At 35.1% G+C, this 62,126-nt stretch overlaps 4 protein-coding genes and 1 long non-coding RNA gene across 10 annotated transcripts; 3 read left to right on the plus strand and 2 right to left on the minus strand.

Annotated features, from left to right (window-relative positions):
* The first annotated feature begins 6,624 nt into the window (after nt 1–6,624).
* On the plus strand, nt 6,625–12,456 carry LOC132176711 (uncharacterized). Of its 4 annotated transcripts, XR_009439583.1 has the most exons (9): nt 6,625–7,029; nt 7,508–7,592; nt 8,193–8,234; nt 8,913–9,081; nt 10,616–10,668; nt 10,771–10,992; nt 11,088–11,317; nt 11,489–11,535; nt 11,991–12,027. XR_009439583.1 is itself a non-coding variant. In XM_059588995.1 (8 exons), the coding sequence occupies exons 1-8, from the start codon at nt 6,782–6,784 to the stop codon at nt 11,997–11,999; spliced, it is 870 nt and encodes a 289-aa protein (XP_059444978.1). In that variant the 5' UTR covers nt 6,628–6,781; the 3' UTR covers nt 12,000–12,456. The 4 variants fall into 4 exon arrangements, 3 of the variants coding, with proteins under 3 accessions (XP_059444978.1, XP_059444977.1, XP_059444979.1); XM_059588995.1 differs by lacking the exon at nt 11,088–11,317 and having other exon boundaries at nt 6,628–7,029; nt 11,996–12,456; XM_059588994.1 differs by lacking the exon at nt 11,088–11,317 and having other exon boundaries at nt 6,630–7,029; nt 11,991–12,456.
* Nucleotides 12,457–13,236: 780 nt separating this feature from the next.
* LOC132173664 (uncharacterized) lies at nt 13,237–31,246 on the minus strand. Of its 3 annotated transcripts, none has more exons than XM_059585225.1 (10): nt 31,088–31,246; nt 22,034–22,092; nt 21,682–21,927; nt 18,841–21,482; nt 18,559–18,683; nt 16,300–18,243; nt 16,053–16,116; nt 15,713–15,960; nt 15,483–15,587; nt 13,237–14,310 (listed from the first exon to the last, which is right to left on the minus strand). In XM_059585225.1, exons 3-10 carry the CDS (start codon nt 21,872–21,874, stop codon nt 14,076–14,078), a joined length of 5,556 nt encoding a protein of 1,851 aa, XP_059441208.1. In that variant the 5' UTR covers nt 21,875–21,927; nt 22,034–22,092; nt 31,088–31,246; the 3' UTR covers nt 13,237–14,075. The 3 variants fall into 3 exon arrangements, with proteins under 3 accessions (XP_059441208.1, XP_059441209.1, XP_059441207.1); XM_059585226.1 differs by having other exon boundaries at nt 16,053–16,101; nt 18,841–21,485; XM_059585224.1 differs by having other exon boundaries at nt 18,841–21,485.
* A 13,257-nt stretch (nt 31,247–44,503) lies between these two features.
* Nucleotides 44,504–52,352, plus strand: LOC132174795 (protein LEO1 homolog). Its single transcript, XM_059586475.1, has 11 exons — nt 44,504–44,702; nt 45,574–45,905; nt 46,731–46,857; nt 46,971–47,156; nt 47,762–47,938; nt 48,728–48,859; nt 49,646–49,825; nt 49,907–50,038; nt 50,327–50,431; nt 50,527–50,787; nt 51,950–52,352. The coding sequence occupies exons 1-11, from the start codon at nt 44,589–44,591 to the stop codon at nt 52,082–52,084; spliced, it is 1,881 nt and encodes a 626-aa protein (XP_059442458.1). The 5' UTR covers nt 44,504–44,588; the 3' UTR covers nt 52,085–52,352.
* A 4,615-nt stretch (nt 52,353–56,967) lies between these two features.
* On the minus strand, nt 56,968–57,594 carry LOC132174001 (uncharacterized). Its single transcript, XM_059585719.1, has one exon. It carries the CDS (start codon nt 57,592–57,594, stop codon nt 56,968–56,970), a length of 627 nt encoding a protein of 208 aa, XP_059441702.1.
* A 1,480-nt stretch (nt 57,595–59,074) lies between these two features.
* LOC132173687 (uncharacterized) lies at nt 59,075–60,637 on the plus strand. Its single transcript, XR_009439341.1, has 4 exons — nt 59,075–59,275; nt 59,411–59,480; nt 60,256–60,327; nt 60,409–60,637. It is a non-coding gene; the product is annotated as an uncharacterized LOC132173687 (long non-coding RNA).
* Nucleotides 60,638–62,126: the final 1,489 nt, after the last annotated feature.

A 62,126-nucleotide genomic window follows, 5' to 3' on the forward strand; every position in this document is an offset into this window, starting at 1 on the left:
GTGATTTGCTGTGGTTTAACAGGAACAAGGCAGTTCATGATGGAAAAATTCCTGATGCTCTTTCTTTATCTCGGATCATTAAAAAAGTTTCTTTGGATCACCTCTTGGCATGGAAAGGGCTCTCATCTTCACATATGGAAAAATGGCTCCCTCCTACAGCAAATTCTTTCAAGATAAATTTTGATACTGCTGTGAGAGACTCCTTTTCTGCTCAAAGTGCAGTCTGCCGAGATTCAAGTGGCAAGATTATTAAGGCTCTTTCAAAGATCAGCCCTCCATGTGACCCCACTTATGGGGAGGCTTTGGCTTTGTCTCTTGCTGTCTCTTTGGCAATCTCTCTCAACATCTCAGATTTTATTTTGGAAGGGGACTCTTCTATTGTCATCATGGCGCTCCAACACCGGCCCCTGATTCAAGATTGGAAAATTGAGAACATTATTGTCGATTCCATTGCTATGATTCCCCCGTGTTCCTCTTGGAAGGCAAGAAAAGTTCACAGAAGTGCAAACTTCTGCGCCCACCATGTGGCTTATTGGGCCGCGGCTAGAGTTCATTCCGACTGCATTCCCATTCACTTGCCCCATTCCCCCTCTTTTCCCATTTGTAGTGGAAAAGATCCACCCCCCTGTTAGTTTTGGTTCTGTTTGTTCTTGCTGTTTGTGTTGGTTCCTCTTACAAAAAAAAAAAAAAAAGGGAAATTCTTTCAAATCCATTTTAAAAAATGACATGTGCATTTTAAGTTATTTAAAAAACAAGTCAAAAGCATATATATATACTAAAGACGCAAGACTAGTTTTAAAAATAATTTTCTACAAGCGAGTTTATAAAAAATTTGTGTCCCACGGGGCCACGATTCACAACTTGGAACATCCGAAGTTGCGGCCAGTACTACGCCGGCCGGCCAGCATTCACTATTGCACGGAGAAACTTTTCCTCGTGGTTGGAACATGAACTCGAACTCTTTCGGTATATCGTCGTTCGACTTGGATGCAGTACTGGGATGCTGCCAATTTTTCGGTCTCTCTCTATGTATAGCTCTCACTCTGTCAATATGTTGTTGTAGTTGTAGTAAATAAACGATAAATAAATAGTATTAAGCTATGAGAGACTGAGGAATCCGTATTTATTTGTAGAGCTGACAAAACGGGTTGGCGTGTCGAGTTCGTGTCAATATGGTTGACTTGCGAACCCGTTTATGCCGACCCGAACCCAACACGTTTATATAAACATGTCAAACATCTAAACTTGAATACGACAGGTTTTCTTAACGAGTAACATGACACGACATGTGTAACCTATTTAGATAAACGTGTCGTTTTGTTTCGGGTTGACACGACCCGACCTGTGAACACATTTAGTTTAGCTGTCAATAGGTCTCGACCCAACACAACCCGACCCGACCCAATACGACAACAGTACAGTCATTTTAATTTTTATAACCTAACCAAAAAATGCAAAATCCCATAAACCAAGCAGCAATGTGGCGGTTTTTAATTGAAAAAAAAAATGGTGGGTGGGAGAATTGATAGAAAGCCTCCAAAACAACAAAGCTAATTCAAGGATCTATTATTTGTGTTGATTGAGCTTGAACATGTACATCTCAACATATCTTAAAATAATTTGCATAAATTCAACAAACATATGGACAATCTATTTAGCTCAATTTTAAAATACGTGTCTAATTCCAATGGACATCTATGGGGATTTTGGTTTAAAGGGGTCAATATTTTTTTTAATGAATAAAAAAATTAAAGCTGAACAAAAATTGATTTAAAATATTAAAAAATATAACTAACGAAATAGATAAATAATTTAACAAAAAGACCCCAGGTTTTTCGGACTTTGTTTTTAGAAAATCACGGTTAACTAGTTGATAAAGTCTTTTTGAGATATACTTTTTGAATTTGGTCTATATAATTAGGATGGTAATTGTATTTTTTTTTTTCTTAAGCAAGGATCTATGGCCAAATTTGCTAAACCTAACTCGATATGAGTTCGTTTAAAATTTGATTGGAGCTCAAGAAAATCATTGTTGTTATCCATAATCTTAACTATATATATGTGACAAAAACTATATGTATTAAAAGAACAATTATTTTAAAAAATAATCTAAATATAAAAACTAAATCAATTGCATGCCTCAGATATTAGAATTCACTGCACTGCAAGTAAAAGTAGCCAATTCCTTTGAATCAGCAATATAAAGAGACTCAAAGCCTCCCTAAGAAGTCATAATACACGTAGATAGGTGCAGGTCACTTGTGAACAAAGAAGCTTCATTAGTTTTTTATTTGAAATAAGGCTAATCGAGTCTTCCCTCTAGACAAATCACATGATATTGCAGAAGAAGAAGAAGAAGAAGAAGCAAGTTCAAGAGACAGGAAATGAAGAGAAGCCCCCCAACCTAACACTACTACACTAGGTTGTTATGTCTAGTCCTGAATATTTACATTCATGCATTTTGTTCTCTTAAATAAAATGGCGTCGTGTTAATAAGATGTGCAGAGGTTATAAAGCTCAGCATCCAAAGTCTTGGTACTTGGGTTTGGGTAAAACAAAATTAGTCAGATGGGTGAAAATTCACCCACGTCACTCAGTGGCTTAAACAAAACAAGTGTTTCGTAAGAAAAGCAAGTCACCGCACCAGCTTGTTGGGTGAAAATTCACCCATGTCAACTCAGTGGTTTTGCTTATCTATACGGTGCATTTTGAAAAAAAAAAAAAAAAAGAAGCCACTCTTCCTTCTTCAGCCTACGTCTGACCTAATTTTACAGATTTCCTAAACGCCTGAAAGTAAAAACAAACCAGCAGTGACAAAAAAAAAAAAAAATGGAGTTGTGAATCTCAGTCCTCATGAGAAATATTTGCTGGTGTTTTTAATGCCCCATGATGAGTGGATGAGGGTGGGCAACCATAAGATCTAAGAAAATTTTACAAGAAGTTAGAAGAATTTTTGGGAGGTGAGGGGGGCATTTGTCCCCCTCCCTCCACCGACTATAGTATACAATACAAAACAAATGAATGAATTTTATATATTTTTTTTGTTAAAAATTTAAGTTAAAAAAAAATAAAAAAATAAACGGGTCGCAAGTTAACACGACACGACATGTTTATTAAACGGATCAACATAAACCCTGATCCTAAAATTATGTGGCGTGTTCGCAAGTCGTGGGTTAAATTGTTAATCCTACTTATTTGGGAGAAAATTAACAAGGACGAAATTATAAACAATGAAAAGCCGCTTTGGGAGTGGTTAAGCCGCTCTTTACCATTTATCCCAAGGCTCGGCCAGTGATCACCCTGACTTTTTTTTTTTTTAATTTATAAAAATATTTTTGTTTTATTTTAAAAAAATAATTAAAGTCATTTTTATCCTTTTATAGGCCTTTGGTCGGACACTGAAAACTCTTTTTTTGGTAATTTTGAGACATTGACTTAATTAATAATTATGAGAAATATTGACTATAGGTTGGTAGTTTAAGGAGTACATAGACTTTCTCCTTAAAGTAATTAAGACGACACAATGCGTCGTTAAAAATATATGTTGCAACACTTTTTTGATAAAATTTTAGGATAAATGTAAAATTAATCCTGAATTTTTATCGATTTATAAATAGCTTTTAGGGTATAAAAATGGCTTAAAACTCATATAGTAAGTAAAAAGAAAACTCTTTTTTTGGTAATTTTGAGAGACATTGACTTAATTAATAATTATGAGAAATATTAACTATAGGTTGGTAGTTTAAGGAGTACATAGACTTTCTCCTTAAAGTAATTAAGATGACGCAATGTGTCGTTAAAAATATATGTTGCAACACTTTTTTGATAAAATTTTGGGATAAATGTAAAATTAATCCTGAATTTTTATCGATTTATAAATAGCTTTTAGGGTATAAAAATGGCTTAAAACTCATATAGTAAGTAAAAAATGACAAATAACTCCTCACTATTTAACTTCTATTTTAAATTTTGACTAAAACCGCCAATTGCCATGTCAGTACCAATAATAAAATAACAAGTGTCTTCTAAAATAAATAAAAAAGAAAAAGAAAAATATATAAATATAAAAAAATTAAAAAAGAAAAGAAAAGAAAGAAAAAATGTGATGATCGAACCACTGATATTGGCCATAGAAGTGGTTGAACCACCCTGAAAGCCGCTTTTTTTTTTTTTATCATGTCCACACAAGAGAAGGGAGGGGGAATTCGAACTAGTAACATCCGTTTCATAAGACGTGGTCCCCAATCAATTGAACTACCCCTTGGAGACCTAAAAGCCGCTCCCTATAATTTGTTATATATATATTCTAAGGGACACATGTTGGATTGTTATTGGTGCTTATGTGACACTATGACGGTTTTTTAAAAAAAAATTTCAAGCAAAAGATATTGCTAATAACTGCATCTACATCCTCATTTTCATCCCTAGATGGTACTATATATAGATTTTTAGCAATTTTGATGCTCGATGCCCGAATTGCTAGCAAACCATCAAATATAAGAGATTTAATGTAGAGCTGCATGTCTAAACAAGTTTTGGGTTGTCCATTCACTTACTTGGACAAATGAATCCTATAAGAACTCTTTTATATTTATTGCCTGGATTGTTTCTGACAACAAATTGTGAAACATGATGCTTTCCAATTCATTTCAACGAGAGTATCCACTTAATTATATTTGAGTTGTGTTTTTGTCTTTTCACTTTTTGGATGAAAACTCTATCCTTATTTCTCTCACTCGATTTTTAAAAATAATATCAACTAAGGACTACGAGAACGCCAAGAGAATACCCAGTATTTTTCATAAAAGCAAAAAAACCAAAAAAAACAGTGATCATTTAAAAAAAAAAAAAAAAGAAGCATATTTTCTTTCTTTTGTCTTCGATTGGGGCTTCCAAACTTGGTATATGATTATTGGGACACACACTTTGCATAAAATCAAATATTCAATAATCATTATTGTATTAAAATCATATATCAAAATATTATAATATTATATGCTGTAATTCTATGCTGCTTAGGTTCCAAGGAAGCTTTATAAAGGCAATTTTACTAACTCAAAGCCCCGTGTATGATTTATCTGTTTATGGGCATCTATCATATTGGTTCGATCTTCAATTTAAATTGATCGACTCTTTTATGAAGGAGGAGGAGGTTGTATTAGATGTACCATTTGTGTTACTCTCTGTTTTTGTTGTTACTCATCCAAGGATCGGTGATCTACGGGCTTCTGAATTCTTATTAATTGTTAAATATGTTACTAATTGGTACAAAAATATAGAATTGGGCAAATTTTGTGTGGCACAACTGTTTTTTTTTTTTTTTTTTTAAGGAAAATTATTCTTATCTCATTAATAGAGGAATTAAGAGCATTAAAACTCTTACAATTACAGAACATAAAGTTCTGAAAGATCCTAGCCGAAGCTAAAAGATCAAAGTCGTAACTTAAAGATTACACATCAAAGACGCCAAACATCTGCTAACCTATAACTAATCTTCAGTTGGAATAACAGATCTGCGCTAGGCAGACACAAACTCATGCATAGGTAGCTTTTATTCCTCGACCTTGGGATCGAAAGGACCTCATGCCGACATACATCCTCCTGAACCCGAAAGCCAGGATATCGTTCACATCCACAACCCCAAGGGTCTGGACCAAAATAACAAGCGAGTAGATCAAGAGAGAGGACGTGACCTTATTACAAACAACAAGAAAACAAGAAAAATACAGGGAAAAGCAAAGCAATACAACTAAAAATTTAAAAATAGGAGCACACTAGACGGATGACAGTAGCCGGAAGAAAAGCCGATCGCGTGCTTGTTGAAAACCGATGCGTAGATGGCGCTGGAAGTACATCGCGGTGGGGAAGCGTGAAAAGACCCAGCAGAAGACAGTAAACGGCAAAGCTGGCGCGGAGGAGATCGGCGGCGCACTCAAAGAATTGGGGGAAAGTTTGAGTGAATCCCCCATGAGCGGCACCCACAAAATATGCCCAAACAAACACCTAACAAGAAAAAATAAACAAGCAAATAAAGAACAACAAGAGGGAAACGAAAGCGAAATCCAAAAACAAACACAAAAAAAGAAAATAAACACAAATGGGGGAAGGAAAATGGGGAAGAGAGAGGGGAACAGATCAAGGAAAGAGAGGGGGAAAGAGAGGAGGGGGGTAAAGTTTATGTACCTCTTCAAACTATCATCAAATTCATAATGTCTCTTCAAACTTTCAATTATGACAATGTCCCCTCCTAAACTACCAAAACAATGTTAATGTCTCTCCTAAAGGCTAACGAAAGAAAAAAATGCCTCTATATATTTTTCAATACGACAAAAATACCCTTATAAATTTGAAAAAAGTTTTAAAAAATTAAGTTTTTAAAAAAAAAAAATTTCTAAAAATGATTTTTTTTTAAACGGAATTTTATCAAAAATTTTAAATTTTTTTCTTATAAAAATGAATTTTTTTATATATTTTAATTTGGGCATCCTTAAATTTTTTTTTTTTTTTCAACTTTAGATTTTTTTTTAGAAGTTTTAATATTTTTTATTTCTATTTTACTAAGGTAGTTTTTCTTCATTAAATGAGACATTGATCATATTTTTATAGTTTGGGGGAAATTGTGTAAATTAAAAGTGTAGAGGAACATTCTGCGGTAGTTTGAAGGGTACTTGTAATTTTCCCAATATTTGTTGTTCTAATTTGATGTAAAAGGACTTGTTAAACTAATCCATTTGACGTATTGGATTATCGTTTTCAGTGGGACTTGGTTGAAACCGCGGCTATGGAAACCGTAGACTCACCAACTCCTGCTTGTTCTCCTTCTGATTCAAAACCACCGCCAAGCCCTAACCCTAGCTCTATCCCTTCGCCATTACTTCCATCAGCGACCAGGCTATGGAGGCCAGCCGCTCAGCGAAACCTACGAAATCAGTGGTCCAAACTGGCTTCCCAAAGGCAACAATGGGCTTCGGCTTCTTCTAGTGGAAAGTCCCACGCCAATTCTCTCGTCAACGCCTATCTCTCTCAGCGGTACTCCAAAATTTTTCTTCTTTTGTGGTTTTTGTTTTCGTAATTTCAATGGGTATTCATTATTTATTTTTATTTATTTTTTTGTTTTTTATGGTGGTCTTGGGGTTTAGAGGCTATAGCTGTCCAGGTTTCTGAGAAAAAACTTGAGATTTTGATTTTCCGCACGTGTTTTGGTGCTCTGGCTTGGTAATTTGTTTTGCATGTTTTGCTCCGTTTGGTTGCTGAGAAAAATTTAGGAAAACAACATTTTATATTCCTCTGGGATCATGGGTATTTCTTTTTTTGGGTTTCTAGAAAATGAGACGCTTCATTTAACCGTGCCTGGTGTCGTCTGGCTTAGTTAAGGTGGGCTTTGGATTTTATGACTCATTTTGTTGTGGACTTGTGGGTTGACTTTATTATAGATTCATGGCTATAGTGAAGATGATTTACGTGAGTTCTGAAATTCAGGGTTTATATGGGTTGATAATTGATTCAGATACATGCCTTCATTGGAGCTGGGTGTTCTAAGTGATATGGCCGGTATAAGAAAGAAAGCCTGTCGAAAATTGTTTAAGCAACAGGTGATTATTACTTTGACCGATTGCTAATTTTTTTGCATTACTAGTGCTTGAGATTGTTAGACTTCTTGGCTAATTGTTAATTGCTTTGCATTGTACCAGTGCTTGAGATTGTTAGACTTCTTGGCTAAAGGCTGTTTTTAGTAATGTGCCACACAATGGGAGCTAGCACTCCCACTTCATCATCAAATTTAATATGTTCATAATGATCAATTCAGTCATCTTCATGTGCTGGTATGTTATGCTATTAGTCATCATCAGTTTGGTTTTCATAGGAGTAGACTTAAAAGTATATCTAGGTTATCATGCATCATAGATAATAGATATGTTCTGCTTTGAAGATCAACCTGGCCATAGTGAACTTTCTGCATGGTTGCGGCAGATTTGCTGTAAATAGCTTCATATTTTAGTTTGTAAAATAGGTCAATAAGATCAATTCTGAAATGGATATTAGTGGTAAAATCACAAGAGGACCTTTAGTCTACCATGCAGAAAATGTTTCCTGTAATTACTTACTGTTGTGATTATGATGTATTTAAATCTTTAAGAGTATTTACAACCTTGCTTTGTGTCTCTCAAAGTACTTACTGAATTTTGTTTCAGGAAATTTATCGGAGCAAAGTTCTATCATCATACAAAGACATGGTATGATGCTTACAATTTTAATTTGCACAATTGGTGATTTTGTGTCTTTTTTCATTTAATGTTGGTATTTGCAATTCGTTACTTCATGTTGTTTTCTTATATTTATTATTATGCAGTCATACCTACTACGATTGTGCAAATATACCGTATTTTCACGTCATCTTTGACAGGACATCATCCAAAGTGTAACATGTTTATTCTAGAATATCATATTTGATGATGTAAGAAAATTTGTATTATCTTTTTCATTCAATGCCTTTACAGAGAATGTACTATCTAGCAATATATTGTAATGGGATTCTCATTGTGTGGTCAAAATTTCAAAAAATAGAAGAACTATTAAAATTTTGGTGTTGGCTTTGTTTGTCACCTAATGCAAAACTAACGTTTCCGGTCTAGCTGGAAACCTGACAATATGGTCGATCTTTTTAGTTTTGTACAGTTAATAGGAAATGTTTTTTCTATGAAGATCTACCAACAACTAGTGAAGACGAAACAATACGTTTGCTATTTTTCTGATCCATGTCAGCATGTATCAAATGAGCATTTTCTTTTTGTCCACAGAAAGGGTATCATGAGTTTTTTGGTAATTATCATTACTCTCATCTGCATTTTATATAAAGTGAAAACAATTCAGTACATATACCTATTGTGTTTGTTTTAATAAATTATCTACAGGTGGCTACTGTAACACAAATGCTCAATGCTACTCAATCCATGAGATGTTTTCTCAAAGGGACAAGCAATAGTACACTTGTACAATTTTCTGGTTCTTCTGAAGACCAGAACGACACTGGAGATGGTGGTGGAATCCCAGTCTTTGTATTTTGGTCAATCTCTTCTCATGGTATGTTGGTATTTGCAATTTTTTTCACTGCATCTTGTTTCTTTATTTTAGTTAGTATGCAGCAATACTTATTACGGTTGTGCAAATATATAGTATTTCCGAGTCATATTTGACAATTTCAACGTACATCATCCCCAACTCTTATTCTTAACTGTTGCTAATCAATTGTCCTTGTATATCATTTTTGGATGGAATTTTGAAACAAACTAGTTTTAAAAAATTTAGCCAACCTTTATGTCCCTATTTCTTGATGAAAGTTTGTCTCATTTATGAAACAGCGTTTTTTTACTAAATTGGGAAGATAGTGACCTCAAAACTTTTTAATCAATGAATAGAGAAAGAAAACAATGATGTCAAGTGAATGAATGGAGTATTTGGTCAGAACATGTTGGACGGTTGGTGGTGAGGAGTAGAGTTTATTAGAACACAAGGGATTTTTTCTTTTGATCTATTTACTTGGTTAAATGGTGGAGACACGCTAGTTGTTCTAGTTATTATTTTAACGTGAGTGTTGCTAGAGCGGCTCATGATTGCGAGGTAGATGTCTTTGCCTCGTTCTTTAAGGTGTTGTATTTAGGGAGAGTGAGACGAGAGGATGAGGACAAGCTGCGGTAAGTCCCCTAAAAGAGGATTGTTTGGTGTTAAATATTTTTACAGTGCCTTGAGTTGTAATGATGGTTTTCGTTTCCCTTGGAAGAGTGTGTGGCGGACTAAGGCTATGTTGAGGGTGGCCTTTTTTGCTTGGTAGGCGGCCTTAGGAAAGATTCTTACCATGGACAATCTCGGAAAGCGGCGTATCATTGTGGTCGATAGATGTTATATATTTAGAAGGAATGGAGAGTCTGTGGACTATTTTCTTTTTCATTGTAAGGTTGCTTGTGCTATGTGGAATGTTTTCTTCGGTTGGTTTGGGTTGTCTTAGGTTATGCCTGGACGAGTAGTTGACGTATACGCTTATTGGTGGACTGCCAACAGCACTTGGAGCTTTGATGTGTGAAAGATGGGGCCTTCATGCCTTTTGTGGTGTTTTCGGAGGGAAATGAATGATAAAAGTTTTGAGGACAATGAGAGGATTTTGGAGAAGATTAAGCCTGCATTTTTCAACATTTTGTATCTTTGGACAACTGCTTTTGTTTCTCCTTTGGTGATTAGTTATCATGATTTTCTTGCTCTTTTTGTTTATTCTAGTTAGGTGGCTTCTCTTGTATACTCTCTATGTACTTGGAGGCGCCTCATATTTTTAATGATATATTGATTACTTATCAAAAAAAATTCTTTATTCTTTTGATTTTTTTTCTCTTGCCTTTTGTTTGCCCTCTGTCACTAGTGTGTTCTCTTGTATACTCTGGTTTACCTAGGTTGCTACCCTAAATGTTTTTAACGAATTTATTTACTCATTTGAATTAAAGCATAACAATTTCAAATCCATGATGTAAGCTCAGGCATTATTTCCAAAATATGTTTTTTAACTCTAAATCTCGGCATGTGTATTAGTTTTTATAATGTGATGATTCTTATCCCTGAACAATCTCAGAGGAATTGGCAGAAGAGCTTGTTCAGATGTTCAAAAAGGAACTCATGTTGAAGGTAAATTGCAGTTTCCCTGGGCTACTAGGAACGTTGGTTTAATTTGAAATTGTGCAAGATCCTTTCTTGCTTGGTCGTGACTAGAATTGTTTGGTCCTGCAGAGGTTGCTAGTACTGGAGTTTCTGTTCCTTACTTGTGAAGTTCCACAAGTGAATGGGTTCCATTGGTCGGATCAGCTTTATCCAGGAGAATTTGATCATTTGAGAGTGTGCAACTTGTTTTCTGAAGAAACTTGTGAGCCTGTCCCACCAAAATTGATGGATTGGAAATCTGATACTCCTGTTGTGGGATGTAACAACCAGCCAAACCACGAGGTTTTACAGGTACTTAGTTTATCATTTTGCATAACTAATTAAAAACATGCAATTAACCATGTAAATACATTGATGATACAACACCTGGGCTTTTGGCTTTACAGAAGTGGACAGCGGTTAGTTTCAGGCATCAGAAGGATAATGTATTGTATGTTATAAGTGTCTGATTTGCTGTCAAATAAATCGGAGATCTTTTAGTCAAAACTTCTCAGGGTGAAGCATCAATTCTTTGATATTACCTAATAATTCATCTAGCGTTCATATTGCTTTTATTGAGTAATCCAGTATTTACATGGAGATCATCAAGTTCTCAAGCAACTCATGGGGCACATAGGTAGACTTATCCCCTATGAATATTTAGATCATGGCAATTCATGACCGTATTTTTCTCAAAATATTTTATGCTTTAGTGTTGGTATTCTCTTTTTGGAATATTGCTGAACTAGTATTTTCTTCGTTCTTTTTAGTTGCTTAACTGAATCTACTGGATTGTCTTGAATTGCAGGTTTATCTAACAACATGGCTTGCAGAGGTGAACATAAATAATTATAGGTAGAACTTGGAACTCAAGAACTCGATTGCATTTTAATATATATATATATATATATATATATATATAATTCTTTGTCCTAAGAGAAAATCATGGCTCTGGTTCAACAGTTCAGCGGAGATCAAATAATCACAACTTCCTTGTCTATCCAAGGTGTAGGAAGAAGAAAAAAAGAAAAAAAGAGTGAACTTTCAATTTTACTCGTGAATTCAAATATATTTTATGTGAACAAAGTTAAATACTATCACTTATAGAGAATTATGCTGCCACCTCATATAGCATGGGGAAAGGCAAAGGCTCTTGCCTGAATGCATAACTGCAAGGCAGCTATTGCCACAAGGGATTAAGAAGGGAGAAAGAGCATAAGTTCACTGCAACAACAATAAACCTTGTCTGTTTCCAAATTGTTGAAGATATGTCTCATTGTCTCTAAGCTTCATCTTTGTTTTGTTGACAGGGTAGATGAGATATTTGATGTAATACAGGAGGAAATGCATGTCAGGCTCAAATAAGCTACTCTACACGCAAGAGAAATTATTGGATTAATTTTGTTCAGAAACTAAGCATGTGATCAGACGTGAAGCTGGACGTTAGCAGAAGTAGCGAGAGAAAGAGAAGCCTGCTTTGCATTAGAACCAAGACAAATGAAGATGAAATAGTTGCCTTTTGGTTATACGATGAACATAGATTAGTTGTCTTATTATTTTTTTAATTTTTTTAAAAATGATCTCACACCACCGATCTACTCCTCCTTGACCTGAAGGCCAGGAAACAAATCCCTCATCAACCCAAACGCCAGGAGACACAACGCCACATGTATGAAATTGATTTCTCATTTGTTGAGGTTTGTATGAAATTGACATCCAAAAAAATTAAACCAGCAGAGATCTGTAGCATGAAGTAACAAGTGTAGAATTCAAATGGATGGAAACTCCTAAGTGGGATTTTATTAGTTGTATTAATCACAATAATTAGAAGATCCAGCAGCCGCCAATCATGTAAATAGTAACGGTACGTATTTAATTTCAAATTTTTTTTATGAGAAAGATTTTAAATTTCAACCGTTGACAAAACAGCTGTAATTGTTTTACAGCACCTAAAAGCCAATGGGCAACTACATTAATCATAAAAGTTAGTGCTTTAATAACATTTTGGAACCTCTTTAACTGGATTTTCAATTTTAAACACTCGTTGCCATATCACACGCGCTATACATTCCCAAGTGTTTATTTCTGAGTGCTCACTCCATAACGCAGCGGTGATAATCATCATTAGATGAATTAATAAATGAAGAAATAATAAAATTGATTCTTTCAACTATCTGCATATAATAAATAGATGAATCTATCATTGAATTTGTATGAGATTCACATGAATCAACGAATCCAACGGTTGATCCATTAAATTTGCAAAAATAGATGGTTAAAAAATAGTTGTGTAACATGTCTCTAATAAATAGAAGTACATGTAGCATCCAAAAGTAATTTTCACTGTTACGTCAAAAAAAGAGCACTTGATAATGACCACTTGAAAGTATGTACAACATTTCTCTATGCACGTCACCTGGCTTTCCTCTTTTTCAAGTTTTGGTAAACAACAAAAGGAACACTTGTAAAGTACCTTTACCACCATCCTCCCAGAACACAGAGAGAGCGAGAGAGAGAGAGAGAGAGAGAGAGAGGGCAGACGCTCATACAACAGGATTCCCATGGGTAAATAAATATTCGATCATTTCTCCACATATACAAGTTTCTCGTGTGCTTAAATAAGGATTTGGTACTCCAGACAAGGATTATCCTTATCGCTAAACTTCAGCATATTATGGGTCAGTAACACATCTAACAAGATAGGGTACCGTAAAAATAAAAATAAAAATGAAAATTTGTAGATCCAGACAATTAAAAATTGGCTTTGCCATGAACCATTCAGATAATTTGGCCACCCATTTTATCATTTCAGCTCAATTTCTGATAGAAAGTTCACTATTTTTAGGTACAAGTATGAACAAGTCGGATTAAATCATTATATATCATATCTATAACAGTCTAACAGCCTAATTTTTGCAGTAAAATTGGAAATCCCCTGCCCACTCACCTCCCTTTTTCTCCTGTTCTTTTTAAAAGAATAGATAAACCCAATTTCTGAACAGAAACTCATGCTCCAAAACTTGGGAACGATTCACATTTATTACCTGGAATTATAGCGGCTGAAAAACCAGAATGTGCTTCTGTCCTCCCCAGTTACTGAAAAATGACGGGGCATTGCAGTAATGCAGTTTCTTTCTAGTCTATCAAAGTATACAGGTACCAACTTATATTTCTCAAGAACGACATCAATGGCCTAGATTGCAAAGATCTAACAGCCTCCATCGATTTTAAGGAGACATTCCTACCATCCATTCTTCTCCTACATTCCCACCCCTGTGGTTCTAAATTTTCAAAGCAAGTGACCATTATATAAGTTGAAAGAAAATGGGCCATAGAAGCAAGAGGGATGTGGAGACAACTGACTGGGAAAGAGGAAAAAATCAATTAATTAATGATCAAAGTGAAAGACATTGTACCCTGTCTGGAAGATTCCTAGGCATTGGAAGTGCAGTAACATATCTCTGGGGGAAGGATTTTTGAGCATTTGCAGTTGTCTCGGAGGATGAAGAGGTCTCGGTCCCATCAGCCTGCCCCCGCCCATGGAATTTGGCAAAACGGTTGATGACAGAAAACTTCTCTAGATCCTGGCATTCCACTCTTAAGTCTAATATTGAGACTCTATTTTCCAGTCTGCATAATCCAAAGGAAGCATTAGAAATATGTGTGTGTGTGTGTGTGAGAGAGAGAGAGAGAGAGAGGGAACTACATGCAATGAAGCAAAGAATTTTTTTTTTTTTAAGGTAATTAAGCTATGAAGCAAAGAAATACACCATATAATACCCTGATAACAGCAACACCAGGCAACCAAAAAGAAAAGGGAAAGGGAAAAAAAACATTAGAAGCACTCACAATCCCAGTATAATGGAACCCACAAAGCAAAATCTGCTCTAAAATTTCAATCTGTCAAAACCATCTTGTGCATCTTAACCGAATGTTGTAGTTTATGATTCTGAGAGCTTACATTGTGCTATCATTTGGTCAATCTTAACTGATATGTCTTATAGATAAGAGAACTTGTAGCCAGTCAAATTGTTTGTAGTACTACTTCTTGGGAATGATGAATTGCAATAAGCTTTGATCCTTGGATGCTGCAATTGTACAGCTTCCTTTGTTTCAACAAAATTCATTCATTCATCCGGGCTAAAAAGTAGTTTGCATCCTCTCAATGATATCAATGGACAATATAACAAATTTTGGGAATTTTAGTTGTTCTCTTTCGAATAGTTATTGCGTAATTACATGATTTTCTGGATGTGTTAATCTTCTGTGTAATTTTCAAGTCTCTCTAATCAAACATCTGAAAATCCTTATCTCAGTTGCACCAATTTCCTGAATGTACCTAGGTTAAGCAACGTAAGAGCACAAGGCACAGGCATTCTCTTCTAGTTGAAGTGGTACACTACTGTAGCTGAAAGGTACGCAGCAAAGTGAAAGTGCAACGGAGGATAATCAACAGAGGTTTATTCAAACTACTTGGATTCTGCCAGATGAATTCATTTATACCATGTCGCTCATTAACGACAGTTATTACTTCTTGTAGAAATAGGTCATTATGAATCCTTAACTCCTATATGCCTTATCACTTTCAGATATAGCTAAGAATGCCTTATCGCACAAAAGATAAACCTTGTAAAGGACACTGTTAAAATAAAAAAATAAAAGATTCATAAACAAATCAAAACAGAGAAATTCCAAGCTAAAGGACTGACTACGTAGTCTACATTGTCAAAGACAAGTGGGCAAAAATAGTGATATGTTAGCGGTAAGAAAGTATATATCAAACCAAACGTCATGAACGCTACCTCAACAGATCATTTTCCAACTTCCTCGCTTTGCCAATGAAGTCGTCAATAACTTTTAAGCACTGATCATCACTTCTACCAGATCTTCTAAGCTTCTCAGACAGGCTAAAAGCATATTTTGGAAAAACTTATTGTTAGTGTATGGAATCATATTAAAATCATAAATCATAAATGTCATCCAGCAAAGGCACAGATAAACATTTTCAAGTGACTTCTGGAGCAATTCTTACAGGTTTCTGCTGTCAGGAGGCATAAGGCTATCACTTCCACAGCAAGAGATTGCACTGCATGCATCCCCTAGCGTTGATCTAGCAATAAAGTAAGCCATACTCTCATAATGTGAGCTAGAATCTGCAGAGAGAACTGCAGCTGGAGGAGGGTGAAGCAGTTGCTGCATAAGCTGTGTAGTCAAAGTAAGCCGTCTTTTTGGTCTAAGCATAAGTAGTCCATCTTCAAACGCTTCAACTTCATCATCCACCTGTCATCAAATATGAAGCAATTAGAAATCTCAAAGAACTATGAATATCAAAGGAACAAACATGATATCAAACTACAGTTTGCTTAACAAACCTTCTCAACCAGTCGATTTGCTGCTTGGGCCCAGACTAATTCTGCTGCACTGTAAAAGATTGAACTATGCTTATGTTAGAAAAACCAGCATAGGACAAATCAATAAGGCGAGGGAAAACATAGACCAATGCGCATGTTAAATTTAAAAAATAGGGTAAAACATCCAATATTTCTTTTGACAAAAAAAAAATTGAGAAAGCCAACCAAATTTAAATTTAAAGTGAGGTGAGCCACATATGCCAACCACCTGATATTCTGAAGCCTTTGGGAAACGTCCATCAGTTCTTTATGCCATGGTATAAGTCCTAATGTAGCACTTTTACGCTTCTTTGTTCTCACAACAACTAGACTTTGATCGGTGACATCAGTAGGCAATAAATGAGGGGTTGATAACTGATCATTTGCTACAGATGTAGAGGTATAACCTTGCCTGACATTACCAAGATGGCTAGCACTGGCAGCAGCATTAACTTGCTCGACTGAATTATGAGCAAGCAACCCATCAGATAGCTTCCCAACAATGAATGGGTGTTCCAAAGCCTTGGCAGTGGCAGTTTTCCGCCCATCATACGATGGTAACATCTGCCCATTTTTAAGGCTTCCATACCGCTCAAACCAGGATGGTGCCATCTGGGGACTAATCTGAGAATGCTCAGCCTCAACACCAGCTGCATTACTACTACTAGATAAATTATGAGAATTGTCCTGACCAAATGCAAGCATATCCTGAGAAGAAGCATTTGTATCCCGACTTTCTCCTAGCTTAGCTGAAAAGCTTAGCATCTTAGAATCTCCAGATGGACCTGAACTATGATCATCTGATGCTTCTCTCACCATAGTATTGTATCCATATGATAGTTGCTGTCCTTTTGGAGCTACCTGCTGTACTTCCACACCAGAATCTGGGCCTCTAAATCTCTTCACACTACGATTGCTTGGATCAATCTCGGATTGCATGGCTTGTACTTGATTCAGTAAGGAGTAATTTTGATGCATCACATTATTTGGTCTTAAAGTACGGCCAAAAGCTTCAATGTCTCTTTGAGTAGCAGCAGCATTTGAATGAGTAGAATCAGAAAGACGCTTTACAGCAGATTCCTTCCCCTGTGATACACTCGATGTCTTTTCGACACGGTCAATATTCTCAGCCGATACTTGCTGCCCAGGGCTTTCTTTCATCGAATACTCTTTCCCAACTAAGCCTTGTGAATTTCTAGAACTTGCACCAAATCCAGGCTGACCACTCCCTCCTCTTTGGGGATCTTGATTATCAAGCGTCAGAGGTCCAGAATTGTTTTCTGATAGAAGATGGGACTTTAACAAATTAGACGGAACCTTGGATAGCTGGGGACCTAACAAGCGTTGCTGGCTTGAAACATTGTTCCATAAATTTGGTATCATTTTTGAAAAAGCACCTGGTTGAGACATGCCAGATGTCACACAAGGCAGAGAGACTGGCATGGCCTCGGAAGATGGGATTTGTAGGGCTGGATCTCTTGAATGGGACATCTCCGCAGAACAAGCAAGGTTATTCTGGCGAGTGCTTGTAGACATATCTGGCACAGCTGCCAGTGCAGATTGACCCGTTGGAGCTCTCTCACCAGATTGATCTATCTGTTTCGATTGGGAAGGAAGCCTATCGGAAGATACGTCTACAGGTTGATTCGACATTACTTGTCCACTTGCAACAGTCATGTGCTGAGCCTGAAGATGACTTCTTGAAAAAGGAGAACCAGAAGCAAAAGCTGCAGAAAAATTTCCCTGGACACTGTATTGTGAAGGTATATTGCTGGTTGGTCCTGAACTACCAGCAATGTTATTCCTAAATTCACCTTGAGATGATTCACGTGAAGATGACAAAGACTGAACAGAGGCTGTGGAAGCCAACCATGTATTACCCTTATCCCCAGTCCCAGAAGCTACATGAGATGAACCAAGAACTGTTTGTGAGGAGCTCTGGGAAGATAAGGTGCGGTCAGGAATTGGCAACCGTTGAGATGGAGGTGCCAACTGTAAACCAAAACCTTGAGTAGCAGAAGACTGTTTTCGCTGAAGGTGACCACCAGATCCATCAGAAGTTTCCGTTTCACACATCTCAGAAGACAGATAGCGATCGGAAGAGCCAATGTGTGTTCTGGCGCCAAGTTCATTTGATTGATCCACCTTATGAAGAAGCTCAAGCATATTTTTACTGCATAAGTTAAAAGCAACAAAACATATTATTCAACTCGAACTCAACTCATCAGTGAGTTATAATATAATAGGGAAAAATCAGAAAGAGAAGTATAAAATATGTAAACATTAAACATATTAGTTGTCATTTGTTAAAACAAATAGGTAGAGCCTGTGGGCAAACCTTTATTATCACAGCATCTAAGAGACATAAAGCTACACCACAATTTAATGAACAATAATTAAAGAAGAAAATCAACAGATAATATAAAAAAATAGGTGTATACAATTTCAAAGCTAAAAGAGCAATAGTTAATCATAAATATTCAACTACCTCGATGTTGCTGTCTTGTTTGTGTCATAAGTACCCACGGATTTGTCAAAGGGAGCAGAGGAATTAGGTACATGACCTGGAAGCATGCCTTTTGAAGGTATCTCATCAAAGCCTTTTGTGTCACCCTGAAAACCAGGTAAACAGCCCTGTGAAACTTTATATGAAAAAATGTTAAGCAGTTTTTATTCTTAGGAATTTTAAAACATCGAACTTATCAAAAGAAAAAAAAAAAAAAAATAGTATGGCTATTATTCTCAAAGGTAGTAAAATCCAAATGATCACCTTCTCCAACTCCATAGAATTTCTATTGGTGTGACCAGCAAATCTTGACTGGCCAATGTACACCTGGTCATGACCTCTTAATCCTTGAGAAACCTGCTGAGCCATGGGCTGTGAATTTGCATTATGTTTTGCACCATAAGAAGGCTCCACATCAACATCTACATCCCCCATGGGATGATACTGAAATCTGCGAGTTCCAGGTTTTCTATTACCTTGACTAGATAACTTTTGTTTGCCCCCAGTCGAAGTTCTCGAGTCACTAGCATCCAACCAGACATTCTCTCTCAAACCACCAGTGGAAGTTTGTTGATACATGTTAGAGCGAAAACCGTCACTTGAGTTCTCTTTTTTATTCGAGTTCTCTGTTTCATGCATTTCACCTGCTGCCTTGTCCAACCCATTATTCCCTGATGACTCCAAAACTTGAGAGCTCTCATTGAGATGATGTTGGTATTTCCCCAAAACCTCCTTTCCTTTGGAGCTCCCTGAAGAATCAACATCTTTCCACAAATCAATATTACTATTGTTTAGCTGCAGGCTTCTTTCCTGATTGGCCCTGGAAGTGCTTGAATTAGGTACTGCAGCAACACTATTAGAACTTGAATCTTCCCTATACACTTGCAGACTACCTATGCCAGACTTTGTATGTCCCAATTCAACAGATGAATTGGGAACAGAAGCATTCTTCCATCTACTAGCAACATGACCAATTTCCTCATGTGTGTTTCCCTTATGATCACTACTCTGAGTCAGTTGAGATGATTTTTCATTTTCATGATGTTTCAGAGTGGCAGCACTATCAGGTGACACAGATTCGGTAAAGTTCCAACCATTTGTCCTATTGTATGGCTGGCCACCACTATTATATGGAGATATGCTCTGTTGATGGGCCCAAGAACCTGAAACGTTCTTGGTATTTGTTTCTACACACGAAGACTGAGCAGCATTTCCATATATGTGACTGCCTTCAGCAAGTGGCTTTTGAAGAGGGCTACGATCTAACCATTTGTTTCCTTCTTCCTGAAACTGTGGAATAGTTCTATGAGAAGAACTATCCTGCAATCTGTCACCCTGTTGATGCAAAGTTTTGTGTCCTGATTGCTGAAATCCTTGAACATTAAAATAATTGGTACTCGTGGTGGACCTATTTGCATCATCAGAAAGAGGAAAAGGTCTAGAATTCGAATTCGAAGAAGTCTGTAAGTTATTGTCAGCCCAGACTTGCTGTTTGCTACTATCATTAATGGTTAAGGGCTGTTGATTCCCAGTCGGAGGTCTTGTGTTCCCAAAAGTCGGACCACTCCACTCTTCCTGAATCCCTATTTCAGCGCTAGAAGTTTCAGCTACAGCAGATTGCATAAGAGCACTCCAACTCCCACTTTGCACAGAAGGAAATCCATTAAAAACATCTGTACCATCCAACATATTATAACTCCCGGTACTCCTGCCCAAGGCATCCCACAGATTTTCATCTGAACCAAACAAAATCTTTTCTTCTGTTGGATCCAGGGAAGACACACTCTGTGAAGGGGCAACCTGCATTAGTGTTTTCTCCTGTGATGTTTCTGAAGATCCAGCTAGTTCTTGCCTCCCATTGAATTCCTGCATGGATGCATTTCTTCGCTGGGGATTCACTTGCTGAAAGTTTTCCAAATTAAATCCACTGTTTAAGCCTTGGCCAGCAGCAGGACCAAAAATATTCTTAGCTTGAAAATCCTGTCTGGAAGCCAAAGATTCATCTTGCATGCTAACCTGACCAGGAAATGCAGCATATTGATGACCCGAAAAGGAATTACCGCCAGCTGATACCTGCTGCAATGCAGGCTTATCCATTTGAACATGAGAACTTTGATTTGGAGTACTTCTTGCACTAGAAATAGGAACCCCACAAAGTGACTGATCAACCTGTTGAGGAACCAATCCCATCAAACATAGTGCCTGGCCTTGCTCAGGGGATAACACAAGTCCGCTAGAAGACCCTTGCATAACTGGAGATGCACCACGCTGCAGCCAGTTCGTGTTACCAGCCACAAGCTCAGGCGGCCATGGATAATTAGATGCCTCGTTAATAGGAATGCCATTGATTAGGGCAGCTGAATGGTTGGGAGCTGTCTGTTTTGGGACAGGGGAAACCTGATTCATAGAACTCTGTTGCCTTGCCTCTAGTTGCTGAAGTTGTTGCTGCCTCTGAAATTCTTGCATTTGTGTGAGCATGACTTGATGCTGTAGTAGCTGCATGTCATTGATCCCCGACTGCTGCCTTGGCAAAGATTGCAGCATGCCACGCTGCTGGCCACTCATTTGCTGCTGACCTCCAAAAATATCAAAATTAACTGGAGATTCTGTAGCTTCCAACCTCGATAATTTTTTCCTACTAAGCTCAGGACCATTCCCTCGCTGTGAAGCAAGAATAGAGATGCCTCTTGATGTCAAATTATTGCGATCAGATTCTGTATCCACTCCCAGAAAGTTTGCCTCATTCTGCCTCGTCTGGAAAAACTGCTGCCCATGCACATGGCCATTCAGAGTTGTCTGCTGATTCTGAGACAAACTTCTGCCAAACTCGGGCCTCAAATTTGACTGTGCCAAGCTGAAACTATGTGGTACTCTTGAAGACTGACTTCCATCTCCCCTCTCAGAGTCTGCTAGAACCAAAAAACATAGCAGTATGATTAAATAGCAGGTAATGGCACTTAACCATATGAGCATGAGATCCTTGATTTTATACAAGAAGAAAAAAGGAATTGAGAACAGAAGTTTATTCAGCAGTCATTAGATACAAACAGGAAGACCGTACAAGCCAACAGAAACAACCAAAAGAAGAGGATAACTTATTGATACCTGACTGTTGTACATTGTAATTCTTTAAATCAGAAATAAAAGGTGCACCGATCTGTCTCTGGCTTCCAACCAATAGATTGTTATTTAATCCAGGCCAGTTCCCATGAACAACCTGTGAATGATGCTGGTCCTCAGACAAGTTCTCTTGGCCAAAGAAATTGTGGACCCTGTCTCCAACTTCGTTGCCAGGCATAGATGATCCAGCCCACAAATACTCAGCAGCTAAAATTTTGTGAGAAAAATTACCTAAAAGAAATATGAAAAAAATTCAAGATTACCACCCACAATTCCATTAGAGATCATAAAAAAGTATGAGATCTCTACAAATACAGTTGAGTTCGGAAAGACACACCTCTTCCTATACATTTGGTTACTCCAATATTGCCACGTTTCCTGCCCACAAAACTTATCCTGCACACAAACAGTCCAGCATCTCAATACCTCTTAAGTGGTGTGATTTGGCAGGACAAGAGTTAGCAATATTTGCTGCAAGAAGTCATATCAAGTGACAAGTAATCAAAGGCACTTCATTGTATACACGATTCCTCCATATTGGATGATACAAAAGGGAGGGGAAGGAGGACAGGGCAATGATGAGGAAGACAAAGAAGAAAATGTAAATCTAGCATTCTCTTGTTCAGGTACTATAATTTGTGATGTAGTGAAATGACGTACTTAAAGGGGAATGGGTGCAAACAATTCCTTGAGGTCACACCCCCTGATGAAAAAACCAGCGATTTAACTAGTTCTGTATAGGGAAACTTCTGAGGGTGCGGTGCATGGGACCGGGGTTTACTTTGTAGGGGTGGGTACGAAGGGCCCTGCCTTGGAGAGGTTCCCCGACATTAAAATAAAAAATAAAAATAAAAATAAAGGGGGAATGACCAGTCATCTAGAAATATTCTGCAGCTTTATTTTTCCATCTCTAATTTAACAAGGGTTGCCAGAACCTAGGTGCCTATAATTACAAACCCCTTTTGAGGATTCTTTTTTTTTTTCTTTGTTATCTTCAAAACCTAGACCAAATTACATAATTTTACCATCAAAGTGCAAAACCTAAATTCCCCTCTTCATTATCTTGAATCCTTCTATAATATTTTTCTTCTTCAAATTAATGAGTTTAGCAAAAAAAATAAAACACCTTTAATCCACAAGGATTTTTAGTCTCATTTGAAAGAGACATGAAAATAGTATTAAATGTTATCAACAATTGTCATTAGGTCACATGGCTCTCAGCGTTCATAACAATAACCTTAAGCTAAGATTGTATAAGCACTTCCAACAATAGTAATGGCACCAACACTAACAATTTTTTTAAAAAAAAATAATAATAATAATAACAATAACCACAACAATGACTACAACAACAAACATAGAATTAAGTAAAAACTCTGGCATTATCATCGAACAAAACCCCACAAGGTCCTATCTTCACTTAATTATCATCCCTTACATTGAAGGAATAAGATCCTCTCCATTTCAAATGAAATGAATAGTATCCATTTCATGATCAAGATTTAAAATTGGTACATCTAATGGTGTATATAAAATCTGTTGACTCGTCTTTTAAAAAAATTAAATAATGTGGAATCATATACACTATTAGATGCACAAACTTTAAATCCAAACCATGAAATGAATACTATCCCTTTGATTTGAAATAGAAAGAATCCTCATCTTACATTGAAGGTATCAACCATCGTCATGAATTCCTTCTAACATTCTTCAACAGGTTTTCAAGAAAGCCAAGATAATTTCATAAAAGAAACATGGAAATTATATTGTTAGACAGAATTACCCATCATCTATAGCAATCTTTTGGAACTGTCTTCCCCTTATCTTATTTTACAAACTTCAGGAGTATATGTCTTCGAGAGATTATTTTTCTTGCTTACTTTCAAGAATAATCCTTGCTCACACTTTGCTATCAAAGCAAAAGACTAAATTTCCTAGGTGGAGATCTAAAGATTTGCAAAGCCTGTATGGAATTCATCCTAAGGTTCCACCTTGGGTCGTACATCTTAATACTTCTGGTGGGATGTGATTGAACGAACTTGATCAAGTCGCCTTGGAATTATTGAGATCTAAATTTTTATATCTTGTGTATTTTACTAGTTGTACATACTAGAAATTTCTGCTAACTAAACTTTATTGTTTGCTGGTCGCTATTTTAATAATTTTATTGTTGATTTGACTCTTTTTTTTTTTTTGATAGGTAATATCAATGTATTAAAAAGAGCAAGGGGCGCAACCCATGTACACATAAAATATACAAAAGAGCCCACAAAAACAAGTTTTAAACTGAAAATGACGCACAAAAATCTAGAAATTCCGCAAGCGTTGAAACTTGCGAAGAATACCACAATTCTCTCCATGAGAAAAGTGTTTGAAGCACCCTTTTCTTCAACTCTATAATTCCAATTTCACGATCCTCAAAACTCCGTGCATTCCTTTCTCTCCATATACACCACATTACACACAATTGTTGATTTGACTCATAAAAGGTCTTAATTAGTAATTAGAAAGTTCTTCCATGTTGAAATAGGAGTTTTGAATTTAAAAAAATTTCATTTTAAGTCAATCTTTTTTCTGTCAAAGTAAGTCTTATTGAAAAGTTAAAGTAATGATATACACCAATGCAGATTTCTCCTCTAGTTTCGCCATTGAGACTCCAATGATTCTTTCTCAGTGACCTACTGGTGTTAGTGAAACTTAAGTTTTTTTATCTCTATCTTCTCATTCTCTCTCTCTCTCCCTGTCTTTGTTTTTTTTTGCTCATTGCTGACAGTACTGTGCAGACTCTTCATCCACATTCAATCTGTCTGCAAGTCCAATTTTATCCCTACCCTATATTCATCTATTCAAGAACATAACTAAAATCAAACCTAATCTAATCTTCATTTTATTCTTAAACACTCCCCCAATAAACCTTACAAATGGAAGTGCTAGACCACCAATATTGATCACAGCCATTCCCTAATCTCCAATTTTAAGGGCTGTGCGATATTTTCCCCTCTTCCTAGCAACGAAAGCATTCTCAAGTCTTGCTTCTTCAATTCAATGTGCTAATTCCAAACAAGAATTTTATGCCAACAATGAAATTTCTGCCTCATTGACAGAAAATATCACCATTATCGAAAGATGTCAATGATAAAGTAGGAACAAAATTACATCATCAGAACAAACCCACTTGGCATTCTAGCTTCACTTGATATCAGCAGTAAATAAACTTATCAACCACCGCCATAAAACCCCTCCCAACAACCCCTATCTATGTTGGAACAGCCAGGATAATTATATCACCCTTTGAATGATGGCAAGAATCTCATTTTGGAAAACCTGTGTTCCAACCAATCCAAAAGCCAAATGAATCACAAACGCAACATCTGAAACGTTGACTCAGCCATGAAAGAAACGTACAATTACTGCCTTTGAAGTATTTTTTCAATTTTTGCAACTTAAGAGCATTTCATGTGTTGGAGCATCAAATGACATCCGATTGAAGTAAGACCTTTATGCTTCCAAAGTTTATGATACAAGTGTCTTAGTTTACAATAGTTTTCAAGTTCTTATTACTTTATGAGTTACTGGCATTTTTATGTGTAGGGACAGACCTGGAATTTCATAAAAATCATGGGCATGCTTTTGATTTAGAGTTAATTTCTTAACCATGTTTTGTCTAGTTTATGCCAGAATTTCTAATAGTATTAGGAGCCTTTTATTGGGTTTTCTAAGGCCCTTAGTTTACTAGTCAAATTTGGAGTCTCAATGCAACTAGTACAAGATAAGTCCTTTTTTTTTTTTTATAAGTAATGTTTATATCAAAAGCACAAAGAGGCGCAACCCAAATACACAGGGAGTATACAAGAGAAAACGTCTAACAAGGAGAAGAGAAAAGAACAAGAAAATCAAGATAGCTAATCACTAAAGGGGCAAGCCAAGCTGCAGTCCAAGTGAAAAGTGTGTACAAGAAGAAAGCCGTGAGTTCCTCCAAAGATCTCTCCGAGTCCTCAAAGCATCTCACATTCCTTTCTAACCATAAACACCACACTAGGCACAGGGGAACCATCTTCCACACAACAGCGCTCCGAGATCGCCCACCCGACCACCAACAAGCAAACAAATCCACCACCTTACTAGGCATGACGCCTGACAATCCAAACCGGCTAAAAATAGCATACCATAAAGAGCAAACGATCTCACAATGGAGAAGAAGATGATCGATCATCTCCCCATCTGATTTGGACAAGCAACATCTATTGATCACAATAAGATTCATTTTTCTAAGATTATCAATCGTGAGGATCTTCCGTAACACCACCATCCAGGTAAAGAAAGCCACTCTCATGGGTGCCTTGGTGCGTCAAATGCTCTTCCAAGGGAATGGACTAGCCTCTGTGCTAGCCAAGACATTATAGTAAGATCTAACATCGAACTTCCCTTTACCAGACGGAATCCACCAAATTTTATCCTCTCCTTCCCTATTCATTCTATGGGAATACAACAAAGTGTAGAATGAGGCTAACACTTCCAATTCCTAATCATGAATCAACTGAAAAAAAAGCTAAACATTCCATTGAAGAGCACCACCCGTGAAGTCCATATTGTCAGCAATAGATGCGTCTTTTACACAAGCTATTGTATAGGCCTGGGAAAACTTCCTTAAGACACGCTTCTCCACACCAAACATCATCCCAAGATAAGTCCTTATACATTGTTTTCAATGTACTAAAAGAATTCAGAGAGTTTGATCGAATTAGGAGTCCCTCTCTCTTTGGTAGCACACAGTTCTTGTTTATGTTTTTTTTGATAAGTAAATATGATATAAAAGAGCGCAGAGGGGCGCAACCCATATACACGGGAAGTATACAAGAGAGCGCCTAAGAGGGAGAAAAATGAACAAGAAAATCAGAGAAACTAATTCCTATAGGAGCTAGCCAAGCGGCCGTCCAGGAATACAAAGTAAAGAAGAAAAAATGAGTCAAATCCTCTATAGTCCTAGTGGAGTTTTCAAAGCATCTAGCATTCCTTTCATTCCAAATACACCACATAAGACACAAAGGGATCATCTTCCACACTACCGCGCTTCGAGAACTTCCTCCCGACCACCAACATTCGAACAAGCCCCTCACCTTGCAAGGCATGACCCAAAACAGCCCAAACCGATCAAAAATAGTATGCCAAAGAACACTTGCAATCTCGCAATGGAGAAGAAGATGATCAACCGACTCTCCATTCTTCTTGCACATACAACACCATTCCACTACCACTATGTTCCTCTTCCGCAGGGTATCGTGAGTCAAAATTTTGCCTAAGGCCGCGGTCCACCCGAAAAAAGCCACTCGCAATGGCACCTTTGTCCGCCAAATGCTCTTCCAAGGAAACAAATCATGATCACATTTGGACAAAGCCTTGAATAGGGACTTAACCTCGAAAATGCCTTTCTTAGACGAAGACCATCGAATACAATCCATAGCACCTAAGGATATCTTGTACGAATACAACCGGTCAAAAAAGGAGGAAATCAAATCCATCTCCCAATCCTGAACCGATCTCACAAAAATGACATTCCATTCGACAACCCCATTCCTCCAAATAAAGTTATCCTTCACCCAAGCTTCTTTATGTCTGGCTATGCTGTACAAAGACGGGAAAGCATGCTTCAAAGAGGAGTCCCCACACCAGATATCATGCCAAAAGCGAACTTTTGAACCCACCCCCACCTCATAATGAATACCTTTGGCAAAAAAATCCCAACCTTGCCTAATGTGCTTCCATAAACCCACACCATGGGAACCCGAAACCTCCTTTGTGCACCAACCACCCTCCTGATCTTCATATTTAGCTTTGATAACCTTATACCATAGAGCCTCACTCTCATTAGCATATCTCCAAAGCCATTTACCCAGAAGCGCTTGATTAAAATGATGCAACTTACGAATGCCAACATTGAGTTCTTGTTTATGTCAATGTTCACACAGCCCCTAATCCTTTCTTTGAACCTCAAATCCAGCTATTTTCCGTATCTATCAAAACCCTAAAACCCAATATATTTCCCATGCCTGTTACTCACGAAATAACCCATCAAACCAGCCATAAAACACCTAAGTTTGCTGGTGACCAGAATGTCCACATCCGGTCATCCTCTTCAGCCACCAAATTTCAAACTTCTCAAACCCTGATTCAATCTACAAATCCTAAATCCATTCACTCACCATAACAAATCTAAAGACTGTAAATTTTGGTATCCTAAAACCCACCACAAGCAAACAGACATAGATTTCCCTTATTTTTCCTAGGTCAGAGATCTAATCCAAGCACAAACACCAATTGAATTTATCATGGAAATCCCATCTCCTGACCATCCTCCATCACCAAAGTATCCAGCATGTTTCTTTTATAGGCTGTCATCCTTCTACTTGAATTAGCCATTCTAAAGATGTCTGTCTATCACCCTAGAAGAACTTTGACCACATTTTTGTAAATTCTCAACATCAACTATAACTTTTTTACCCAATTAAGGCTTATTTAGCCAAAAATGGGGATAGGCATCTTATGGTTATATAAGTTCCTTTAGTGACTGTTTTTTTATAAGTAATACAACTTCATTAAAAAGGGCAAGGGGCACAACCTTGGTAACCCAACAAATCAAGAAAGACAAAAGAGAGAACAAATTCTACAAAATTGGAAATATTAAGAAACGTGTTAGCAAAGATCCACTCAAAGAGGGATTTAAAAAAAATTATGTAGATCCGAACTCATCTTCTCACAATCATTGAAACATCAAGCATTTCTTTCTCTCTAAATGCACCACATTAAACATGACAGAATTACATTCTAAACAATTTTGATATCATTACGACTGACTCTTCCTTTCTAACAAGCCAAAAGATTCACCACGTGTCAAGGCATAACCCCCTCTATTCCAAACATTCGAAAAACAATATTCTACAAATCTCTCACAACATCGCAATGAAAAGGAGATGATCGGGAGTTTCCCCACTCTTTTCACACACACAACGCCAATCTATCATTATGATGTGACACTTGCGGAGATTATCCATCACTATGATGTGAAGCTTGCGGAGATTATCCAAAGTTAGAATTTGTCCCACCCTCAGATGAGTCTTAGTCCTCCAAATGCTTTTTCAAGGAAAGGAGGAATCAAAGTTGGGAAGGAGAACTCCTTTAGTATCTTGTTTGAACATAAATGATTTTCTCATTCTCTCCTAACAAATGTCCACAGTCATGAATGCATAACAATCGTAAGAACTCTTTTTTCCTTTGGTTTATACAGGTCCCTTGGTTTCAGTTGGTATAGGTGCATAAGTAACATTGAATTTTCTTTTTCAGTTAAAAATGCTTTTTCATATTCCCCATCTTTGACAAATAAGTTTCGTGTCCATAACTCATGTACTCAGGTATTTTAATCACATTACAAATCAATAGCAGAACCCCCCCACCCCCCGCGATGTTTCATAAACCTAGTTGCAATGGTCTACTTTAAACAAATTCTCCTGTTACCAAGTAAATAATGTTGTGGGGACACATACATTTGTTAGTTATGTATCATCATATATCGGGGTGTTAGATGAGCCCAGCTGCTCGTGAACTCGGCTCGGCTCAGTTAAACTTGATTTGGTCTCGGTTCAAATAATAAATGAGCCATTTATAAACACAATATCTGCCCGAATATTAAACGAGATATACTCGTGTAAACTCGGCTCGACTCAGATAAAGCTAGTGAGCTCAGCTTATATAAGTTTGATCCGACTGATTCGGCTCGAATTGTTAATAAGATCATATAAGTTATCATGGGTGCGCTCATCATACTTGCCTCCATACACTTTATAACTTGGCTTTACTTTAAACATTTTTGTATATGAGATATGTTTTAACAAATCAATAGGTAATTCTTCGATACCCTAGATTTCGTTTCATCCTTTGTATTCATAGTTGATTGACAAGATTGGAAAAGCCAGTTTCTAAAGGCAATTTTGACTACAAATAAATGCACAAACAAATATAATCAATACTATTCAAAAGATGCCATGAAAGGAGAGATGTCTTCTTCAGAGGCATTTGATGAATTCTAGCGAGCATTTTCTTTCAAATTTGACTTATGGAGTTGTCCCACACCAAAAAGGAACAACATGCTCCTCGCCTCTTACATCTAGAAAATGAGCTATTGTGGCTCTCGTACATAGCGTCTCTCTTGATGGCTAATGCTGACTAATGAGACCCAAATAAAATATTGATTGTTGCGAATTAATTGTGCTCATTTGTTAGCTCACGTTGACTGATGAGAGTTGAGAAAAAATAGTTCTTCATAATTTATCATTTTTTAAAGATAAATTAATGAAGTTTTATTTAAATTTTTAACAACTAAGTTAAAAAATTTCAAAACTCCAATCGAGTGTGAGCTGCTCGAGCTCGATTGGAGGCTTGGCTTCTTAAGCTAGCCGAGTTCGAGTCCCTATATTATGTATTCAAGCCGAGTCCATCAGCTCGAAGCTCGGCTCGGCTAGGATCGAATACAGCCCCAATCATATAGCAAAGACTTAAGTTCCCGGTGTTAATTACCAGGAAACTCATATCACATATGAAAGACATAAGGAAATTAAAATTCACTTAAGATATGTAAAATCTACTCATTCAAATGACATATAAAAGAAATTAAAATCAAATATTGCTGATGCTACTAACAACAACAGTCAAAACAAAATCTACAACATTCAGGCACAAGAAGTAGCCAATGCCTCCATAACAAAGTCGCCAGAATCCCAGTACCACCAAAACCCAAACACGCACAAACAAAATGTATGTACCAGAATATATCTAACATAATAACATTTCTTCTCCATTATTACTTAGTGATTGTATGCCATGGAGGGGAAAAAAGAATTCAATTGAATGCTAAACTTTCCTCATTTAGAACCAGGGAAAGCCGCAAAGCAAACAATGAAAAAGGCATAACTGAGCCTTATACAACTATTTCCAGCAACACAAAAAAACAAACAAAAGCCCGGTGCAACAATAAGACTTCGGCAGAGCCGAAAGGTATCATTTCTGGCAAACAAAAACGACAAAATTCAGAGTCAAATTCATTTTGTTTCCTTTTCCTCTATTTTCATAGCAACCAAACAAACTCAAAAGCCAAAAGTTTTCTCAAAATCCCGCATTTGTAACTGAAACACGTAAGATCGAGAAGACAACACCACAATTCGAACTCACAACCAGTGATTTAATCAACAAAGCCACACAAAACGACAAATATGAGCTGCGAGAAAGCTGCCCAACCCCAGAACACCAAAAACCTAGCATAGATTTGCTTTCGAAATAGAAATGGTCCCTAGAGAGAGAAAATTAGGGTTTTTTAACAGGGAAATAAGGGCTTTTGACTCACAGTAACGTCAAGCGGCCTCCATTGAAGCTCCAAACCGATCCTCCGAGAGTGTCTGATTGCGAAACGTTAGGGTTTGAATCGAAGAGTGAGTAAATGGGCGTGTTTGAGAGAGAGAGAGAAAGAGAGAGACAGACAGACAGAGAGATAAAAAGTGATCGAAATAGTGCGAAATTTTCAACGAACTGAGGAACAAAACTGAGGTTCGGGCCGAGGCTGGGGCTCGGTGGACGAAGCCAAGTGGCTCGGGTCCGAAGCTGCGGGTTTGGTTTCTTTGCGAAATGAAAGCGTTTTTGCTTATGAGTATGACTTGCGAGGGGCTGGGTGTAAGAAACCGAGAGGAGGGAGGGCATGTGAGGAGTTGTTGAGAGTAGGGAGAGAATTAGGTGGTAATGCAATAAGATTTTGCCACGTGGCTGTGAAGCCCAGCTTAGAGAGCTGTATTATTGGATTGGTCCAATTCGCGTTAATTTGGGACCAATCTTGTGTAACTCAAACCTTTTGTAATAACTTAATTGGGAAAATACATTTTATCCTTAAGTATCTATTCATTTACACTTTGATCTTTAATATTTAAAAAGTGACACATGACCTCAAAACTTTCAAATTGTTGCAATTCGATCATTATGATTTTTTTTCTTTTTCCTTAAAATGCCCCCATCCCAAGTTTAAAAAAAAATTAAATTAAGGGGTGGCCGGCCACCCCAGTTGGGCCTAGGGGTGGCTGAAGCCACCCCAGACCGGACATTCCTTAATTTAAAAAAAAAAAAAAAAATTAACTTGAGATTGGGGCATTTTGGGAAAAAAAAAAAAAGAACTTAAAATTGTCGAATTGCAACAATTTAAAAGTTTGAGGGGTCAAATGTCACTTTTTAAACATTTAAAGTCAAAGTGCAAATGAGTTGATAGTTCAGGGGGTAAAATGTATTTTTTCCTAACTTAATTATTATCTTAAAATATTAGAGATATATTTCCAATAACTTAAATCTTGTCTTAAAAGATTAGAAACATGAAGAACAAAAATAAGGAATAAGAGAAAAACATGTTCTATATTTTATATTTGACAATCTTCATTTTATCGTTCTTTCTTTTTGCTTAATGAAATAGGAGCTTGTCGAACCACCTTAATTCACTGAATCTCTCTTCCATAAATTATAAGTTATAATATAGTATCAAAGCTAAAAGGTCATAGGATCGAACTTTGACTCTTTCAAATCACCCAATTTAAATTAAACATTTTACGTATTGGGTATCACCTATTAAAATTGAGTTTTAGCCTATAGGAGAGTATTAAAGTAATGATTGAGTCATCTTCCTATAAACTTAAGCTTTTAGGACAACTCGTGATTTATCATTTGTAACTTTTATCTCTTGAGTTCTTGTAACTCTTGTCTCTTCTTTTCTTTTCTTTTCTTTTTTGCTTTCTCTATTTTGTTTCAAATGTGTTTAAGGGATTCAAGTGGGATTAAGATGTCTTGGTTGCGGTGCTCACATGTCTCAAGTAAGTTGATTTCATATTCTAGATTATCCATAACGGAGGGGCCATGCAATATCCTTGCATCCTAAATTTTTGTAAAATTCGAACAACTTAGTAAGAAATATTCGTCGTCACTTTAAGTGTGTCTTTAAGCCTTATCTCAATTTGATTTCATTTATAATATTAACTTTATCTACTTGGTAAAAGTCTCAAGACCTCATTTACCATCCATTAGGTATTAATTAATTCACTTTGCAAACACATTATACAATCTACTTTAAGAAGAGGTTCTCTAAAATCAGTTTTAGACATTTTTATTTGATACAACTATATATTGAACTCAAATTCTACTTCTATTGACTCCATCTTAAAATATTGCATATAAACAACAAATATTTTGTTGACCTTAAATAAGTCAAGTAGTCTAGTTCATTTATTTAGTAAGCAATATTAAGTGAACTTACTAATAAACAAAAATAAAGTCAATTGTTGGGTTTCCTAATGGTAAAGCAATAATCTACTTTAGATGGCAAAATAGGTTGTAATGGTAGTTTATCCAAAGTTATTGATCCATGAATAATGTTCTTTTAATTTTTGTTATAAAAGTAGTTATTACTTGAGATTTGTATTTCTTCCGAACGTTTTATGTCTAGAGAATGAATTTGGGTAGTGGGAGTTAGCTCTGCTCTTGCTTTGTTTCAAAAACTTGGAGGCTCTAGGGGCTTTATAGCTAGGCCAATTAGGCTAGGCCCCTAATTTATAAAAAGCCTCAAAAATGTTTTTTATATTGAAACTTGATTAATAATTTTACATCTCAAAAAGATATAAAAAACAAATTTTTAAATAATTGTTTAATTTATTATATTAATATTTTAAATTTTAAAATGCTGCATTTTAACTTTTGACTTCGACCTCAATTTTTATTGAGTCGCCCTCACTTGGAGCAAAAAAGAAGTATTTATAGGAAAATGCATTTTATCCCATGAACTATCCACTTATTTGTACTTTGACCTTTAATGTTTAAAAAGTGACACGTGACCCCCCTAAACTTTCAAATTGTTGCAATTCGACCATTATGACGTTTTTTTTTTTTTTTTCCAAAATGCCCCCATGCCAAGTTAAAAAAATAAATTTTAAAAAATAAAATAAAAATTATGGGGTGGCTGGCCACCCTAGTTGGGCCTAGGGGTGGCTTCGGCCACCTCAGACCGGACATCCCTTAATTTTTTAATTTTTTTTTTTTTAACTTGGGATAGGGGTATTTTGGGAAAAAAAAAAGTCATAATGATCAAATTGCAACCATTTGAAAGTTTGGGGAGTCAAGTGTCACTTTTTAAACATTGGATGTCAAAGTGCAAATTGATGGATAGTTCAGTGGGGTAAAATGTATTTTTCCCAATATTTATTTAGAATGAGGAGTAATCATAAAAGAACACATTTTTTATCCCACAATATTCATATGGTAGTTCCAACCAATCATTGAATTAATTAATTTTTTAAAAAAAATTAATAGTTAGTTGGGGCTGTTACAAATATTATGAATAAGATTCAATCAATACATTTGTTAAGGTATTATCTGTGGACAATCTCTTCAATTAAAAAACTAAAAATAAAACAACACATTTTAAATTAAAAAATACTTTTCAAAGCACAAAATACAAAATAAAATAAAATAATAAATAAGAGTAGGGAGAGATTTAGGTGGTCATGCAATTAGATTTTGCCACGTGGTTGTGGAGCTAGTGTAGAGAGCTATATGATTGGATTGGTCCAATTACCGTTAATTTGGGACCAATCATGTGTAACTCAAACCTTCTGTAATAACTTAATTATTGTCTTAAAAGATTATTAATATATTTCTAATAACTTAAATGTTGTCTTAAAAGATTATAAACATGAAAAAAAAAAATTAAGAAATAAGAGAAACATGTTCTATATTTTATATTTGACAACCTTCATTTTATCTTTCTTTCTTTTTGCTTAATGAAATAGTAGCTTGTCGAAGCACCTTAATTCTCTGAATCTCTCTTCCTTTTTCTCATCTATCTTCCCTAAATTATAAGTTCTAATATAGTATCAGAGCCAAATGTTCATGAATCGAACTTTGATTCTGTCAAATCACCCAATTTAAATTAAATATTCAACGTGTTAAGCATCACATTTTAAAAGGAAGTTTGATCTCATAGGAGAGTGTTAAAGTCATGATTAAGTGATTAAATTTACATCTTCCTATAAGCTTAAACTTTTAAGATAACTGGTGATTTATCATTTATAACTTTTATCTCTTGAGTTCTTGTAACTCTAAACTCTTGAGTTATTGTAACTCTATGAGAGTTTTTTTTCTTTTTTCTTTTTTTCTTTCTCTATTTTGTTTCAAATGTGTTTAAGGAATTCAAGTGGGATTGAGATGTCTTGGGTTGCGGTGCTCACATGTCTCGAGTAAGTTGATTTCATATTCTAGATTATTCATAACGGATAGGCCATGCAATATCCTTGCATCCTAAATTTTTGTAACATTCGAACAACTTAGTAAGAAATATTCCTCATCACTTTAAGTGTGTCTTTAAGCCTTATCTCAATTTGATTTCATTTATAATATTAACTTTATCTACTTGGGAAAAGTCTCGAGACCTCGTTTACCATCCATTAGGTATTAATTAATTGACTTTGCAAACAAATTATACGATCTATTTTAAGAAGATATTCTCTAAAATCAGTTTTAGACATTTTTATTTGATACAATTATATATTGAACTTAAATTCTACTTCTATTGACTCCATCTTAAAATATTGCATATAAACAACAAATATTTGGTTGACCTTAAATAAGTCAAGTAGTCACTCTAACTTAATTAGTTCATTTACATAGTAAGCAATATTAAGTGAACTTACTAATAAACAAAAATAAAGTCAATTGTTGGGTCTTCTAATGGTAGAGCAATAATCTATTTTAGATGGCAAAATAGGTTGTAATGGTAGTTTATCCAAAGTTATTGATCCATGAATAATGTTCTTTTTAATTGATGTTATAATAGTAGTTATTACTTGAGATTTGTATTTATTCTGAACGTTTTATGTTTGGAACATGAATTTGGGTAGTGGGAGTTAGCTCTGCTATTGCTTGTTTCAAAAACTTGGAGGCTCTAGGGCCCGCTTTATAGCTAGGCCAATTAGGCCAGGCTCTTAAATTATGAAAAGCCTCAAAAATGTTTTTTATATTGAAACTTGATTAGTAATTTTACATCTCAAAAAGCTATAAAAACGATTTTTTAAATAATTGTTTAATTTATTATATTAATATTTTAAAATTTAAAACGCTGCATTTTAACTTTTGACTTCGGCCTTGATTTTTATTGAGCCACCCTCACTTGGAGCGAAAAAGAAGTATTTATTTAGAGTGAAGAGTAATCATAAAAAAACACATTTTTTATCCCACAATGTTAATGCGGTAGTTCCAACTAATCATTGAATTAATTAATTTTAAAAAAAATTAATTGATAGTTGGGACTGTTACAAATATTATGAATAAGATTCAATCAATACATTTGTTAATGTATTATCTATGGACAATTTCTTCAATTAAAAAACTAAAAATAAAACAACACTTTCTAAATTAAAAAATACTTTTCAAAGCACAAAATACAAAAAAATAAAATAATAAATAAATAATTTTTTCATAAATGTTTTGAAAAAGTAGATGCATAGTTGTAAGCGGAGGAACACCCAAGCACCTTCTTCAAATGATCTCTATGTTCTTAGTCTATCTGCATTCATTTTCATTTTGCTTTGTGATTTCTCTAAATTGTCTCTCAAAATTTGAATAATCTGCTGCTCTCTACTCTTTAATGACCGACCAATTCATTGCCTCATTTGCAGTAATACCTAGTACATAAGAGCATTCCCAGCAGACTCCCTATAAGGGAGTCTGTTCCCTAAATTTAGGGAATATGTCTAAAAAATCGCAAAAAACGTCCCACAGCAAATTCTCTATATGGTTTCCTAAACAATCAGATGCTACAGTTGAACCAAAAACATTGGGTTCAATTGTAGCGATCCAAAGCCTTATTAAATTGAAAAAAAAAAAAAAAAAAACTTTCTCTCTCCTGTCAGCCCAACTCTCAACGCACCCTCTTTCTCTTTCCTGTCAACACGCCATCCCTCTCTGAACACAACCTCTTGCTGCAAAAACTCTATCTTCTTCAACCTCTCAACTTTCATCCATGTTCGACACAAGGTACAGAGGAGACCGAAAAGAGAGAGCGTTCGAGATTGAGAGAGAATGGTGAGCGTTCTGTTCAAGCCGAGAGAGAGAGAGACCGAAGAACGGTGGTTGAGCCACCGTCGTCGTGCAGTGGGCAGCGCCTGGGCAAAGCTGAACCAGCCCTCTTCCGGCGAGATGAAAAATCGGAAAAAAAAAAAAAAAGAACAGGAAAAATATTCGCTTCTTCGTTTTCCTCCATTTCTTGGGACCCAAACAGAGAACTCGGAGAAGATGAGACGATGCAGCAAAAACCTAGACCGATCAAGACCCAACAGAAACCCAGAAACCCAGACCGATCAAACCAAACTTCAAGGCTCTCATATATGCTGGCAGAGAGGGAAATAGGTGCTGCGGCTGGAAGGGAAAGAAAGGAAATAAGAAGACGGAGATGAGATGAGATGAGAGAGAGAAATCATATATGCTCACCAGACTTCACCATTCAAGGAGATCAAGAGAGTGAGGCAGAGAGTGAGATGGAGATGAGTGAGGCAGAGAGGGAAATTGGTGCTGCGGCTGGAAGGGAAAGAAAGGAAAGAAGAAGACGGAGATGAGATGAGATGAGATGAGAGAGAGAAAGAAAGGTTAAATTAAAGGAATAAAATATAAAAAAGGTAAAATAAAAATAATAATATTTTAATGGTATAAGGAAGCTATTGTGGTGCAAATTGATATAGGGAAGTAAAAAGTAGTTTGGATCCTTAAACTTAGGGAATATGACCGAGTAGCTGCTGGGAATGCTCTAAGAGAGTAGTCTCGGTGGAAGATAACATTGAGAGCTTTAAAATGAGTTAAACCAGTTTTAGGGTGATGGTTAGTGTTATACCACCACTTAGCCATAGACAACCAATTAGTCCAAACTTTAGGCTTAATCCCAATATAACACCTTAAGTATCCCTCCAAACATTTGTTTAAAGCCTCGGTTTGACCATTAGACTGGGGATGGTAAGTTGAGCTAAAAGCTAATGTAGTTCCTTGAAGAGTAAATAACTCCTTCCAAAACAAACTAGTAAACAGCTTGTCCATGTCTGAGACTATAGTTTGAGGTAAACCATGTAAATACTTGCTCAAATAATAGGTTAGCCACAGTTATAGCTGTAAAAGGATGTGCTAAAGATAGTGGCCATATTTAGTAAGCCTATCAACTATGACCAATATCACACTTTTGCCATGAGGAAGAGGTAAACCCTCTATAAAATCCATAGAAATATAAGTTCAGCTCCCCTTAGGAATAGGCAAAGGTTGCAATAACCCAGGAGAATGAACATTTTCCACTTTAGAACATGGTGTAGTTTGTAACATGGTAACTTGAAGATAAAAGCTCAAATATTGCATTTTGACTCTGATTGAACGTTCTCTACCCATTATGGCCGAACGTTCGCTCCTTGGACAGAATGCTCGACCAGAGCCCAAAATGTGTAGAAGGAAAGTTTTGTGACATTTTAGTTAGTTGTTCTCAATTAGGACCTTATGTGTCTTTAGTAAAACATTTAGCACTGTGTATAATGATAGCCATGTTTCGTTATAACATGCATTCAGAATGTCTGATGACTCAAGCGAGGGTATGAGGTAAGTAAATACTTACGACTACTTTCCTTAAAAATGTGTGATATTCTAGCTGACTAAGTACGCGTATGATATAAACATATTTATATTTTACACAACTTGATAATTGTCTTAATAATTGATTTAATAAGATGCATCATATGACATGAGACACCAGCACGTACAATATAATGGCCATAGGCTTACTATATATACCTGATTTTATGGTCAAATATGTGTGGATATATTATATGGGCATTAGATCCAATGATTGTTTCGTGACCGGTGTAGCAATATTTGATTGGTGGGTTATTACCGGACATACATTATTAGTAATGTGGGCCACCCGATGTCAGATTCGGTCGGGTTGCTAGTTATGAACGGTAGCGTACAATAGCCGGGGCACCGACATTGTATTACAGGTCCCTCGGGACAATGCCAACCCTACGGAGAATGGGTAATATATCGGGTAAACCATATATGATAGTTACGACTTATTAAAGCATTAGTTTTTCTGCATTAAAACTTATAAGCGATTGCCGTTGGAATTACACCTCTTAATTTTTAAATAAAACCATACTTTCATGGTGTATTAACATAGACAACACCTCATTTTAATTCTTATTAAAAATGCATGTTTATTTTCGTTCACCAATAACTAGCTAATTTCATACCCAACTATGAGGTTTACTTACTAAGTCTTTAGACTTACGCATTTATAACAACTTGTAGGAAATCTCTTTCTGAGAAGATGACCATGGCAAGATTGCCACTCTTGGTTATTAAGATGAGTCGGAGACCTACTTTGTGTAATCAAGTTTGATTAGAATATCTGCATTTCGATTAGCTCCTTGTCTTTGCTTGATGATACATGCTTATGTGATGATTTTAGATTCCTAATATTCATTAATGTCACACATATGCATTTACTCTGATTATGCTAGAGATAGACAATCCCCTAGTTATCTACCAGTTAGTTGAATTAAGGTAATTGCGAGTAATCCTACTAAGCTGATCAGGTCGAATTTTGGGGAATTACAGTCATGACATGCTATGATGGTTAAAAATAAAAAGTGATGTTGTACTTTTAAAATCTTAAAAAATTCAAAACTAAAGCACAACCCATTTTAATAAATATTTTTTTAATCTTATTTTATTCCCTCACTTCTAACCTTTTGCTTCTTGGTTCTATTATTTTTTATTTCTTTGATATTTTTATGTTATACTTACTATTATAAGCCATTGATTTTTGTTGATCGTAGTTACAAGTTTCAATCGCGTGTCATTGAAGTACACAACTAATTAAATCATACTTACAATGGCTTTTCTAATTAGAAAGATAAAATAAATTAGTTATGTTATCTATTGAAAATAATAGATTAAGAAAATTTTAATGTGGAAATTTGATTAGTAATTTTATATCTCAAAAGTTATAAAAATGATTTTTAAATAAAATTTTAATATTATATTACTACTTTAAGATGAAAAACCCCATTTTAAATGTTTGGGCCTCTTGTACCTGGAGCAGAATAAGTATATATATTTAAAATTGATGGGTATTGCTAAAAAAACATATTTTAATCCCATAATTATTCCATAATGCTAACGTGGCTAATAAGTCATTATTAAAAGAAAAAATAACTGTTAGAACTATTAAGTCAGTAGTATGAAATAATTATGGAATAAAAATGTGATATATAAACATTACTCTTAGAATGAGATATCATGTTTTGAGTGCATGGATCTTTATGTTATTGTGCATGTCATCGAATATTATAATGAGATTCATGTTTTTATTTTATTTTTTGGAAAATTAGTTTATTTGTTAAAGTATCATGTACAGATAAATTTCTTCAATTAAAAAAAATCCAAATACAAAATACTTTTTAAAGCACAAAATACAAAAAATAAAATTAAATAAAATAAAACATAACACATCAAAGAGAAATGTTAGGCTTACAAATAAATTTTACAAAAACACGTTTACAAACTGATATGGCACAACATGATTGGATATAAGATAAGTTCAAATTTTGAAAAACCTAATCATGTTGTACCACATCAGTTTGTAAAAGTTTTTTCTGTAAATTTTGTTTGTAAGTCTACCACTCCCCCACATCAAAGGATTCGGATCCCCTATAATTCTCAAATTTCAGATCCAAGTCATTTATTTTCATCAAAGAGCCATTATCCTGCCATGTGTCCCAATACTAATAAAATAATAAAATAATGTATGACCTGAATCTGAAATTTCAGAAATTCGAATTCTCCTATGAATTCTAGGGAATCCGGATCCCACATCAAAACATAACATATCAAAATAAAGGCAACATCAATTATAAACGGTCACCAAGTCGAATCTCAAAATATTAGAACATACGTTTAATAGTGATAACACCATCATCGAATACAAAAGAGAAAGAGCCTGTTTGGAATTGTGTTTGAAGGGTTTAAAAGTGTTTTTAACACTCAAAAAGTATGTTTGGTAATAAAAATTAAAAGTGCTTTTAAAGGTCTAAAAAATTTAAAAAATGCCAAAACGCACTTTTGGCAAAAGCTTAAAAACGTTTTTGCCCAAAAACTTTTTTTAACTTAAAAACTTTATTTCTCAAACGCAATTCCAAACAAGTTTTAAGAGCCTATTTGGAATTACGTTTGAAGAGCATAAAAATGCTTTTAACACTCATAAAGTCTGTTTGAAGAAAAAATTACTCATTAGATAAAAAAAATTAAAAACGCTTTTAAAGGTCCAAAAAACCTAAAAATGGCAAAAAAATACTCTTAGCAAAAGCTTAAAAAAAAAAACTTTTGCCCAACAGCTCTTTTTGATTTAAAAGCTCTGTTTCTCAAACACTTGGTAGTACACATACATATAAACGCGTTGCCCAACTCATTAGAATTATCATTTCAAATGATATTTGGTATACTGGTATTGCGAAGATGGAGTAATGCTAAAATGAATACTCATGTCCTTCTTGTATTCTTTTAAAATTGACATGACTTTTAAAGTGATTTATCAAAGATTCAATAATAATTTTAAAAGGTACGTCAATTTTAAAATAACACAAAAATGACATGATATATTAAACATGTCGAATAAATATCCAATAACTATTGTTTGACTCCAACCCGTCTTATTTATAGCTATGGATGGGATGATGATATATTGAAAGTGGCGATGACAAAGATAGTAGAACCAATTGTCTAACTGAAGGGTGAGAGATTAGTGGTGAAACTCATATTGTGAATATAGTTGTGACAATGGTGCAATAATAACATATTGTTAACTTTAACTACCAAATACTATCCATGCTTGATTTGAGATTTGACTTGCTATCAACTGATTTGTCAACTACATAGAGAAATTCCCATACTCGTGAAAAATAAAGGAAGGAAAAAAGAAAATAAACAAACATGTGACAACACTTATTGATTCACACGTGGGTCTATTGATAGCTGACTTATTGATGAATAATATATACTTGTGACTTTACAATAAGCTAATCAAAAGAACAAACGTCAAAGAAGGAACAGAAAAAAAAAAAAAAAAAATCAAACGGGTATCATGGATAGTGGATAGAAAGCAAAAAAGAGAATATAAATTAATAGTTGACTTGTGGATCAAGAATGTTATTTTCCCTATTATGGATGGATCATGGTATTGAAAGAGAAAAGAAACATAAATTAAATGGCTTTCTTTTCATCATTTCTTTTTTTTTTTTTTTTGGTCACATGTAGACGAAACTTGGTAGTATTGGGTACTTTTCTATGCAATTATTTGTTTCTCTTCCTTTCTCATTGATTCAATGGTCAGTTAAGAATGCGATAGAATAAAGATGAAACCTCCAACACAAAAGACAAAAACATCATCATCCAACACAAACTTCACAATACAAAAAGGTTTAAAAAGAAAAGAAGAAAAGACGTTTGGGTATTATATGTGAAGTCATTGAATGAAAGAACAAAAAAATCACTGCAAAATGAATTCAAAAGGAATGATATTTTTGTACGGATAAAGTTTTATTTAAACTGAGTTGGAAGAATTTCTTTCAATTTACTTTATAAAAATGACATATTTTCCTTGAACATGTGAAATGCACATATTTTTTTAATAGTAGGGACAAAGTTGAAATAAATTTTATTTAAAACTCATATACATCTTACGTGTTATTAAAAAAATGAACATATGTCAATTTTATAGAGTAAGTTGAAAGAAATTCTTCTAACTCAGTTTGGAGGAAAACTTTGTCTTTTTTTTAATTTGAAACAAATCCTGTAATGGAATAATAATAATAAAAAATTAAATATCTTAGGATTCATTTGTTTTGATTTTGAAAACCATTTTTCATATTTCTTTTGTTTAGTGCATTTGGGAATTAATTTTTAAAAAAACGCATCATATCAACAATAAATTATACTCAAGTGTGAATAATAGGGCTTAAGTTTCTAATTTGCTTTCAAACAAAACTTATAGTTCTATCTGTTAATGTGTTTTGGGGCAAGAGTGTTGGGAGCAGGGGCGAGATGGGGCAAACATCTCACAGTTAGCTAATATTTTTAATTAATTTTTGTCTATCGACTTTTTACAGATTTTTTTTTTTAAATTTTTACACAAATATTTTTTTTCTTCATATAATCAACTATTAAAAAATTAGTTTTAAGATTTTAATTAATCAATAGAGAAAATGTCCTATTAGGTAGCATTTTTTAAAAGAGTTTTCGATTTTGTATTGAAAAATATTTTCAAAAAAGTTAAAATTATTATTATTATTATTATTTTTAAAAAAGATCACATTATCATATATTAATTAAAGACAGATCTTTTAGATCTGTCAAACAGTATAACAGATACAATTTGGAATATCAAAATTCCAAGTTTTATCAATGGGTTGTTTCCGAGCCGCTTTCGCTAAGCCGTTATTGTTTTCTTAATCAATAGAGAAAATTATTGTTTACGGGTTACAGGTGAAATTTTGTTTGGATAATTAAAAAGTGTTTCTGAACAAAAAAATAAAAAAATTGAAATTCATTTTGATTTAGTTTTGAAAATATATAAAAATAAATAAAAATATTACTTTTTGAGGACATGGGCTGGAGATAGGCCCAAGTCGCCTGTTTGGCCCGTCGGTTGCGGATTAAGATCTCATACCTAGAGGCGAAGGTGTCGAGCTGTTTATTATGGACAAAAATTTGTTACAAACTAATTTGTAGTTAATTCATACAAATCAGTTTAGTAAAGTGACATGTATCATTTAGCATATGAGAAACATATGTTTTTTTAATTACATATACTTCTCACATTTTTTTTAATAACTATGAGATATATGTTACTTTATTAAATTAATTTGTATGAATTAATTATAAATCAGTTTGTAGCAAATTTCCGTCCATTATAAAAGTAAAGGTGAGGATGAGGTCTTTGAGAGCGGTGTAGACCGGAGAGGGCTTTTGGGCGGAGGAAACCAAGTCCAAGTCCAGCTACATTGGTGCTACACTGTTTTGGCGTGAGAGGCTATTGGAGCAAGAAACGGGGAGCACTGGTGTAGCAAGTAGCAGGACGCATAATAGGGGAAAATATAATGGGAGCAGAAGAAGTTACGCAACCTTCTTTTTAAAATGATAAATGTTAAGTATTTTTTTTAGTGTTTTCATAATTTTAGGTAGATATTACTTTATAAAAATCACGTGAGAGAAATAGGGCCTTTTTTTTTTTTTTTTTAATAATATCCGCTTAGGATTATGATGACACTAAAAGAATATTTTAATTTTTTATTATAAACTTCGAAAAATGGTAGAGGTCAATAAGTTCTCAATATTTAACTCATATTTTTTTACAAATTTAATAGATCAATTATTAGATTTATGGGATCTGCCATTGACTTATGTAAAGTTTACATAAGTCTATAAATCTAATGGTTAATTTGTAAAAAAAAATATTGGCCCTAGCATTTTATGTACTATTAAAATTTACATATTTAATTCAAAATTAGTAAAAATATAAAAAGGTTACGTGGTTAATTGCATTAACGGGACCCATAAGAGAAGGCATTGGTGGGTCCCGTCCTTTCGAACCCAACGCTGACGTGTCAAGAATATATTGGGGGTCGATAAAACGCGAAGAAAATTGAGCGAAGTCCGATCCGCGCTATACCATAGTGCCCTCAGAGCTCCCAGCTCCGCACACAGTCACAGAGAGCAAGCGAGAGAGCGAGCGAGAGAGAGAGATGGGGGAGGAGAAGCGGCACCAGATGATGCAGAACCTGTTCGGCGATCAATCGGAAGAGGAGGAAGAGGTTGATTCCGAGCACGAGTCCAATCCTCAGCCCAACTACGTCTCTGTAAGAATTTTCTTTTTTATCTTTAGAAAGATTTATAGGTATAGATTTAACCAATTTTTCTGTTAAGAATTATCTCTTTTTTCCCCTTTTTTTCTCTTTAGAAAGATTTATAGATAGAGATTTAACAAAGTTTTCAGATACGATTTCTTGCTCGGAATGCTAGGTTTATCAATTTAAAGACATTCTTTCGCAGGTCTGGATCTGATTCTCATGTTGCGGCTTTTAGGGTCTATGAGTTTCGTTATGTTATTATCGATTTAGAGAGTAATACATGCACATATAAAAATCTGTTTATGGGTGTTTATTTTGTATATGGATGTGTTAGAGATTTGGAGGTACTATTACTTGATTAGAAATCGATTATAGATGCTTATGGGTTTGGGGAATTGCATTAGATGCTATATGTTGAAGAATGAAGATTAAATAAATGGGTATGTGCGTATATATTGTGTATGTGTACTCATTATTGCGTTCTGGTTTAAGAGGCAAAAATGATTTCTGAATTTTCATCAAATCATGTGGTTAAGTTTGCTTGATTGTGGTTAAGTTTTATATTTATGCAGTTGAGATGGTCAAAATTGGGTCTTAGTGATTGAAGTATAGAGGAAATAACTGAAAAAAAATTTGAGTTACAGTTAGAAAGTTGTGCCCGTGTCATCAAGATTGAGCTTTGCGAAAATATATGCCTCCTTTTTATTTTTTCTGGAAACAAAGAAAATGCTAATTTTTTGTATGCATGAAGTCTTTGTTGAAAGCCAAGTCACATTAAGGAGTGTAATGGCTCAATTTTATTTATTTATTTTTCTGATGGTATTTGGCTGCTTGATTCAACTTTTTTCTTTCTTTCCTAATGCGATGGTTTTGTTTCCAGGATGAAGGAGAGGGAGGGCTGGAGCCTGGGGCTGAAGGTGAAGGTGAAGTGGAGGGGCATGGGGAGGCGGAAGTAGAGAGTGAAGGTGAATTGCATGATGTAGATCCTGATCCTGGAGAAAGTGAGGGTGAAAGAGATCAAAGTTCCCAAGAAGTAGAAGTTGGTGATCAAAGAGAAGAAAGTGAAGGAAAAGATACTGATAGTGATGAAAAAGAAGAGTATGGTCAAAGAGTTGTAACAAGCAAGAGACGCGATGTTATTGAAAGTGGATCTGAGGAAAATCATTATCCTGACAATGAAGACGAGGGGGTGGATCAGGGTAGAAGTCCAAGGTAATTTTCATACGACCACTCCACTCTCTCACACACACACTTGTGCACATCCAAACTCATTCAGATGCATCTTGAAGGATCTCTTGCTGCTCTTGGGTTCTCTTACTATTCAATCTTATGGTTTTAGGTTTTTATCATCTCTTTTATTCATTCTCTCGTGTCAATGCATGTTCTGGAAAAGGAGAAAAGGGGTAGGTTGGATCTGTTCATTCTTCTGTTTTTACATTCTGTATGTGGGTATGTCTTGTCTGCATCTTTATGGGTGCATACTGAATGGGTACTTTAAGTGCATCGGATTTATTTATTTATTTTGATAAGTAAGTGCATCGGATTTATAGAGTATAGGTATTTGATGGAGATACAAAAAACATATGAGAAGGTTGTATCTTTAGGTGCTTTTAGGGTTAAGTTTGGTTGTAAACCTCCTGTCAGTTTGGGGTCTTGACTTTTTTGATTACCTTTTTTAGATCCACAATACTCATGCTTGCTTCTAACCTAGTCTATGGACCCCCCTTTTGTTCTTTTCCTGTCTTCGATCCCATATTTCGTGAAAAAAAGAGTCAAAGCTTTGGTTTACTAAGGTTGCATTTAGGCTCATGTCCATAGCTAAATTTGATGTTCCCAATGGACTAACATGGCTTCTTATTTGTTGTTGGATGCTGTTTTCTGGGCTGGGTTGGCCATGCATGGTGTGCTCACTAAGCACTATGCATTGCATAGATATTAAAACAAAAGAATATTACTATTACCATAATCCTTGTACCTACACATGATGATAACAAGTAGTCAGCTATCTTGACTGTGGGAAACTTGACTTAACAATAGATCACCAGAGGAAGAGAAGGATCAGACTCATATTTCACATTCAGCTGTTCGTGATGTTTTTGGTGAGTCTGATGATGAAGAAGCAGCTGAGTATGCAGTTCATGATGAAATTGAGCAAGATTCAAATGTAAGTATCGGATGTCATGATGCAATGTGCTTAGTATATGCATCTTTTGATCCTGTTAAGCGTTCATATATCTTTGTGGTCTACGTATGATAGAAAATATTTTCATGTCTTAGAGGTCTCCTATGGAAGAGGAAGGGAGCTATGGGAAGAGTCTAAGACCAGAGGATATAGTGGCTGATGAAGATGCTCAGTATGAGTCAGAAGAGGAAAACATTGAGGCTAAATTTAAAGAGAAGCCGGTTGGTCCCCCATTGGAGCTCGAGATTCCATTACGTCCACCTCCAGCTCGTCCAGAAAAAGTATATACGTTATTCTTTGTGCTGCTATGATTTTTTTCATAGTTTATCTATTTTGCTTGATTTACATGGTGCTTGCACACCTTATTTAATGGGTATGCATTGTATTTTTCTTTATATAGCATAAAGTTGAAGCTAAATTAATTCAGGTGGTCTACTTGTTTGTACTAGTCACTCCAGATTTTAATAATGGTCTCATCTTCATGTCCTATTGAATTAGCATAGGATGCAATTGTGTAAGTGGAGGTTGAGGTTTGGGGTCAATTTGTACTTTGAAAAAAGATCTTGCTAAACTGCATTTTACTTACCTGTTTGGTGAGAAATTGTTGAATTGTTCAACTTATGTTGCCATTGGCATCATATACATGCATGGTTCAGTCATCAAAATGTATATGTACATATTTTACTGTTCTTCTACTGTTATTTTTTATGAAGTTCTTCATAGTTTGGTCATCTTACTTTCTTTTGCAAGTGGGCAAAGTAATTACTTGATGGTTATTTTTCTTCACTATAATTGCATTCAGATCATGTGAATTTAGAAAAGGATCACAACTATTTTAATTTCACGACTTGGTGCAAAATTTTAATACTCCGTTATCTATTTGCAGATGAACATGATTAAAGTTTCTAATATAATGGGCATTGACCCAAAACCATTTGATCCTAAAACATATGTGGAAGAGGATACCTTTGTGACTGATGAATCTGGATCTAAGAAACGTATACGCTTAGAGAACAATATTGTGCGCTGGAGGACTGTTCGAAATCCAGATGGCACATCATCTGTAAGTAATTATCTCTTATTGTTATCTGTTATACATATACCCACATGCATAAAAGAGTAGTCAAACACGTTTATTCATATAAAGAAAGGCAGAAGTCAAATCTGTTGGGATGAATACAAGTCACAGTTCCTCTGATTATGTCACCATGCTCATCAAACTTGCTAATCTTTACATTTGTTTTCTTACATTACTGTCTTCAATAGGAGATTGATCAAAAGATTCTCTGATTATTTTCACACACATACCTGATTAATTGCGTTTATTGTTTTAGAAAGTTGCTTGGTGTCTATTTGTTTAAAATGCTTTTGCCAAAGTGAATTCAGAGAGCTTTTTTACAAATGCTGAATTTAGAGCTACCTTCTATGTCACCATGCTCATCAAACTTGCTAATCTTTACATTTGTTTTCTTACATTACTGTCTTCAATAGGAGATTGATCAAAAGATTCTCTGATTATTTTCACACACATACCTGATTAATTGTGTTTATTGTTTTAGAAAGTTGCTTGGTGTCTATTTGTTTAAAATGCTTTTGCCAAAGTGAATTCAGAGAGCTTTTTTACAAATGCTGAATTTAGAGCTACCTTCTATATGAATTATGCATTGTTGAAGGTAGATTTTCCAATTGTGGATACCTTCTATGTAGCAGTTCTTCAACTTACTATATTTAACTTTTTGTTATTTGTAATTGAAACATCTTTATCTGTCTTTCGGCTTTAAATTCTGAAATTGGTTCAACTTTTACTGTAAGATTTTCATTTAGTGTCTCAATATTTCCTTGTGATCTGTAGCATGAAAGCAATGCGCGCTTTGTGAGATGGTCGGACGGCAGTTTGCAGTTATTAATTGGGAATGAAGTTCTTGACATATCTGTGCAAGATGCACAACATGATCAAGCACATCTTTTTCTTAGACATGGAAAGGTGACTTTATATCCATATGAAATGTCTGATATTTTATTCATTTATTTATTTTTCGATATCTTGTGTGATACATGAATATAACGTCTTTAATCATTTCAGCTTTTTTTGTTTCCTCATCAAATCTAGCAAACTGCCCAATGCATTAAAGAGAACCATAAGCAAACAATATATTAAGATGCATCCAATTTCTTTTACCCTCCACTCTTTCTTTATTGCATGTTTAGCTGAGTAAAAAATGTCTATGCTGTAATGTTTTCACCAGAATAATTGAGGTGATTATTCCTTCCTGCCACGGCATTCCTGGACCCATTAAAATCACTGCAAGATCATTAAACTTCTATTAAATTTCCAAGCTCATTGTCCCTCCCCTTTTTCCATTTTTTAATTCCCTGTAAGCTGCTCATGGGTACATCACATCACGTGTAAACCCTCAAATGTTCTTTTAGCAAACAAAAATGCAATATACACATGTAGGATGAGAATATTTTAACTTTATGGCCATCTCTATATCAGCAGGAACAGAATTTAGCCATTCATCAGAAGATCATGCTATATAATACATATGCATACCAAATACTTAATAGATTCTGTTGACTTTGGGTTCTGATCCTGAAGCTTGATTCTAGACCGCCAAGCTTGGTCATTGCAATATAAGATCTCATATTTGATTTCTTCTTGTAGGGTCATGACTTATTTTCTACTTTTTACTAAAACACTGTGCGGCTCTCTCCATATTCTGTTTTGAACTTCATGAAGTTCTTGAATCCTTATATGCCATGCTTACAGGGAATCCTCCAATCTCAAGGAAGGGTTTTGAGAAAGATGAGGTTCATGCCATCGTCTTTGTCATCAAATTCTCATAGACTGCTGACTGCTATTGTTGACTCACGGCATAAAAAGGTTTATAAGGTTAAGAACTGCATCACTGACATTGATCCTGAGAGGGAAAAGGAGGAAAAAGAAAAGGTAATTAGTTGCATTGGCTATAGTGTGTGTTGTATTAAGTGTCTTGGATTTCATATATCCACTTTTCTGATGGTTTTGTAGGCTGAAAGTCAATCGATCAGAGCTAGTGTACTTCTTAACCGGAAGAGGGAAAAAGTAAGCCGGAAATATACCCCAACTGTAGACAGGAGGCGCCAACTTTCTCCTGGGTTCTTGGAGGATGCTCTTGATGAGGTCAGCTCTTGCTCTTACCATGTATAGGAAAAGGAGGAAAAGTATAATTTTTGGCCTTTTATTTTCCTTCATCTATGGGTAGTTGTTTTACACTTGAAATCTGGATTCTGTTGGAATTTGCTCAAATAATTAGACTGGCATCTTTTTACTTCTGGGGACCACAAACATTTTTTTAAAGGTGTGGAAGAGCCTGTAGGCTTCATTTTCGTGTAATATGCTGGAATCTTATTTTCTATATGTGCCTGTCCAAGCCAGAACCAATTATCCTAATTGTCCACCTTTATTTAGGATGAAGATGCAGATTATTATGATTCTCGACGTTCTCGCCGCCACTTTGAGGAAGATTTGGAAGTGGAAGCTCGAGCTGAGAAACGCATTATGAATGCTAAGAAGGTCTCATGACTTGAACTTTTAAGTGAATCTCTTTTTCCTAAATGGTGTTGATTTACTTGTTATGCTAAAAGGAGCTTTCATGTTTGGTGTTTTAGTCACAGGGACCCAAAGACATCCCTCGCAAGTCATCCCTGCCTACTGCTAAATCATCTCGGCGCCCAGTGGATTTCTCTGACAGTGAAAGAGAGGAGTCTGAGTATGAAACTGATGGGGAGGAAGATGAGAGGTCTCCCCCACGGAAGAGGGCTGCAGAGCCAGAGCAGGAGTATGACGAAGAGGAGGAGGAAGAAGAAGATCATGAAGAAGAGGCAGAAGTGAAAGAAGCATCAGAGGAGGATGAGGAGGAGGAGGCTGAGGTATGCCCTTTTCTTTGGTTAATCCAGATGTTCCAGACTACAATTTTACAAAATAGTCAGTCTGTTACACATAGAAGAGTAGGTCTTGAAAGTAGAAACATAATGTTACTCTTCTAACTGGGGCACAAGAGATTTGATACTTCATTAAAATCGTCATTCCGTGATTTTGGCATCTAATGTCGGCACTCCTTGTTTTTGAAATATTAATCCCTTGTGGAAACTTCAAATTATGAGTGTATGCGTCCTTAATATTAAGTCTTACATCCACACATACTTCGAAAAATAATACCTTTAGACTTTTTAGGATTCTAATGTTTCCTCTGTGCTTGATGTTATGATCTTAACTTTTTAGCAGTACAGGTTGATTATCCAGCCTCTTTGGTTGTTTGGATGAACAACTTGTAATACATAACAAAAGATTGTAAGATATTTTTTTTTGATAAATAAAGGAATAAGCTTGGTGACACTACAAGCTAGAGCTAAACAAAAGATTGTAAGATATGTTTCTGCTGTTTGGATGTCGGACGAGATCTATCATTTACTTTTACTAGGGCTTGACTAAAAAAAGCTTGCCATCTGTCAATATGATAGTTATGTCAGTGTGTGTTTCTTTTCCTTTTTAATTTTTTTTAATGGGGTTTTACTGTTGTGTATCCGTGCATGTGTATGGTTTGATGTGACAATGGACACTAGGTGTATGTTCCATTCTGCATCTAAATCTTAAAATGCCTTGGCATCCATCCTGGAGAAGAACTGAAACACTCTTTACAAGTTCTGGTTGTAGTGTGAACTGCCCTTGGTCTAGTCTGCGCAGGAGGCTGCCAAAGAAAATATGAGTAGTCTTAACTGAAACAGTGATAAATGCACCATGCTTATTATAATTCATGTGGCTGATGGGGCTACACTTTTGCTGGGGAAGCTGAGAGTTCTTTGACACAGATTTGGATTGTTTGGGGTTGTGAAACTGTCCGGCATCATATAAGCAACGAAGTATCTGTTTCTAGATAGTTCAATTATAGTTTTGAAAGCATAAATTTACCTCAGATAAGTCGTTCTAATTGGGTGAGATTCTGATAGTGTGGAATATATACATTGTCCTTTTATATATGAGGCATGTGAAATAAACTTTTATCGATTATCCTGCTTTTTGGATATGTTTCAGGAGCCAAAGCACAAGGGCCGGGACTTTGGAGGCAGTCTGAAGCGCAAAGGGATCGAGTCAGATGAGGACTCTCCTCCAAGAAAGATGCCATCCCACCGCCGAATGGCAGTGGTTTATGATAGCGATGAGGAATGAAAACTTGCTTCAGACAAGAATCTCATAAGTGAGTATCTCCTTAATTAATGTACATAGAGACTTCTTGTTTATCGTCTGTGGTCATGCTTGCTGCGAGAGTAGAAACTGTTGGAGATGGAGAAGGCACATTTTCTGAGAAGAGTTTACATGGAAAACACTTGCCTGAATAACCTTTATGTACATGGAAGAGCATATTCAAATTTGTATTCTTTTTCATCAGATATCACTGCTCATCGCTTCCTCTTAGTTATAATTTCCTTTCCCCTTTGATTGTCTTGCAATATTAGTTTAAATGGCACTATGTCAAAATGATAGATATCTAGTTATACCAGGAAAAAGAAAGGTTGTACTGTTTGGCGCATGGTTTATTGAGTAATGTTATAAGTAGATCTTCTATCCCCTTTTTAAACCTCAAATGTAATGTGGCTTTTAAAATAACCAAACTATTAGATCAAAATTTAATGGTCATTCATTCCAAATCCAATAGTGATTTTTAAAGGCCGCATCATGTTTGAGAGAATAGAAGGGGATAAAAGTCCTACTTATAGTATTATTCTGATTTATTTGCCCACCTTTAGCTGGCTAAGATCTTGCGTCATATTTTTATGTTTCAGCTGAATTAGAGATGAACCACCTTTGCAATTACACGTCGTCAATATGACACTAATGCAGCAAAAGCATAAAAGGTGGCCTATTTTTTACCCCAATTCTCAAAGCTTGCAACTCTTTAATGTTCTGACCTTTATGTAGTTATATTATTTAGGAGATGTTCTTGCCTTTATGTAGTTTCTTCAAAATATCCCCTAAAATAATCCTGAATTTTGTCACCGAGTTGGGAATTTTTATTTGTGATGAAGTTGGAAGGAGTATTGTATTAAGGCTTCTATTGTTATTCCCAGTGAGATTGGGCCGTTGGGGTGGGGAACCTTCTGAATGGCTGAACGAATCCCTTTTGTTTCAATGACTAATGTTGGAGAAATGATTGATGTGAATGTTTTTTTCATCTTATCTTATAAATTAATCATTAGAATTTTGAATTTATATGAACTCCACGTAAGTTAATAGTGGACTCTACAAATTTAAGGATTAATCTATTAAATTTGTAGAAGAATATAGGCAAATTATTGACATTAATTGTTTTTCTAATGTTATTTCTTCTCTTAAAGCAACTTCGTATTTCTTCTCAATGCATGATTACCATCCGAGACGGAAAATTAGTTGGGTGAGGGGCGTTTATCCGTTGTAGTATGCAGAAAGCAATGTTTTGTGTGCACAGCCCTCATTTTGTTTATGATAAATATAATGCAGAATAAATGTAAGTATTCTTTTTGACCTGAAAGTATGTGTCAAATAAGATTTTCATTGTGTACCCAATAGAGAGTTCGAATTCTTTGTTTTTATTTTTCGTGGAGGTGTCTCAATTTTATTAAGAAAGAAGTTAATAAATATTTATTTTAATTAAGGCTGCGTAAAACATTTTCTGGCTGAAAATATCTTTGACTGAAAACATTGCAAGTGAAAATTACTGATTTGACATTTTAAAAATGATTCTGAAAACATATTCTGATATTTGTTTCAGACGAAAATCATTAATATTTTTATATAATCTAGTAATTTTATTTACAATAATATATAATGAAAACTAAAAGATCAGTTTAATATATATATATATATATATATATATATATATATATATATAACGAAGAATAAAAAAATTGAAAATCTTGGTAGCTTGCTACACACCAACGATGGGTGATGATTTTCAAGAATAGATAAACGAATTTTTGTGATTTTTTTTTTTTTTTTTATGAGAAAGTATGAGCTCTTGTGTTAATGTGAGCGGTGTAAAAGGCGCAAGTATCCTAAATGCATTATTTATTTATTTTTTTACTTTGAAAGTATTTATGTTGATTAATGTTTTTTATTCTTACCAAATATATATAAAATTTTACATCAAAACAAATAGAATCTGAGGGGAAAGAAAAAAAGATATTTTTTTCGAAAATGAAAGAAAAAAAAAAAGAAGATATTGGCAAGGAGGAGAAAGAGGGTTTGTTTGACAAACCTCTTATTTTTTGTTTTTCTTTTCTAACGAAAAAGTATAAAGATTAACAAATGACTTTCCTTACTTTTCACTTAAAAAAATTCAAAATTCTTTTAACTTTTATGTTGATATTCTTTTAACTTTTATGTCATATCAACATACTTTTTTCTTTGTTGATTTACATTCAACTCAACTAAAAAAATATCATTAATAAATTTTTTTTTTTTTTTTTTTAAAAAAAGTATATATATAAGGGTGGTCGGACCACTCTCAAACAGTTTTTTAGGTGACAGAGTCTATTTAAACAAGTTATGTCTAAGTTGAAAAGTTTGACCTATTTAATAAAATGTGTTGCGTTCGGATTGACCCATATACTTGTATTGTTCGATATGACACAAACCCGACCTATGGACTCGAACCGCAAGTCCCTCTATGGCCCTCAAGCAATTCTCAGAATCAAACGAGACCAGATCTCAAAACAAATTTACTCAAAATGTTACATTTGGCGACGACTCTTCCACTCTTTGGACGTTGATGCCACCTTGACTACCACTCTGTGGGGCATTGGGCAGAGGATGAAGCAACCCCTACCTTATCCTTCCTCTTCTGTGAGGTGGGCAGGGTGGAGCCACCCATCACCTCCCATTTTGGGGAGGAGGCTGACTATGGGTGGATCTCCACCTCTCTTTCCCTCCCCTAATTTCTAAAATATTTTGATGTAATTGTTGGTGTGGCATGTTGAGTAACTGAACACAATTTTATTAGCCTGACTTGAATAATGAAATAAGTGGCTAGTTTTATGTTAAAGATTGGACGAAAATCTGCCAGGAAAACCCATTTTTGAAAATCTGACAGAAACCTATTTGTCACTTGATTAAGGCTTTGTTTGGTAAACCCTTTTGTCTTTGGATACTGTAGCTGAGTGGCACAATGTTTGATATAAAAAAAAAAAAAAGTAAAAAAGTGAATGGAAAAGTGAAAAAAATTTTGATTTGTAATATTATTTATTTATTTAAATAATAGTAAAAAATAAATGATGTAATATATAAAGTAAATGATGTGATATAAAAAGTAAAAAAAATGAGAATATTTTGATGTTGATGTTGATTTTTTTTTTTAAATGAAGTGAATAGTATTGAAGGAAAAGGAAGGGGTTTACCAAACAGGGCCTAATTAAGACTTCAATTCGCCATAATTAAAAATTCAAAGTCATTATTTTGTTTGGAAAAAAATGTAAAATCAGTCTTTGTAGTTTATCTGATTTGCAATTAATTTCTTGAGGTATCAAAATGAATTCAAATGTCCTTTAGGAATGCCAAAAAAAATAATTAAGTTTCTACAGTCAAATTTTATTCACTGACTTAACAAATTTTAATAGCGTGAAACGTTAGAGCTAATAAAATTGTGATATTTGTCCTATTTAAGTCAATGTCATATTGTCTGTTAAATTAATTGACGAAATTTGAGTGTAATGACTAAATTATTTTTTTAGCATACTTCAAAAACTTTTGAGTTTATTTTAATAATACAATAAGTTAAATCAAAATAACTAAAAATCTTGAATAGAAAGATTATCGGATGATTACAGAAAATACTTTACGGATAGTCTAAAAAAAATCTTGAATAGAAAGATGATCCGATGGATACAGTAAATACTTTATGGATAGCTTTATTTATTTATTTCTTTTAATGGAGAGCAATTGCGTAATTCACATTTCACACGCTGTTGCAACTTGCACAGGTAAAATGCACGCGCTGGTCGGTGGCCATGCAGTACATTGTCTTTTTTTTTTTTTTTGAAATACATGCAGTACATTGTCGAATCGTCTTGGAATGGAATACTTGCCAAATAAGGAAATGAGAGTGGGCTGTGAGCTCTGGTAGGTTCTCGTACTTTCTACTTTACAGTGCTAGCTGGAAACAAATTAAAAAACATACATAAATTTGCTTCTCTAAAATAGTTTTTATTTTCAAAATCAAATATTAAAAAATAACTCAATTTTTTAATTTTTTTTTTTTTTTTATAAAAATAAAAAAATAGCATTCAATTGTGAACCGAAGATATAAGATATTCTCTACAACAAATTAGTTTTTTTTTAAAAATTTTTGGTATAAACATTTCTATAAACTGTCAAAGGCTTCAGTTTATGTAATATAATTAGGCCTAAGATGACAATGATAATTAGCCGTTGACTAATATTACTTGATTGTCTTTAAGTTTGACCATGAGATTTTTTATTTTATTTTCACAATTGGGGAAGATTTGATAAAATCTTTAAAAGATTTTATAACGATGGTTAACAATTTTTGACACACTTTTTAATTTGACACAAAATTAAAGAATTAGAATTAATGAAAGGTCTGATCGGAAAACACAAATTATCATTCCTAAATGTTTTTTTTTTTTTTTGAAATGGGATTCATTATAAAAACAGAAGCTCAGCGTTCCTTGGTTACAATGAGTTGCACACTAGGAGGAAAGATCTCCCGCCACTCCTGTGCTTCGCCATACCCGAGAGCCAGCTTGGCTAATTGGTGAGCTGCACCGTTTGCATTTCTGCTAACGTGTTGGATTCTCCACCCTGGCCAATTTTGCAGTCTCTCCTTTGTATCATTCACAACCTGTCCATACGTGGTGAGCTGCACCGTTTGCATTTCTGCTAACGTGTTGGATTCTCCACCCTGGCCAATTTTGCAGTCTCTCCTTTGTATCATTCACAACTTGTCCATACGTAGACCAACAACCTCCTTCCTTTTGCATCAGTTGGATTATTTCTAAAGAGTCCCCTTCGAGTTCAATACACCACAAGTCCAGTCGCTGTGTTAGTTTCACCGCTTCCTAGACAGCTATGGCTTCGGCCATGGATGGGTCCTGCACATACTCCTTGCTGCTGCAAAACATTGCTATGGCTTTCCCTTCGTGGTCACGCACCAGTACACCAACACCCATCTTGTTCTGCCTCTTGTCGATCGAAGCATCCCAATTAACTTTCACATAGCCCAATGGTGGTTTGGTCCATACAACTGGAGAAACTTGTGCTTGACTTACTTCTCTTTTGGGTCTTCGGTTATTGAACTTGCACCAATTGTCTACTTGATCCTTGGCCCAGTGTATCAAAATTCTCGGATGAGTCAAATCCCCCCCAAACACAACCGAATTCCTTCTTAACCAAATCTGCCTTGCAATAACCGCCATGAGCTGCAACTGTTCCGCATCCAGTCTCTCCATCAATTGTGCCATTATATCAAGGAAATCAACTTCACTACTTGTACACTTGCTGAGTTGGGGAGAGCTTTCAGTCCACGTATCTCTGGCAGAGGGACAACTCCAAAGGATATGGCCTACTATTTCAGTGGTCAATCCACAAATCAGACATAAAGGATCTTGAACAATTTTTCTCTTGTACAGCAACTCCTTTGTGGGCAGAATATTATTGCAGGCTTGCCACATAAAAGTTTTAACCATACTTGCTCCCTTTATCCTCCATATCCCTTTCCACAACCCCTTGAGCACGTTATCTATAGAGCAGCTCCCTTCTTCTTTTTGCCCTATTTCCTTGGCTAAGTGATAATCATTCCTAAATGTTATTATGACATCATGTAACTCTAAATCAATATGTAACTTTCATCAATTAGAAAAAAAAAAAAAAAAATGTAACTTATATCTCCTTAATAATAATATAAAAACCTTTTGATTATACTTTAGCATTAATTCATATCCAGACAATCTCCCTTTTTTTTTTCTTTTTTTTTTTTTTTCTTTATCTATAAAAGAAATTCTATTAATTCGTTTGGCTGCCAAACCTTTTTTTATTATTATAAATTTTTTTATTCTGCAAAAATCATAACCACATGTTATAAGGTTCAAAGTCATAGATATAAGCAAAAATTATTACAATCAGGTCAATCCGTTAACTCATGTACAAATGAAGTTAAAAAGTATATCTACTCTGACATGGATAGCCAAATTTCCTAACAAAATATATTTAAATTGGTTGTGAGAGATAACCCCTCAAACCTAATTATTTAGGCCATGAAAAATAATCTTTCACATCTAATTATTCTTTCTCACCCATGATGACAGATTTAGAGAGAAAAAACCTTTTATTCAAAACAAAAAATACAAACAAACAACTAGCAAGTAGTAATAACGACCAATGAGGAGATGAACGGCACAACACCGTGAAAGGTGGACAGACGCATAGTTGAGAGACCGAAGTTGCTGATTTGCTCGAAAAACATCTACAAACATAAAGAAAAAAAAAAAAAAAAACAAAAGGAGAGGGGAGATAGGAGCGGGAAGTAGAAGGGGAAGAGAAGAGGAGGAGGGAGCATACCGAGAGAATACTATTATACATGTTGTTATTACTTTTACTACAATTTTTTTTTTTTTTTTAAACTAACTTAACAATTCATATAATATTTATCATATTAGAAATTAAATTTAATTTACTCATAAAATTTTATTTCTTAATTTTTTCACTACTAAAACACAACAACGTATGTTTGTAAACAAATTATACTAAAAGTTATAGTACCCTAAATATTTTAATATTCTATACACTTGTTATTAAAAAAAAAAAATTCAAAATCTTTATTGCCACAAACTGACAAAATATATCATCAACAAATCAAAATATCTACATTATGTTAATCATAGCAAACTACGAAGTGTGGTTTCAAATTTAATCGAGACCAAAAATCAGTTTTAATTTTTCAAGTTTTTGTAAAGAAAGTGATGAACTTGCAAATTACCCAACAAAATACGAGACGTGAACACCACCTCTTTTTGCAGCGAGTGAGTGGGCGAAAACTCTAGGGAAATCAAGGAGTTTTCCCGTACCAAATATTTAATTATAAAAAATGACGTGGCAAAATCTAGTAGTTTCTAGTGCCACTAGACCGGTTTCCATCTCTTTCCAGACGTTTCTCTGTGCTCAACAAAAGGGGCTCCCATCCCTCTCCTCCCCTCACACTACACTGTTTTTTTTATCTGCGCACAGCAAAGTGAAGAACCAAAAAAAGGCCATTTTTAATTTTTTTATTTTATTTTTATTCCAAATCGAAGCGTAAATCTTCTTCGCAAAGATCAAGCTGTAAATATCCGGCAAGCGAGTTTTCGAAGAAATCCGGTGTCCGCTGAAACGGTAAGGAGAAACTTCCCTCTTAACACTCTGTTTTTGTATGTCAGTGACTCTGTTTTTGTGTTTGTTGCGCTGAACAAGATTTGTTTATCATACATTAACGCCTGTCTCCTTGGATCATTGTTGTGTTTGTTTCAGTTTTTTTGCGATTTGGGTTTACAGTATCCGGCAAGCGAGTTTTCGAAGAAATCCGGTGTCCGCTGAAACGGTAAGGAGAAACTTCCCTCTTAACACTCTGTTTTTGTATGTCAGTGACTCTGTTTTTGTGTTTGTTGCGTTGAACAAGATTTGTTTATCATACATTAACGCCTGTCTCCTTGGATCATTATTGTGTTGGATTCAGTTTTTTTGCGATTTGGGTTTACAGTATAATTAGTATCTTAAATCTATAACATTTCTCTCTCCCATTTAAAGAATTTGTCTTAATTTGTTTGGTTGCTAGTCTTTTAATTTAATTGACAGACTCTTGCATTTTTTTGTAAGAGATTTTAAGATTTTGTAGTAAGATTTTAATCCATTGAGAATGATAAATAATATAAAGTTCCAAATTCTTTGATGAGGCTGCAAGGATTATATATATGCAGTATTTGTTACACATACTGCAGTATTTGTATTTTGTATTTTGTATTTGTTAGATTATATGCAGTACTTGTTACACATGGATTATATATATGTCTGTATTATTGGCTTGTATATATAGACCCCTTTTATACGGTATTTAATATGATTTAATATACAACCTTATTATGAACTGTGTTTGCAACAATTTTCGCAATTTGATACAATTAATTAGCTCTAAGTAAGCTCATAATCATTGGATTTTATTATCATTCTCCAACGGCTAAACCCTTTGTTTGGCTTGTTCTTCCAATAATTTTCAATTTCAAAGTTGTGATGATATAGGTAAATGTTTTTAAATTAGTGATTTGCAAGTTTATTTACTTTTAATTACTTATTAATTCATTTAACTTATTCTATTGTAGATGGGCCTCAAGCTTCAAGTTCAACGACTGAATCATCCTTCGATTGAATAAATATTTAATTGAATTGTCATGGTAATTAAGGTTATTATTTCATTACTTATTAATTTATTTATGCTAGATGCTACTTGCTAATGTTTTCCAATTTCTGCACAGGTGGGGATTGGCATGAATTTCTTTGAAAATGTTGGTTGAAATGGGTTGTCTTGGTTAATTGAATTTTGATGAATTTTTTTTGGTTGATTGAAATGAACCTCAAGCTTAAGTTCAACCATCTTGGTTTTTTTTGTTGCTTGTAAGTTTATGAACTTGTTTGTGTTTTATCCTAATTCTATGTTGTGTATAAGACTACAAGTGAAGTAATGATTTTGTTGTAATTTTATCATTATATTGTATGATATGTAGATTTGTAGAAGGTGGTCAACAAGATGGCCATGAAAAGGGAAAAAAAAAAAACAAAAACAAAAAAAAAAGGTTCAAAATGAGCAAAAAACATGATTAAAGTGAGCCCAAAACGGGCCAAAATTGGCCCAAAACAGGTCCAAAATTGGCCCAAAACCGGTTCAAATTTGGCCCAAAACCGGTCAAAAAAAAAAGCCCAAAAAGGCCCAAAAAAAGCGGTTAGGAAAAAGCGGTTATCACAAAGCGGTTAACCGCTAACCGGGCGGTTAACCGCCTAGGCGGTTAACCGCTAACCGGTTAGCGGAGGCGGTTAGTAAAAATTACTAACCGCCTAGGCGGTTGCGGTTAGCGGTTTTAGCCACTAACCGCTAACCGCAACCGCTATTTCACCCCTAGTTAGTACCTCAGTTTATCTCATAAACAAATTACCTACACCTACTCTTAATAACTTCAATCCATTTCACAAACTTTTCAAAAAACACACTTGACTATACCTTCTTGAAAACCTTTGGTTGTGCATGTTATCCTCTCTTAAAGCCTTACACCAAACACAAGTTAGAGTTTCGAAGCAAACAATGTGTCTTTCTAGGTTACAGCTTAAACCAAAAATGGTATAAGTGTCTTGATCCCACTTCCAACCGAATCTATGTTTCCAGACATGTGGTATTTGATGAAGTGCTATTTCCTGCTCAGGGTAGAGCAGCCACTACTACTCTTGCAAATGGTGATTCTCTCCAATTAGGTATGGTTTTTGATGCATCTCACTTTCTTTCTATTCATGCTTCACCACCTAGACTAGAAAGTGTTGAAAATATTCCATCTCAGTTATCTGCCAATAAACAAATTGCTCATACTACTGTCATTCCATCCATAACCTTACCCACCAATATACCATCTCCATTCGCACCTCCCAATGACAGCAGCACACCTCAGAATTCATCCCCAAACCTTTGGTCACCTGCCCTACCTTCTGAATCTGTTTCTCAGAATGATGAACCCCCTTTTCCTTCATCATCTCAGCTTGACCCTACTGTCCCCTCTTCTGATGCTTCTTTGCTTCAAATTATATCTCCCACATCTGAACCTTCATCTCCACACATGGTTACCAAATCAATGACATGAATTTCTAAACCTAAACCCTTTCTAGATTACAAACTATACCACTCTCTTAAATCCACCAAACACCCTCTCAAGGCCATGACTAGCTCTATTCTCCCTCTAATCCCAACTACCTTTGCTAAAGCTGCTCCCATTCCTTATTGGTTTGCTTTGTTATGGAAAGTGAAATCCAAGCTCTTCTTGATAATGGCACTTGGACTCTATGCCTTAGACCATCAAACTGCAACATCATCAAGAATAAATGGGTGTACAAGGTGAAACAACACGCAAATTGCTCAATAGAGAGGTACAAAGCTAAATTTGTAGCTAAAGGCTTTTAACAAAGAGATGGAATAGACTATAAGGAGACCTTC

The sequence above is a fragment of the Corylus avellana genome, chromosome ca3, assembly GCF_901000735.1.
Source record: "Corylus avellana chromosome ca3, CavTom2PMs-1.0".
NCBI classification, from domain to species: domain Eukaryota; kingdom Viridiplantae; phylum Streptophyta; class Magnoliopsida; order Fagales; family Betulaceae; genus Corylus; species Corylus avellana.

Excerpts from the sequence above, each read along its gene's own strand:
- LOC132176711 (XM_059588994.1), top strand. The coding sequence starts at position 6,782 with ATGGAAACCGTAGACTCACCAACTCCTGCTTGTTCTCCTTCTGATTCA. Across the intron at positions 7,030-7,507 it reads AACGCCTATCTCTCTCAGCG|ATACATGCCTTCATTGGAGC; the intron begins GTACTCCAAAAT and ends TAATTGATTCAG. Across the intron at positions 8,235-8,912 it reads TATCATCATACAAAGACATG|GTGGCTACTGTAACACAAAT; the intron begins GTATGATGCTTA and ends AATTATCTACAG.
- LOC132173664 (XM_059585224.1), bottom strand. The coding sequence starts at position 21,874 with ATGCCTGGCAACGAAGTTGGAGACAGGGTCCACAATTTCTTTGGCCAA. Across the intron at positions 21,486-21,681 it reads TTACAATGTACAACAGTCAG|CAGACTCTGAGAGGGGAGAT; the intron begins GTATCAATAAGT and ends TTTTGGTTCTAG. Across the intron at positions 18,684-18,840 it reads ATTCTATGGAGTTGGAGAAG|GGTGACACAAAAGGCTTTGA; the intron begins GTGATCATTTGG and ends CCTGGTTTTCAG.
- LOC132174795 (XM_059586475.1), top strand. The coding sequence starts at position 44,589 with ATGGGGGAGGAGAAGCGGCACCAGATGATGCAGAACCTGTTCGGCGAT. Across the intron at positions 47,157-47,761 it reads CTCCAGCTCGTCCAGAAAAA|ATGAACATGATTAAAGTTTC; the intron begins GTATATACGTTA and ends ATCTATTTGCAG. Across the intron at positions 50,432-50,526 it reads GCATTATGAATGCTAAGAAG|TCACAGGGACCCAAAGACAT; the intron begins GTCTCATGACTT and ends TTGGTGTTTTAG.
- LOC132174001 (XM_059585719.1), bottom strand. The coding sequence starts at position 57,594 with ATGGTTAAAACTTTTATGTGGCAAGCCTGCAATAATATTCTGCCCACA.